The 67,122-nt window shown below is 52.7% G+C and overlaps 3 protein-coding genes across 6 annotated transcripts; 1 reads left to right on the top strand and 2 right to left on the bottom strand.

Annotated features, from left to right (window-relative positions):
* The first annotated feature begins 6,655 nt into the window (after positions 1 to 6,655).
* On the top strand, positions 6,656 to 31,423 carry CDHR2 (cadherin related family member 2). Its single transcript, XM_047866799.1, has 31 exons — positions 6,656 to 6,707; positions 6,979 to 7,050; positions 11,821 to 11,960; positions 12,075 to 12,114; positions 13,366 to 13,481; positions 15,284 to 15,373; positions 15,937 to 16,062; positions 16,134 to 16,280; positions 16,369 to 16,444; positions 16,533 to 16,648; positions 16,770 to 17,003; positions 18,036 to 18,191; positions 18,273 to 18,434; positions 18,713 to 18,774; positions 19,042 to 19,285; positions 21,490 to 21,729; positions 24,107 to 24,176; positions 24,325 to 24,930; positions 25,701 to 25,772; positions 26,169 to 26,218; positions 27,592 to 27,743; positions 27,891 to 27,999; positions 28,084 to 28,172; positions 28,623 to 28,691; positions 28,795 to 28,872; positions 28,967 to 29,027; positions 29,110 to 29,234; positions 29,767 to 29,880; positions 29,962 to 30,042; positions 30,168 to 30,225; positions 31,292 to 31,423. The coding sequence occupies exons 1-31, from the start codon at positions 6,656 to 6,658 to the stop codon at positions 31,421 to 31,423; spliced, it is 3,939 nt and encodes a 1,312-aa protein (XP_047722755.1).
* A 169-nt stretch (positions 31,424 to 31,592) lies between these two features.
* Positions 31,593 to 42,569, bottom strand: GPRIN1 (G protein regulated inducer of neurite outgrowth 1). 2 transcript variants are annotated; one of them, XM_047863038.1, is made up of 2 exons: positions 42,434 to 42,569; positions 31,593 to 35,632 (listed from the first exon to the last, which is right to left on the bottom strand). In XM_047863038.1, the coding sequence occupies exon 2, from the start codon at positions 35,464 to 35,466 to the stop codon at positions 32,578 to 32,580; it is 2,889 nt and encodes a 962-aa protein (XP_047718994.1). In that variant the 5' UTR covers positions 35,467 to 35,632; positions 42,434 to 42,569; the 3' UTR covers positions 31,593 to 32,577. The 2 variants fall into 2 exon arrangements, with proteins under 2 accessions (XP_047718994.1, XP_047718988.1); XM_047863032.1 differs by lacking the exon at positions 42,434 to 42,569 and adding an exon at positions 36,964 to 37,089.
* Positions 42,570 to 52,799: 10,230 nt separating this feature from the next.
* SNCB (synuclein beta) lies at positions 52,800 to 61,279 on the bottom strand. 3 transcript variants are annotated; one of them, XM_047868132.1, is made up of 5 exons: positions 61,153 to 61,279; positions 58,259 to 58,300; positions 57,917 to 58,035; positions 53,721 to 53,810; positions 52,800 to 53,360 (listed from the first exon to the last, which is right to left on the bottom strand). In XM_047868132.1, the coding sequence occupies exons 1-5, from the start codon at positions 61,271 to 61,273 to the stop codon at positions 53,328 to 53,330; spliced, it is 405 nt and encodes a 134-aa protein (XP_047724088.1). In that variant the 5' UTR covers positions 61,274 to 61,279; the 3' UTR covers positions 52,800 to 53,327. The 3 variants fall into 3 exon arrangements, with proteins under 3 accessions (XP_047724088.1, XP_047724097.1, XP_047724108.1); XM_047868141.1 differs by having other exon boundaries at positions 53,721 to 53,792; XM_047868152.1 differs by lacking the exon at positions 58,259 to 58,300 and having other exon boundaries at positions 61,153 to 61,273.
* Positions 61,280 to 67,122: the final 5,843 nt, after the last annotated feature.

Below are 67,122 nucleotides of genomic sequence, written 5' to 3'. Positions count from 1 at the left end.
TCTACTGTGTGCCCACCGCCACCACCATCTCCAACTGCCTCCCCACCCTCATCATCACAAACGGTATCCCCACGTCACTGCCACCACCGTCCCTGCTTCCATCCCTTTGTCATCTCTATCCCCAACCAAACTACCGTCCTGGCCCAACTCCACCTCCACGACCCGCTCCAGCCCCCCCCCCCCCCCCCAGTCACCGCATGGTGACCCCAGCTCCATCACACCGTTATCCTCCACCGCCTGGCCGTCAACGTCTCGCGTAGGACTGGGAGGAGCAGTCATATGGTGAGGATGACCGCACAACAGGCAGAAGGAAGGGATTTGCATTGGTTGAGTGCTTTCTGTGTGCCAGGGGCTGAGCTGGCACATTCTCTTCTCATTCACTCCCCCCACCCCTATCACTTCGTAGAGTTGTCAGTCCATCTTACAAAGGAGGAAATGGGCTTAGAGTGAATCGCCCAGAGAGCCTCTGCTGCTTCTCAGCTCTGTAAGCTCTTTGCCTCTCTGACCTCTAGTTTCCCCATCTGTAAAGTGGGAATAATGGTGCCTATCTTAAGTGTTCCTGTGTCAAATAGCGCCCAGCTCGGTGTCCAGCATGGAGTACATGTTCCTTCCATGGCAGCTGCTGTCGCTCACTGCCGGGATGCTTAACACCTGCCACATATTCCACTGAGGCCTTCGTCCCATCTTTCTTGACTGTTGCTTGGTGTTCCCACATTTAGGTTACTTCCATTTTCCATGATTACAAATAACCACTTGTGATGAACAGTTTTTCTGCTGAAAGAGTTTCCTTACTTTATTTATTTATTTTGAGAGAGAGAGAGAGAGAGAGAGGCAGAGAGAGAGGGTAAGAGAGAACCTGCATTGTGAATGCAGAGCCTGATGCAGGGCTGGAACTCACGAACCGCGAGATGGTGACCTGAGCTGAAGTCGGTCGCTCAACGGACTGAGCCACCCAGGCGCCCCAAGAGTTCTTTATTTTAGGTTCGTTGGATCACTAGGTCTGAGATAACAGGTGTTTTGAAGGTGTGGGGCCCATAGCTGAACTGGGTTTTTCCGCCTCCTGCTGGAGCCCTGGGGAAAGCCCATGGGAAAGACCCCCTCACTTCTAGCTGTGAGCTCCACTGAACCTGTTTCTCTGTCGGCAAAATGGTTGTGCAGAGATGATGTGAATTTATGTCCTGTCCCCAAAATACCTCTATTCCTGCCTCTTCTCTTTAGCCCTGCTGCCACCATTTCAATCCACCGGCATGTAGCAGCTGGAAAGATCTTCTAGAAAAGTAAATTAGTCCCTGCCACTCCTCTGCTTAAAACCCTGGAATGACCCTCCGTTTTCCTTAGAATAAAGCAACCCAACCTCGCCTTGTCTTACAGGGCCAGGCGTGATCTGCCTCTGCCTGCTTCCCCTCCCCGTCTCCCTCCCTGCCCCTCTCTCTCCTGGGTCCAGCCACAGGGCCCATCTTATAATTCCCGGAACACAACTGGTTCTTACCTGACCTGGGACCACCTCTCATACTGACTGAGCAACTTTGTAACAGTGCTCGCTTCAGCCAAGTAGTATGGGTACTGATTTATTTTATTTTAAAGAGAGGGGGAGAGGGGCCGAGGGGGAGAGAGATAGAGAGAGAGAGAGAGCGAGAGCGAGAGCGAGAGAGAGAGAGAACCTTAAGCGGGCTCCATGCTCCACGCAGAGTCCTATGCCAGGGTCGATCCCTAACCCTGGGATCGTGACCTGAACCAAAACCAAGAGTTGGGCACTTGACCGACTGAGCCACCCAGGTGCCCTGTGAATTGTTTTAAAAAGATATTATTATTTTTTTTTTAAATTTTTTTTTTCAACGTTTATTTATTTTTGGGACAGAGAGAGACAGAGCATGAACGGGCGAGGGGCAGAGAGAGAGGGAGACACAGAATAGGAAACAGGCTCCAGGCTCTGAGCCATCAGCCCAGAGCCCGACGCGGGGCTCGAACCCACGGACCGCGAGATCGTGACCTGGCTGAAGTCGGACGCTTAACCGACTGCGCCACCCAGGCGCCCCTAAAAAGATATTATTTTTAAGTGCTCTCTACACCCAAGGTGGGGCTTGAACTCACAACCACCAGATCAAGAGTCGTATACTCTACCGACTGAGGCACCCAGGCGCCCCATGGGCCCTGAATTTAAAAAATTCAAATAAGGAGCTCCTGGGTGGCTCATTTGGTTGAGTGTCTGACTTCGGCTCAGGTCACGGTCTCGCAGTTCGTGGGTTCGAGCCCCGTGTCGGGCTCTGTGCTGACAGCTCAGGGGCTGGAGCCTGCTTCAGTGTCTGTGTCTCCCTCTCTCTCTGCCCCTCCCCTGCTCGCACTCTGTCTCTCGCTCTCTTTCTCTCAAAATAAATAATCAAAAAATGTTTTTAATAAAAAAATAAAAAATTCAAATCATACTACGAGATTTATAACAACAAACAGCCCCCGAATTGCCTTTCCCCATATTTTTGTTTGACTTGGTTTGGATTTTTCAGTGTCTGTCACTGGTGTGCAGGTTTCCATGATTTATTGTGTTTGCTTATTTCCATGGTGTAAATACTTCCACCCTGACTTCAAGCCATGAAGATCGTGCCAACCGGATTGTAAACTTCCTGAAGCTATGGCAGTTTTCAGTAGGAGCTCCCACATGCTATGGCATCTCTCTTCCCTTCAATGTCTGATGGTTCCTGTTCATACATAATGAAATCCGTGGGGGCTCTGGGTCAGGGGGCAAGGCAGAACTTGTCTTTTAGAAGCCGCACCATAAAGTGAGTCAATGGAAGCCCCTACATTTCAGAATCTGTGGGTTGTTTCCTCTTAAGTGGGTCCATTTTCTCTGGGGTTTTTTTTTTTCATTTTTTTATTTTTTATTTTTTTAATTTCTGGTGGTTGGGGGAGGTGTCCTATCATCTCCAGTGCTTTTGGAACTGAGAAGGGACAAGGGGCTGAGAGTGTCACCATTTAGTGTGCAGTCTTTCACTTAGCTCCCTGTTTTGCTGTGGTACCCCACCTCTGCCAGGCCTAGGGCCCCCTGGCTCCAGATCTCTCCGATTCAGCCTTTTCAGGAAGTGGCCTCCATGTAAGTTCTCTAATGTGTGTGGGGGGTGGGATGTCAGCCCCCTGACTGCATGGATGGAGAAGCGGTATCTGGGAGTCTAACGGCTCCACATGCAAACTTTCAACTAATTTTCCTGCTTTTAGGCCACCCCACACCGCCGATTTCAGAGGGTTCTAGAACCGTCGATGCTTTGGCCTTTCTGGGGTTTTGAGCTGGCTTCTCGTGGGTGTCATCCGTACTCTGGTTTTCACTATCATTAGCTTGATAAGTTGTTCATCTCTCACCAACTCTTTTGAACTTCTAAAATCTTTACCATCATTTGAGTGGGGTTTCAAGAAGGAAGAAGTGGAGATAAATGTTGAATTCTCCTGAACAGAAAGCTCCCTCCTCCACTCCTCACACAATGCCCTTTCCTTATCTGTCAGACATGTCACTTTCTCAGAGACTCAGCCCTATGTGTTCCCATTATCCACTGCTACATAACCAACCATGCTAGGACTTACTGGCAAACAGCAACAGTCATTTATTATGCTTAGAGATCTACCATTTGGGCAGGGCTCAGAAGGGATGGCTCATTTGGGGGTAGAGCATCCATTTTGGGATAGTTTATACACCGGCTTATTCACACGGATGTTAGCTGTCCACTGGGAGCTCAACTAGGCTGTTGGCCAGGGGCTTCGGTTCTTCTCCACATGAGTCTCTTCAAGAGACTGCTTGGGCTTTCTTGCAGCACGACTGCTGAGTTCCAAGAGTGAGTGTTCCAAGACACTGGAAAGGAAACTGCCAGTATCTTGAGGCCTAGGCCTGGAAACCGGCATAGCATCTCTGGTGCCATAGTCTATCGATCAGTCACGGGGCCTGCCCAGATGTCTTAACTATAAAACCAGTGGGATTTTTAATTCATGGAGGTGACTGTGTAATGACATGGAGAGGCAAAGGCAATTGTAAGAATTTTTATTACAGTTTTCTCGAAGAGCTGGCTTGCCACACCATGCAGGGCCACATGGGGAAGCTTTTGGTCAGGAGGCAGAAGGAGGGAGGAGAAAGCATGACCCAGAGCCTCAGTGCATTTTCCATGGGAAGGAAGCTTCAGGTCAAGCAGCAGAGCAAGATTAGGATTAAGTAGTTTGAATAGTTTTGGTAGGCTCTAGGGGCTGTCCTTAGCTGTCCAGTGCTTGGCCCTGGGGTGACTTAGGGCAGGGGGAATATTGACCTGGTGTGTGAGTTAGATAAAGGAGGTGGTTTGGGTGTCGTCTCTGGATTGGTTGGTTTGTATAGGAGAGGAGTGTTTGCAGACAAGTCATTTGTCATCTCTAGGAAATAGCTCACCTTGGGAAAGGCCAGCAAGGCCCCCCAGGTGTTAAAGTCTCATAAAAGAGAGAAAATAAAAACATGATGAATGGGCCAGATTCAAGGGGGGCAGACCTAGTCCTCATCTCTTGCTGGGAGAAGTGTCAAAAAGTGCGTAGCCCAGTTTATCTGCCACAGTGCCCAAAGTGGCACCCCTCCTTCTGCTCCCACACTAGGCACATTCTCTTCCTTCGTAGCACAGGATGCAGCAAGCAGTTAGATAGCACTGTGTTTACTTGTTTAGGGTCTGTCTCATTGACTAAGCCAGGAGCTTGGTGAAGGCAGCACGCAGAGTCTTTTGTTCGCCATTATTTTCCCAGTGCTGAGAACAAGGTATAGCACATGGTGGATGGTAGACATCCATAAATATCTATAAAAGAATGAATGAGTGAATCAGAGTACCCAGCACATAGTATGTGCTCAGGAAATGTCAGCAGATATTTAAAATTACCAATCCACCTGATACCCCCGTGTTTCCCTGGCAGTGAGGGAAAGCGGGGCGCACCTGTGGCCATGCGAGGCATGGGAGATGGCAGTCAGGCACGGATGGTCTGTGGAAGCCCTTTTATGCAGTGTGGACTCAGGCAATGCGGAGCCACCGAAGGCTTTTGAACAGGGGAGGGAGGTCATCAGAGGGGGCAAGGAAGGATTGCTTGAGCTGAGCGAACTGGATTAGAGACTAAGGGGAGGGAGACCTGGAGGAGGGCTGAGCCAGGCAAGGGGGGAAGGGGGCCTGTGAGTGTGGCCTCTGTGGGATGGAGAGAAATGCAGGGGTCCCCGTGGATTGGATGTGGGGCACTCCAGAAAAGGGAAGTCAGGGTAACCTGGGCAAATGGGTACATTCCTGAGGTGGGAACTTGGGAGAGGGCTGGGTGGTGAGAGGGAGAGGACTTCTGGGTTTTGATGCTGTTTCATTGTCAGGATCAGCTCTGGAAGCCAATCTCTCTCTCCCTTGTTCCTTACTCTCCCCTTTGGAGGGTCCCATCTTTTGGAATCAGCCATAGATTGAGGCCATTTTTCTCTTGGTTGTCCCATAGTTTTGGATCCTTCCCAAACTGACTTAACCAGGGAACCCTCCTGTTGTAGGGCATCTTACATGGGCAGTGTTCCACAGAGCACACTTTAGGAAAGGCTAAAAAGGCAGCTATTAAATGTGTCCTCAAGTAGGACAAAGGACCCTGCCCACCCATAGAGTCTTTGGATTGTCCTGGATAAGTCACAGTCCCTCCTCGGGCACCTGATTTTTAAGGATGCTATTAGCTTTAGACACTTCAAATAGGCAGAGTAGTGTAGTGGCTGGGGGAGTGAATTCTGAAGACTAAAAGCCTTGTGTTCAATTTTTTTTTAATTTAAATTTAAATCTAAATTTTATTTTATTTGAGAGAGAGACCAAGCATGAGCAGGGAAGAGGGGCAGAGGGAGAGAGATTTTCTTTTTTTTTTTAATTTTTTAAAAACATTTATTCATTTTGGAGAGTGAGAGAGACGGAGCATGAGCAGGGGAGGGGCAGAAAGAAAGGGAGACACAGAATCCGAAGCAGGCTCCAGTCTCTGAGCTGTCAGCACAGGGCCTGATGCAGGGCTCGAACTCACAGACTGCGAGATCATGACCTGAACCAAAGTCGGACACTCAACCGACTGAGCCATCCAGGTGCCCCTGAGAGAGAGAGAGAGAGAGAGAGAGAGAGAGAGAAAGAGAGAGAATCTTAAGCAGGCTCCATGCTGAGCAGAGCTCAATCCCATGACTCTGGGATCATGACCTGAGCTGAAATCAAGAGTTGGATGCTCAACCAACTGAGCCACCCAGGCGCCCCCAAAAGAGTGTAGTTTTGTCATTGATTTCCTGTGTGGCCTCAGGAAAGCCCCTTATTCTCTCAACCACCTCATAGTTGCAGGAATATCAAGATTACACATACAATTTGCTTAGAGCAGTACCTACTACACAGTAGACACTGAATTCTGGAGTCAAGTTCAGAGTCATTCTCAGAATGGAATTCTGGACCAGGCTCAGCTACCTTGCCCACCCATCTGGGTACCACCGCCCCCCCTCCCGCCATTACTCCTACCCTGGGACATCTGGAAAATGGGCAGAGGATGATAGGGGCCCTTTAGGAGAGCTGCTGATGGTAGTTGTGGGTGGCCTGGGTCAGACCCAGACAGATGGGGGGGGTCCACCAAAGGGACGGAGGCATGTGTATAGGTGCCTCTTCCCTGACACCTCTTCTCCTAGGTCCTTCCAGACATGATGGCATGGTTGTGGCTCTCCTGCTTCCTGTTTCCTACCCTCATGGTGTCCGGTGGGTGCCTCTCCTCCCCTATCAGAGTAGCATTAACCTGGGGATCCTTGGCAGGACCTTCCAGAAGGAAGGGGCACTGTCTCATCAGCAAACTCCCAGCTCCTACGACCCAGCCTCATGCTTGGCTGCCTTGGGGAGGCCTGGGGAGCAATACAGGCCCTGGCGGGTGAGCTTGGCTGAAGGTTGGGACTGGTATGGGCTCCCACAGGGGCTGGTGGGGGTCAGGCTTTGCAATAGCATCCAGGTGTTCCAGTGATCTATGTTCCTACAGTGGCAGCCAATGTGGCCCCAGTGTTCTCGGGAAACATGACGAGAGTGAACTTGCCTGAGGACCTACCAGTGGGTGAGTAACCATCCCTGTGCAGAGACTGGGTCAAACCCTTACCCAAAGAGGGTGCCAGGGCCTCCCTTAGGAGCTAGCTCCCCATCCTTGCAGCTGCGTGGCTTGTCAAGGGGCAAAGGTGGACTGATGGGAGTCAGTTCCAGAAATTTGTTTTCTCCTCCTCTTCAGCTTTTGCGTCAGGGCCCTCACACAACATCAAATAACCAAGACACCCCATGAGGACATTCCTCCTGTTTCCCATCACTTTCTGGTGTTTCTGATTTCCCCAAGGAGAAAGGATCCACTTGGGACAATTCTTTCTCTTCCAACTCTCCCACTTGCTAACCTCCCTCCAGTCCCTGTTTTTAGCCCCTAAACAGAGAGTAGGTTTCAGACTCAGAGCCTTTCACACACTTCTCTCCAGAAGTTAATAAGTTTGCTTTATTCTTATTGCCTTTGTTTGTAGAGTTACTTTCTATCTGTGGCAAGTGAAATGGATTTCTATTTACAGCCACGATCTAAAGCTTGCTTTTAAAATAAATGTACTTACATGATGATAAGTGGATTAAAAGAAGGATCGTAAATAATGAGATATTTGGTTATGGTAAAGATGGTGGCAGGGGTGCCTGGGTGACTCGGTCGGTTAAGTGTCCGACCTCGGCTCAGGTCATGATCTCACAGTCCGTGAGTTCAAGCCCCGCGTCGGGCTCTGTGCTGACAGCTCAGAGCCTGGAGCCTGTTTCAGATTCTGTGTCTCCCTCTCTCTCTGCTCCTCCCTGTTCATGCTCTGTCTCTCTCTGTCTCAAAAATAAATAAACGTTAAAAAAAAAAAAAGATGGTGGCAGCGTATAAGAGGGGATGACATTTGGGAAATATCGTTTTGGAGGAACCATAGGAACTGAATACCAAATTCCCAGCAGGATGTGGATTGGAGAAGCAGAAACAAAGATGACTATTTTCACTGGGATATAGGCTCAGCTGTACATTATAGACCCCAAACAACCAAGGTGTAAACAAGGTCAAGGTTTATAGTTCTCTCATATAGCCATCTACAGCAACAAGTCCAGGGCTGTCTGGGGTTCTGTTCCATGAGAACAGTAGGCTGTTCCCAACTCTATGCTCCTGGTGTCAGGCACCCTCCCTCCTTCCACGTCCAGGTTCTGCCTTCCCTCAGGTGCGGCCCTCATCCACGTGGTCCAAGATGGCTCATGCCTCACCCTATTCCAGCCAGCCAGAGGAGGAAGGGGCAACGTGAGTTTGGCCCTTTGTCCTAAGGACAGGCTCCAGACTCCACACACGCAGATTTTAGCATCATATCCACACCTAGCTTCAAGGGAACCTGGGAAACGAAGTCTTTACTCTGGTTGACCATGTAACCAGCTCAGAATCTGGGCTTCTCTTACTCTGAGGGAAAGGAGGAGTATGACTACTGGGGGACAAGCCACAGTCTTTGTCTTAGCATCAGAATTGGGATCTCAGATATGCAAAGCTGCAACATAACACAAGAGACTGCATCAAAGGAAGTGAAACCCAGAGTTTGTCCTGGGATTCAGATGCCCAGATCTGAGGGAAGGATGGGGGTGGACTTTGCAGGCACAAAGGCCACGTGCCTTTGGGTGTGGTTGCCAGGACAGCGAGATCTATTCAGGGTTATATTAGTAAAAATTTAATGCCCAGGATAAGGGAGGTAATAGTCTCATTTCACTCAGAGATGACACAACGTCCCCTGGAGGGCTGGGCTGGTGTCCAACCATTTGATATTTATAAATGTTCTCTGTACAACAGAGAAGTAATGTGTAAACATGAACGATATTTACATATATTTTCATAGCTGTTTGGTCATAGATAAAACACATACATACCTTCAAACAAATGTCACAGATGTTACAACCCAAATGCCTTCAAGATCTCCATTCTCTGGGGTAAGACTTTAATGTCTAAACAAAACAGCTTAAGTCCCCATGCTAGTTCCAGAGGCCCCTCCTGTGGATGTTCTTTTGGAGCTTGAGGCTCACCTCTCGTTCCTTCTTCCCTCTCCGTGGCCAGTCCCTGGTCCCCTCCAGCCAGCTCCAGCCTCTACTGAAGGTTTGGGGAGAAAGCAGGAATTGCAGCATGAATCGGGAAGCCACACTCCCTGTTGTCACAAAAGTGTCCACTCGGAGCCTGGTCAGGTCACCTGACCCTTGTCTGTCTCTCCTCACCTCCCCTGTGGCACACTCCTCCCTCTGCAACCTCCCTGGAAACAGAAAACTAATTCCTTCGTTGTTCAGAGCAGTGCTCCCCCCTCCCTGAGCCATACCAAATGAGGGTTTTTTATAACCACGTGGCTCTTCTCTGAACTTTTTTTTTTTTAATTTTTTGAATGTTTATTTATTTTTGAGAGAGAGACAGAGTGCAAGAGGAGGAGGGGCAGAGAGAGGGAGACACAGAATCCGAAGCAGGTTCCGGGCTCCGAGCTGTCAGCACCGAGCCCGATGCAGGGCTCGAACCCACGAACCGAGAGACCATGACCTGAGCTGAAGTCGGACGCTTAACCGATAGTCAGGAGGCCTCCTCCTTGGGCTTTTAAAGTAAAGGATGATTTCCTTGTTCCTGAGACAAATTCTACAGCTCTCTTCCAATGGGAAGTATTTTCAGTCAGATTTTAAAAACTATGTCATTTAGACTTTCTATTTTTTTTTTTTTATTTTATTTTGAGACAGAGAGGGAGAAAGAGAGAGAGAATCCCAAGCAGGCTCCACAATGCCAGCTCAGAGCCCGACACAGGGCGCAAACTCACGAACTAGACTTTCTATTTTGAAGTATAATATATGTACAGGAAAGTGCATTGAATTCACATGTAACCTCCACTGGATCAGGAACTAGGATGTTGCCAACACTCCCAGGTCCCCTTTCTCATCCCTTCGGTCACTCCCTGTCCTTTCTCTCCCACACAAGACCTCTTTTTCTGACACTAACGCTATACAATAGTTTAGCTTCATCAGGCGGATTTTTAAAAAATATATAATTATGGTGTTTTAAATACCAATTTTAGGGGTGCCTGGGAGGCTCAGTCGGTTAAGTGTCCAACTCTTGATTTCGGCTCAGGTCACCATCTCACAGGTTGTGGGATCAAGTCCTGGGTCGGGCTCTGAGCTGATAGCCTGGAGCCTGCTTGGGATTCTCTTTCTCTTTCTCTCTCTCTCTCTGCCCCTCCCCCACTTTCTCTCTCTCTCCCCCCTCAAAATAAATAAATACACATTAAAAAAATTTTTAAATATATCCATTTTTGTTTAGTGACAAACTATATAATTCCTTATACACAGAGACCTAATACATGTCTTTTATTGATTTCTTATATTTAATTTCTTTTTTCAGGTCAACCTGAAAAAAAGAGCATTTAAAGAGCATTTGTCCACGGATACATCTTTCTATGCCCATGGACAAATATAAACACATAAGGATTTACACCCACCTGCTCACCTCCCATATTTCCTTAGGCATAAGGGCCACATCCTATAGCACTGTAATTGAACCAGGATGTGTCTTACAATTGAGATAGTCATCTAACCCAGAGTGACTTTTCTCCCCCCCAAAACAGTCATTAAATTGACAGCGTGTCTCACGACCAAGGAAAAATAAAGTAGACACTAACATCTTTTTAGCAGAACAGTGGTCTGGTGGTCTTCCTGGAAGAGGGGGCTTGGGGGGAGGGACTGTAACCAAGCTGTCCAAGAAGTTGTGGGAGGAGCTGGGACTGTTTGGCTAAAGAAAGCTGACTCCGGGGCACGCTGATGAGCTTGTCTCTGAAAAGCTGTAATGGGCAAAAGGGGAGGACTGGGTCCCTGAGGCCCTCAGGCTGGGAGCTGAGCCACACGGCACTTCTGCCTTTGTGAGCCCCTTACTCCAAAATAAATATGAAAATTATATTTTATGACAGAAATGAAATATTCTCGTGCATCCCCTACAAGTAGCAAGGGCTCAAGGGCACCCCAGCTCATGGCCTTTGGGGACCTGTGGGTGGGAGTTACAGGGAAACACTTTGGTGAGATGGAGAAAGCCCTTGCTCATGGACATTTGTCCAACAATGGGAGGGGGTGGCTGAGGAGAGAGTAAGTTTTGATGCTGGAGGTGGCTGAGCGGAGGTTGGATGTGATAAAGGAGGTGAGGCCCTGGAGCAGGGTTTGATGAATCTGTAAAAAGTTTCTTTTAGACTGGTGAGTTGAAGGCCTTGGGATTTTCAAGTCCCCCGCCATCTCTGAGCCTCCGCTCTGCCCAGGGACATGCCCTCCGGAGGCTCAACGAAAGAGCCGGGGCTCCTGGGAGGCCAGCAAGTAGACGCTCATTTGTGCAGACGGTGTTTCTGGCAGGCTCTGGGGGCACAGTCTCCGGGTGAAGGAAAGGCTTAGAGGAGGCCCAGGCACCTCCAGAGGGACTCCAGCGGTCCTCGTCTAGGATGCACCCAGCAGCTGCAGCTAGATACTTCCATTCCAGTCATCTCTGGTCTCTTCTCAACCAGTTCCAGGGAGGCAATCTCAGGGCCAGGGGAAAGGGAGATGCTTGGATAACAGCCCACCCTGCCGTGGCCAGTGCAGATGGGGTCTCACCGTAGAGGAAATCAGCATGATGTTATCAAAAGGCCACGGAGTGGGTGCTGAGGAGCAACAGCCAAACCTGACATTTATGACCACAGCGGGCAGAGCCCTGGTGGCCGGGAGGTCCCAGAGAACACAGGGCCCCTAGCCCAGCTCAGCTAGGCCAGCGCCGGAAGAGGTGATCATGGATTGTAGGCATTCTCTGTCCCACCTTCAGGTGCCGAGGCCTTCTGGTTGGTAGCTCAGGACCGTGACCAGGACCCTCTGACCTATGGGATTCGTGGCCAATTTGCCTACTTCTTCAATGTCACCCCAGCCACTGGGGAAGTGAAGCTGGCCAGCCCTCTGGACTATGAGGTAAAGGGCAGCAGCCTGGGAGGGCCCCGTGAGGGGGGCGGGGAGGTGGGGGCCCTGTCTGTGCTCCCACCCTGAGCGGAGTCCACCTCGGGGCCTCCTCTCTGCCCGCTGCAGACGCTCTACCTGTTCGCCATCACTATCTCCGTGAACGACGGTCACAACAACCCAGTGAGTTGGAAGGCGGGAAGGGAGGGCAGGGTGGTCCTGGGATCGGAGAGGGGAGGACCAAGGGCCACTCCTGACTGTCCCCTACCTCAAGCAAGCAGAGAGGGCCCTAGTTAACAAAAACTGAATTTGATGTTTATTTTCATCCAAATTATACTTGCCCATTTTGGGTCACACAATATTACCAAGATTTTAATATCGTTATTAATTTACTTTAATTATATAAATATGCTGTTTATAAGTATAACATGAATTATATTAATTTATATTAATATAAGTGTTAATAAAAGACAGGTGCTAAATACCTCCCTACCTTAGCTCTTTTGAGCCAATTGCTTTCAACTCCCTTGGCTGAACAAGCTGGTATCCGTGCTCATGTTTCTAAATAACACACTTAAACCACTGTGCCTTATGTCTGTGAAAGTGGAGGATTTTGTCTTCATAACATATTCCCCAAACTCTGTCCATTAAAAAAAATAATTTTAATGACTTGGATATTCATGAACATACTCTCTTCGTAAACATCTCAAAAGTTGCAACTAAAGCTCAAGTCCCTGGGATGACACTTCCCTAGCCACCCCAGCGGAAGCGTCCACGGTCACTGCTCTTTCACACCCCTCACTATGCATTTACACGCACACGCACACACACACACACACATGTATGTATGTATGTAGATATATACATACATCGACGGAAGAAAGATTGTCGTTTTTGTGCATTTTCTGAAACCCAAGTGGGATCTTACTGTATTTATTATCTTGAACTGTGCTGTCCACTCAACAATTGGCTCTGGAGCTCTGCCCATGTCTGCTCACGAGCTACCTGTTTCTTGGAGTATTTTCCAGCGTGGGGACGTACCATACTGTGTTAGCTGGTCTCCTCTGATAGACACCTAGGTTTGTTCACAGCTTCAAATTATGGCAAACAAGCGAAAATGACCATTCCTATAATAGGACAGGCACATTTTAGATGTTTTAGAAATGACCTAATTATGTCTGCAACTTACTCTGAAATAGTTCTGTAAACACATGGAGAGCAAGAAATCAAACAATGGGTAAATCTAGATGAAGAGTATTGGGAGTTTTCTGTACTATACTTGCAACTTTTCTGGTGTTTGAAGTTGTATCAAATACAAGATTATCCCACATATTGCCTAATTGCCTGAGAAGTGAAGTCAACTTGCACTCCCAACCCAGACATTGCTCCCTTTGTCTTCTCAAGCGCTCACATTTTCCAGGCTCACCTGGGCTTTCCTACCTGCAGGTGCAAAAGGAAATGCATGTGATCGTGGAGGACAGAAATGACAATGCTCCCGTTTTCCAGAATACTGGCTTCTCCACCAAAATCAATGAGGTAACATCTGCCTTAATGGGTGTGTGTGCGTGTGTGTGTGTGTGTGTGATGCGGGCATCCCAGAAGTTCTTAGAGTGCAAAGAACAAGAGACAGCCAGCAGGGGGTCCAGATCAGGGAAAAGCACCTCTTAGAAGGGGCAGCTGCAGGAACCAAATCCAGGGGAATGTAACCCCATGAACAATAGTTACAGCAACATGTTAATCAGTCAGACTGGATTAGAATGATTTCAGTTATGAAAGCAATTTTTTTAAAGGAATTGGTTTTCTCATGTATCTGAAAAATTCAGAGGTACACTAACTTTAGGCATGGCTGGATTCAGGTACTCAAACCATGTGATCAAGAAGAGATTTCTTTCCATGTCTCAGCTCTGTTTCTCTTGTTGTCCCCATCTTTGGGCAAGGGGGCCATTCTCTCTTGTGGTGATGAAAGTGTTCTCTGAAACTCTAGGCTTTGCAACTTGAACATAGAGTGGCTCTTTCTCCATAGTCCTGGCCAAAACTCCAGAGCTGACTCTCATTGGCTCATTTTGGGTCATGTGCCCATGAACCTAGAGGTATGGAATGCTCTGATTGGCTAGGTTTGTACATGAGCCCTCCCTTCTAGCAAGGGAGGACAGCCCCACTTGAACTGCCTGTGTGGGAAGAGGTTCCCCAATGGTCCCTGAGCAGCAAATACAACATCACTCCTGGATCTTCATTACCCTGTGGCTTTGAAGATGATAAGATATAAGACCCCATAGTAGGCCAGACACAAGACCAGTGGAATCCAGGCAGCCATTTGACTGTGATGGAGCACCTACTATGTACCAGGCAGTGTCCTTGGTGCTGAGAATATTTGGTAAATAAGACAGACTTGGTCACCACCCTCAGTAGCTCACATTCTAATGAAGAGTACTGATAATAATCAATGAAACATTAAATAAGCAGGATTATTTTAGACAGTGTTAAGTTCTATGAAAAGCATGAAACAGGACAAAATGGAGGAAAGTGACCAGGAAGGGGGCTGGTTTAGGTTGAGTGGCCAGGAAACGTTTTTCTGAGTAGGTGACATCTGAGCAGAGACCTACCTGGCAAGAAGGAGCCAGCCATGGGATGCTCCAGGAAAAGGATGGTCCAGTCAGTGGGACAGCAGATTCTAAGGCTTTGAGCTGGGAATGAATTTGGGGTGTTCTAGGGATAGCCAGGAAGCGGGTGTGAGCGGAGGGTAGAAGGTGAGGAGGAGGTGAGGTCAGACAGGTGAGCAGTGGCCTGACCTCAGAGGGCCATAGAGGCAGTCTGGACCTTATTCTGGACAGAATGGGGGAAACATTGGAGAGTTTTTAACATAAGAGTGATGTGGTCTGATTCATGATTTTCAAAATTCACTTTGACCACTTTGTGGAAATAGTGAAGGTGTGGACAGGTCACAGCTGGCAAAGGCCTCCCCAGAGAACCTTCCAGCTTTGCAGGGTGCTGTCTGGAATATACTGCTATAGGCTACAGAGAGCCCATGGGAAGTTTGAGCAGGGGAGTGACACATCCTGGGTTCCTGAATGATTGCTCATCCTTATCCTGAGGGGCTCTGCAAATCAGAAGCCAGCTGAGGTGTTGGGGAGAGGAAGAGGGGGTAACATTTCCCCCTCCCTACCTCCCCCCCCCCCAGTTGTCTCCAGAGGCCCAGCCCAGGTGGGAGGGAAAGGGGAACACTGGGTTTCAGGCTCTGGAATACATTATCCCTGTGGTACAGCTGGGGACACTGAAGCTCAGGGAGGGGAAGTGAGTGCTCAGTTATGGAGGGGATGGATTAGAGTTCCTCATTACAGACCCTGCCAGTCGGCTCCCTGGTGTTCTCTGTGACGGCCAAGGACCCGGACACGGAGTCTGCAGGAGCCGTGGTGTACTCCATACAGGCGGTGAGCGTTGGCAAGTCCCTGGGAGTTATACGTCCCACTGCCCCTCATAGCCACCAGGGGGCAGCATCTCCCACACAACCTGCAAGAACCTTGAGTGTCGGCTTGAGGACAGTGTCCTTGTGGTGGCCCAGCCCTAGCTCCCAAACCTTTCGCTGGCCCCTGCTGGACCTCACTTGGCCAAGCTGTGGACAGGACCCTCCTTCTCACCTCCTTGCCCAGGGCACTGTCTGGGCCCTTGCTGAGTTCCTATCACACCGCCTGGTGGCCGACTGGAGATGTTCAGTGTCTTGTCCAAGGGGGTGTTCAGTTCTCCTGAAGACAAGTTTGCTAGTGATAGCTCCTGTTAACTGAGTGCCCATGATGTGCCTAGCACATACTTTACTTCATTTGACCCTTCTCTCAACCCACCGATGAAATATCTGAGCTCATTTCCCAGAGGCAAAAACTGAGGCTCAGAGAGGTTATGTGACCTGGTAAGAGTGGCAGAACTGGTCAAGAGCAGAGCCAGGATTTGAACCCAGGTCTCTCAGAGGGGAGCCTGGCCTGACTGTGCTCTGCCTTAGGTCATCCCTAGCACTGGAGACAGCCAGCACCTCTTCAGGATCTTGCCCAATGGCTCCATCATCCTCAATGGCAACCTCAGCTACAACAACAAAAGTGCCTTCTATCAGCTGGAGCTGGAGGCCCGCGTGAGTGGGGGCACAGACGGAGGGGTGCCGTGACCTGAGGCCTGGGCTCACAGGGACCTGTCTCCCCACAGGACTCAGGCGGCATATACAACAACAGCTTCATCACCCAGTGCTCCTCGCCTGTCTTCCTGTCCATCTCTGTGGTCGACCAGCCGGACCTGGACCCCCAATTTATCAGAGAGTTTTACTCAGCCACTGTGGCTGAGGATGCACCCCAGGTGTGCTAGAGGACAAGGAGGGGGCCTGGGTGGGCCCAAGAGGCAAGGAAAGGGTCTGGGCCATTGAACCAGGTGGTTCTCTGCGCAGGGAACCTCAGTGCTGAAGGTGGAGGCTGTGGATAGTGACAGAGGCATCAATTCCCAGATGATCTACAGCATTTCCAGTGAGAATGGGGGTGTTCCCAGGCCGGGGGAGGGATGGGGGCTCTGCCAGAGCCACTGGAAGCAGCAGCTCCTACTGCCTGTCACTAGACTCCACAAGGCCCGGCTTGTTTGACATCAGGCCAGATGGGGTGATCACGGTCAGTGGATCCCTGGACCGTGAGCAGCTGCTGGAGGAGGATGAAGAGGTGAAGGTGCAGGTCACGGTGAGTGAGGGCTCCACTGCCCCCTTTTGCACCCCAACTCTCAGCTTCTGGCCTTAAATCTCCCTTCTCTCTGAGCCTTTGTTCTCTGAGTGCTGCTCTTTGGCCTCTGCTCTGCTCTCAGGCCACCGAGATGCACCAAAACATCTACGGGCAAGATGCCAAGGTGAGCATATGGGTCACGCTGAGGGTGACAGATGTCAATGATCACAAACCCGAGTTTTACAACTGCAGCCTCCCAGCCTGCACCTTCACCCCCCAAGACACCCAAGTCAACTTCACTGGCTATGTTGATGAGCATGCCTCCACCCGCATCCCCATCGATGACCTCACCATGGTCGTGTATGACCCAGACAAGGCAGGTGCACCCAGACAAGGGGTGGTTGGGTGAGGGTGATGCTGGGAGATGACTGGGGGAGGGAGGTGGAGACTGACCCATAGAACGCGGTACTAAGATGCAAGGTGGGGAGGTGAGTGGTGGGTGTTGCTGGTGCTGATCATGAACAGTGGTAGAAAATTGGAGTTATTGGGCGATACTTGGAAATGTTGGGTTATGTTACGCTGATGGGTAGTCATGTGCTCAGGGCAATGCTAGGTGGTGGTGAAAAGAAAGGCAGTGTTGAGTGGAGGTTACTACCGGATACTACATAATGTTGAATGGAGTATAGTTTTCAGTGGTGTTGAGGAGGGGGTGGTGATGGGTGGTTGGTGAAGTTGAGGGGTGTTGGGCAGTATCGGATATTGGGGGATATGGCAGTGCTGAGCACAGAGTGATCTGAATGAGTGCTAAGTTGGAGAGTATTCTTGAGTGGAAGTTGAGCGGGGTGGTGTTGAGCAAGGAATACCTATGGATGGTATTTGGTAGTATTGGGTGATATTGAGTTGATACCAAATATGGAAGGGAGGATGGCACTGGGTGGTGGTGGGTGGGGAGATGTGATGAGTTAGTGGCTGGTGTTGAGTAGAGCGGAGGGGGTGTGGGATGGAGGGTGCTATGGGTAATGGGGTGATGTTGGGCATTACTGGTATTTGGTGTTGGTACGGGTGGTGGAGCATGTTGAGTGGGAGCTCGTAAGCAAGACTCAGTAACGTCTCCTGGGAGTGAGGGGAATGTGTCCAGGCTCTGTCTCTCCAGCCCAAGCCAGGAGTCCAGGCACCTAGAGATGTCTTCTTCCGATGAGCTCACATTTGCAGGGAGTGCACAGCCCAGCTTCCCCAGGGCCCTCTTGCCTCAGTGTTTTGAGAGCCCCCCACCAATGCCCCACCTATGGGACTTCAGAAGTCTGGGCTTCCTGAGGCAGGAGCCTATGGGCAGGGATTACAGGCAAGATACAGGTTGGTGTATTGTAGGAGGTGGGGGCTCTGCTCTACTATATGCCCAACCCTACAGGGCAGCAATGGCACCTTCCTCCTATCCACGAGGGGCCCCGATGCCGAAGCCTTCAGTGTCTCCCCCGAGCGGGCGGCGGGCTCAGTGGATGTGCAGGTGCTTGTGAGAGCTCCCGCACTGGTGGACTACGAGAGGCAGACAGTGATGCTGGTGCAGGTGAGGGGTGCTCTGGGGTGCCGGGGAGTGCGGTCCACGGGTGCTCTGGTCCCAATGCTGCTGCTGTTCCCTTGTCTTCAGGTCGTGGCCACTGATTCAGTCAGTGGGAACTCCTCCATTGCCCTGGTGACCATCCACATTAGGGATGTTAATGACCACAGACCCACATTCACCCACAGCTTGTACAACCTCAGTGTCTCGGAGAACAGTCCAGACGGCACTGTGGTCACCAACAGCATCCATGTGAGTGACGGGGACCTGAGTGGGCTGGGCCAGGAGAGACATGGAGAAGGGCAGACCTGGGGACCGTGATCCTGCCATGTCTCTGTGTCACCTGATGTCATCACGTCCTAGCCAGTGTGTACACATATGCGTGGGGAGTCTATTTGTGAATCTCAGTGTGTTAGGGGTTCTCCCTTTGTGTCAAGAAGCAGGACATCCCTGTCCCCATCAGTTGCATAGCTGACAGGGAGTTACATCATTTCCAAACAGTGTCCCATTGTCTAACTCTCTGCTCACAGGCCTTCGACCCTGACACGGGTGATGGGGGCCGCATCACCTACAGCCTGCTTCCGGGGAACGGGTAAGGTCTCAGCATGGGCAGGGGGCAGGTGGATGAGCGGGACCCGGGCCCGCCTCTCTGCCTCACAGTGGGGCTATTGTAGGTGGGTAACAAATAGGATACCAGGTTACATTCTAATTTCAGATTAACGACAAATAATTTGTTTAGAATAAGTAGATTGCAAATATTGCCTGGGACATACTGAAATATTTTTCATTGCTTATCTGAAATTCAAATTTAAGTGGGCATCCTATATTTTTGTTTGCTCACTCTGGCCACCCTGTGCAGGGCAGATGTCTTTGAGGTGGATCCAGACTCAGGGACAGTGACAGTGAGGAACAGCGAGCTATTGGACCGTGAGAAGCAGGCTGTGTACTACCTCACGCTGCAGGCCACAGACGGCGGGAACATGTCGACCTCCACCACACTGCATATCATCCTGCTGGATGTCAATGACAACCCGCCTGTGGTCACCGGCTCCTACAACATCTTTGTCCAGGAGGAGGAGGGCAATGTCTCTGTGACCATCCAGGTGCGAGCCGGCCTGGACCTGGCAGGTGGAACAGGGACGAGGGACCAAGCCTAGCTCTGTAGTCATGCCAGCCCTGAGATGGAATCTGGGCTCTCCTCTGTGGTCTTGAGAAAGTTAGTCTGTCTCTCCGGGCCTCCGTCTCCTCTTTGGAAAATGAGGACAATTGTGGCCACTAGAGAATAATGAGATAATGCATTCAGAGTGCTCAGTGTAAAGCCTAGCATAGAGCAAGCCTTCAAAAACATATAGTTCTTTTTAATTTCAGCCCCCGTTTCATTCCAAAAGGGACTTGAGGTGATTTTGATTAAAAGTAAGGTAAAAATGGGGGAAATAAGGAAAAAGAGAAAATAAGAATGGTATTGCTAATGGGCACAAAGGTAAAGTTAGAACCCAGAGCCACACAATTGCTAAGAGTGGGCTGAAAATTCAGTTCTGAGCTCCCTGATGGCCAACGCAAAACAGGAAATATCAGTAGCTAGGTTCACAGAGTCTATGAGATAAAAACCCACTGTTGGCTCCAAAGAAACATCAGAGACAAGCATCTCCCCTGAGTCATCTGAAAGGGGGCCTTGTAAGAAGCGGGAAAGAAACCAGGTCCTCAGAATGACAATCATGTGGCCACAGAATGCTCTCGTATTTCTGGGGCTGTGTGGTTTCCAGGGCACATTCCCACCTCTGGTGTCTCGACTGACTTGTGAAGCAGATGCTGTAATGATCCCCATTTCACAGAAGGAGAAAACTGAGGCTCAGAGAAGTTCAGTGACTTTTGGGGGCTTGCACAGCGAGTAAGTGGCAGCCCTGGAGCCAGAGCTCAGACCTCTCTGCCCTGAAACCTGAGCCTTTTCTTCTTTTTCCTCGATAACTTCTCACTCTGCTCTGTGAGCTCCTTGGGGCAGGAGCATTTCAGACCTGCTGCTGTAACCACGGTGCCCGGCGTTAGCCCCGAGAAGCGCTTGGTGAATTAACTGGCCCAAATTCAAAGTGCTGAGGGGTGAACAGACAGGGTCAGGCTTCTGGAGCAAACATCTCTGGCTGCCTGTACAGGAGGCATTTAATAACCAAGTCCCAGTGGAGCTGAGATGAAAGAGCTGAAGGTGGGGGATGGGCAAGGAGGAAGACTTGCTTCCAAGTCAGAGTAGCCCAGCCCTGGATTCAAAGCCCCTTTGCTGGGCCCCAGGTCCTCTCAGATGAATCCACCATATTTCTGCAGGTGCCTCTCAGTTAGGGGAGGGTGCCAGAGAGTCACCCAAGGGTGTCACCCGTGCTGTGTTAAAGACAGCACAGGGGACGTAGAGGCCCCGGGCAATCACCAACCTGGCCTGGAGTCAGGCAGAGAAGAGAGGCGTAGAAGGCATTGGGGTGAGGGGAAGGCATATGCAAAGGACTGAAGGAACCTGCTGCATTCTCCATGCTGGATCACCCTGAAGGCAAACCAAGCACATGTGTTCAGGACCCTGGCGGGACAGGAACACACACACACACGTACACACACGAATTGGGTGAAGAATCAACGGGTTAAAAAAAAAAATAACAGCACTGTAGTCATTGTGGGAAAATCAGAAACTGGTTGGACTTCACACTTATTTTATACTTGTTTGTTTTTGAATTTTGTTACTTTTTTCGTTTTTTAATGTTTATTTATTTTTGAGAGAGAGACAGAGACAGAGACAGAGAGCAAGTAGGGGAGGGGCAGAGAGAGGGGGAGACGCAGTATCGGAAGCAGCCCCCAGGCTCCGAGCTGTCAGCGCAGAGCCCAATGCGGGGTTTGAGCTCATCAACCGCGAGATCGTGACCTGAGCCAAAGTCGGACGCTTAACCGACTGAGCCACCCAGGCACCCCTGTTTTTGAATTTCGAATCCCCCATGCCCCCTCTCCACTAGAATTTCAGCTCCATGAGGGAATTGCCTTGATCATGGCTCTGTGATTGTCCAGTGCCTAGAACAGGGCTGGGCACACGGTAGGTAGGCAGGAAATATTTGCGGGGCAGATGATTGACATCAGGAGCTTAAGACCTCAGAACTCTTGCAAGCTGTTGATCTGACCCTCTGACGGAAGACTGAGGCTGAGAGATTGGCCAGCGTCCCACTGGCTTTAGGCCTAATTATTGCCCTTGAGTGCCAATGCTGGAGGGGGAGGCCAGGCTGCAGAAGGGGGGCTGGGGAGCATCTGGGAGCTGATGGCCCAATGCTGGTTATCCGCACAGGCTCATGACAACGACCAGCCAGACACCAACAACAGCCATCTGCATTTCAGCCTGCTGCCTGGCCCCTACAGTCACAACTTCTCAGTGGACCCTGATAAAGGGATCCTCAGAAACCTGGGGCCCCTGGACCGAGAGGCCATTGAGCCTGCCCTGGGGGGCCGAATTGTGCTGACCGTGCTTGTGGCTGACTGTGGTGTGCCTGTCCTCAGCACTGAAGTCAATATCACCATCAACGTGGAGGTAAGGCCTGGTTCGGCCGTAGGTGGGGTGCCAGGGTGGGCCCTGTGTTGGGGAGCTCATTGCGTACGGCCAGCACCCCACCCCTCCAACTTGAGTCACATTTCTGCCCTTTGCAGTATGGTGGGCAAGAGAGGTCTGGAACCAGGCTGCCTGGGTTAGAATTCTGGCTCCGTTGTGTGGCCTTAGGCAATCACTCAAACTCCCTGTGCCTTCACGTTCCTTATCTGTAAAATGGTGATAAAAACAACCTAAAGTGAGTTAGTGAATGGAAAGGGCTTTGAAGAGTGCCTGACCCAAGGAAGGTACTCCGTGAATACAGTCAGGCCCCCCTTATCCACGGTTTCGCTTTCCTTGGTTCCAGTGACCCGTAGTCAATAGCGTCCCCAAAGCAGATGATCCTTCTGACACATGATCAGGAGGTCAGTAGCTACCCACCGCTACATCGCTACGCCCATGTCATCCACCTCACTTCATGTCATCACATGGGCATTTCATCATCTCACAGCCTCACAGGAAGAAGGATGAGTACAGGACAAAAGGCTATTTTGAGAGAGAGAAAGAGACCACATTCGCATTATCAGTTATCACAGTATATTGTTATAATTGTTCTATTTTATTATCAGCTATTGTTCATCTCTTTCTGTGCCTGATTTATATATTAAACCCTATCATAGGTACATACGTATAGGAAATAACACAGTACATATAGGGTTCGGTACCATCTGCCGTTAAAGGCATCCTCTGGGGCTCCTGGAACGTTTCTCCCACAGATAAGGCAGGAACTACTCACTGTATTGGCTCTAATTATCATTCACAAAGTTCTACCTGAAACTCTCCTATCTCCTCACCACCGCTCTGGGGTAAACAGAAGGGATGAAAATCAGCATTTATGGGGTTTCCGTCACACCTGTCCCTGCAAGGTAGGGATGGTTATTACCATTTTATTGATCAAGAAACTGAGGCACAGAGGTGGCATAGCTTGCCTAGGGTCGCAGAATCGGGTTTTGAACCCAGTCTCTCTGGTTCTAAGGCCGCCACCAGCCCACAGGGCACCTTCCTTCAGAAAAGTGTTGCAACAAATGTGCACCTCTACAATGTCCGTGATGTGTTTGGCGCCCCCTAGGGCTGTGCGATGCACAGTCCGCAACATCCCACAGAGCAGCCCTGTGTCCCACTGGGTCGGGATGCACTGCTTCCCTACAAGGATCAGAGTGAGACCTCAGGGAACATGGAGGAACAGAAGCCAAATTAGGACTTGCCAGCTTGTTCAGCTGTCCTTGGGGTGAAGTAGGTCACGAAGAAGGAAGCAAGCAGAATTGCATTAGCTGAGCAAGTAGGTCCTTTCACACCCATGAACTAGTCCTCATAACAGCCCCTAGACTGGGCACTACGACCCATCTTGCAGAATGAAAACACTGAGGCCCAGAGAAGTCAAAGTCATGCGTGAAGCCGAGGGGGAGCTGGATTTGACTCAGAGCTGTGCTCTTAGCGACCCCTGCGACTTCGGAGGCAGCTGGCCGTGTGCATTGAGCCAGCAATGCCATTCTGGGAAATCACCCCCAGAAAATACATCTAGTTAAGGGGGACATGGCTTTGTTTTCAAAGATGTCTGTTGAACCGTTATTTAAAAAAAACTGGAAGCAAAAGCAGACACTTGTGGGCCACCCCGGGGAAGGGTTGGAAAAGCCAAGGGCACCCCCCCCCCCCAACACACACCAGTGTTTGGGAAGGAAGCTCTGTGCTGTAACAACAGTGGCAGCATTTGTAGGTGTGAGTGGCCAGAGCCAGAGAAGGAAGGTGAGAACAGAAAACAGTGGGCATCTGGGGGCAGGACCAGGTCTAAGCCCTGGCAGGTACCCTGAACTCATCTCTGCCTGAGCACAGGAGCGAGTGTCCTGGGGTTGGCTGAGGGCAGGAGGGACGGGAGAAAAGACGTGACAAGGGAAAGCTTGGGCTGCAGGGCCTTTGTGGAAACAGTGGCATTGGTGCCAACACAATAAATCCAAGAGATGGGGAGTCGAGCTGGGCCAGCAGGGACACTGATGGGGGTACTCAACCACCCTTCTGGAAGGCAGGGTCTACGGTGGCTCTGAGCTGTGGTCAGAGAAACAAGAAGGAGGTGGGGCTCCCTGAAATAGTAGAACTAGCTTCAGAGGTCCCGCGACCGGTCTGTGAGCCCCAGGTGTGCGCTCTGGGCTAGCTCCGTCCTCTCAAAGGCCCTTTTCTCATCTGCAAAGCGGACGGTGATCTCTGAGGAGATGCTGACAGCCTCTGTGCCTTGGGTCAGAGGAAGCACCGATTTCTCAGATGGGCTCGGGGGAGGCCGAACTGTGGGTGGTCCTGAGGTCGCTGGGCTCAGAACTACCTCTGCCCACAGGACATCAATGACAATCTGCCCGTCTTCAACCAGTCCATCTATTCCTTCTCGGTGAAGGAGAGGGACCCAGGTAAGTCCTTCCTGGGTCAGGCCAGGCACTGGGGCTGGGGCCCAGTGAGGCATCTGGTCCCCCCAGGGTGCAGTTGAGGGAGGTGAGAGCAGATGAAGCCGCCGATGCCTGGGCCAGGGGTCCCTGTGAACTCTGCCCTCACCCACAGGAGAGCCGGTGGGCGTGCTGAAGGCCTGGGATGCGGATCAGACGGAAGCCAACAACCGCATCAGCTTCAGTCTTTCAGGGAGTGGTGCCAACAACTTCGTGCTCCAAGGCTCGGTGCTGGAGGCTGGGTGGGCTGAGGGTCGCCTCCGGCTGCCCTCAGATGTGAGTCTGGACTACGAGACACAGCCCTTCTTCAATCTGACAGTGAGTGCTGAGAACCCAGACCCCCACGGGAGAGAGGCCACAGCAGAAATCCTTGTGGCTGTGGAGGATGTGAATGATGAACCGCCCACTCTGGACTCAGCCTCACTCCGGGGCGTCCGTGTGGCTGAGAATGGCTCGCAGCGTGGCCTGGTGGCTGAGGTGGTTGCTCGCGATGTGGATACCATGGCCCAGCTGGAGATACAGCTTGTGAACGTCATCTGCACCAAGGCCGGGGTCAACGTGGGCAGCCTGTGCCGTGGCTGGTTCTCTGTGTCGGCCAATGGCTCTGTGTTCATCAATCAGAGTGAGGCCATTGACTATGAGACCTGTGACCTGGTCACGCTAGTCGTGCGGGCCTGTGACCTCACAACGGACCTCCGCTTCCAGGGCTACAGTGACAATGGTGAGGTGGCCTGGCAGGCTGCGGCATAGCAGCCATGGGCTGGGACCTAAAAGGTCAGGGTTCGAATTCTGGCTCCAGCCCTTATCAGCTGTGTCACTGGGAAAGTTGTGACACCTCCTTAGGCCTCAGTTTACCCATCTGTCAAGTGGACTTGGGTAGTAGGTTGGCTGTACAGATTAAAAGAAAACACGCGTGTAAAATAATAATGCTATTATTCTGTGAGGCAGTGTAAAGGAAGGAACACGCTTCAGAGTGCTCGTATCCTGCCTTTGATTATGATAGCAATGATAACCACATAAGAGCTAGCATATTTTGAGAATTTGCTATAGCCAAGAGCTATGCCAAGCACCTTATAAGCATTTCCTTATGTTATTCCCACACAACCCGTGGGGTAGGTGATCCCTATCTAATTTTATAGATGAGGAAACTGAGGCACACAGCGGCCAGTTCAATAACCTAGCTTACACAGCTAGCAAGTGTCAGGACAATGTTGGGGTCAGGTGGGACATATCCAGGCTGGGCTCAATCCTGGCCTGACGCTCTTGCTGGATGACCTTGGACAACTTGCTTACCTTCTCTGAAGTATGGGGAGGATACACCCTGCCACAAAGGCCAGAGGAGACTGAGTGGACACCTCAGGTCAAAAGCAGGGGAGGGGGCTGAGAATGGGAGATGCATGGAGGGAGGCAGCTGGGAGTGTGCCTGAGGCCCAGGCTTTCTGGGTCAGGCCTTTGCCTAGAGACCAGAACGAGCCAACCTTGTTCCTCTAGGAAGCCTCGCCATCACCATCGAGGACACGAATGATAATAAACCCTATTTTCTGCCTGACAATAAGACTTTTGGTAAGCAGTCAGCCTTTCCCTCCATACTCTGCTAGAATTACCTTTAGGTAGCTCCCATAGACCCTCCTCAGGCCCCAAGTGGACCCTTAGAAAGAAAGAAAGGTCCCCAATCCTGCCTCTTTCCCAGGATTTCAAAAGGAGGGGGGATCTGAGTTTTTATCCCAGGTCTGCCCCAACTCATATCTGACCCTGGGCCAGTCCCTGCCTCCCTCTCTGGGCCTCAGTTTCCTCATTATCTGCACACTGGGAGGTGGATGAGCTGCTAACTAACGGCTCAGAGGCCATTGTAATGGGGGTTTCTGGTGACAATGAGTTCTGAGCTGGGCTTGTGGTCAGCACCTCAGACAAGTGGGCACGGCCCCGACTCCACTGACCCTTTCTTGTCCACATTTGTAGTTATCATCCCAGAACTTGTGGTGCCCAACCAGCAGGTGGCTTCTGTCCAGGTAAGTCCTTGGCTCCCGCCTTTGTCCATCACGTTAGCCCCAGGAGACACAGGACCAAGGCCTTCAGGCCTTTCAGCTGCCCCTAAAATGTTTTAACACTAGAGAGGAAATTTATTGGCTCCAACACATGAAGAGAAAACCCCAGGATGGAAACAAACACATGCCTGATTGATATGATTCAACTCCATTAATTGTTATTTAGTTTTTATAAAAATTTTCATGACCATAAAAACCATTTGCAGGCCAGATTTTTTTCACTACGCCAGAATTCTTGAGCAATACGGAGAAATCATAGCAACTGTAAATTAAATGAGCTCCTTGGAGATAAGTAATTTTCAGAGTAAAATTATAAACATACTTTCAGCGTTTTTATGGTGTTGGATGTGGGTGTGTTTGTTAGAGGGTGCCGGCCACGCCTCACAGAAGGCTGAGACCTCCCACACAGCCCTGGGGACCAGGCCTGCTCGGGCCTCTTACCGACCTGGGGAGCTGCCTGCCTTTCTGGAGCTCAGTTTCCTTCCTGGGCAAGAAGCTGGCAGTTCCCAGCAGTAGTCTTGAGGTTAACAGATGAGTGGTATGCCTGTGCCAGTCCCTGGGCTGTGGAAAGCGCATGGGTGTTGGAGATGGCTGGGCCTGACCTTCCCTACTTCGAGCTGGGCCTTCAGCAGCACAGCGTCTCTCTCAGAGCTCTGGTTTCTTCTCACAAAATGGGGATAGTAATTCTCCCTCTCCAGGTTCTTTCAAGCCTTAAAGAGTCTTCAAATCTTCAGCCGGTTGCAGTCCAATGTCATGAGTCTGGCCATAACTTTGACCCGTTTTCTTTAAATTGGCTCTTTTTTGAAACATAAACACCAGTTTTGGCTTCGTTCTGAACAGTAGGCTCATGGTCTGTATGTTGGTATATTTTTCTCTAAAGGCAGTAGAATGAATAAGAATGTTTGTGCCCTCACCTCCGCTTTCATGGCCTACTAGGGGAATTTGTATCAATGTCGGTAAATACTGAAATGAGGGATCTAAGGGAAGGTGCCTGGCACACAGTAGCTACTCAGGAAATGTGAGTATCCTTGTGCTTGTGTGTGTGTGTGTGTGTGTGTGTGTGTGGCAGTGGGTGAGGGGAAGCAAGGCAGGATTTCCATATGGGAAGGGGTTTGGGCAGTGACTTGTTGAGTTAGGGGGCCAGAAGCAGGGACTTGTCCAAACCTGGATTTGCAGAGCAAGAACATTGCCTAAAATGTTTGCTTAGTTGAGGTGGCCTGGAGAAGGCTGATGGAGATCATGGGACCAGTCTCCCAGGCCATCTTAGCTGCTGAGTCCTGCTGGGGGTGGAGGGGTGCCTAGCCTGGCTCCCAGGTGCCATCCACTCTTTCTCCCAGGCCAAAGACGATGACTCAGGGAACAACGGGGCCATCTTGTTCTCCATCTTCCAAGTGGATTTCATCGCCAAGGATGGGACCACGACCCCTTTCCAGGGCTTCTTCCGGGTCGCCACCTCATTGGAGGCCAATGTGTTCATTGGCAACATTGAGTAACTGTGGGCAGCCCCTGGATGGGGGGGGGGACCCAAGGGAGGGCCTCAAGACAGTGAGTTCCTCATCCTAGCAGGTACATAAGTAGGTTCCAGAGGACTTCAGTTGGGTCCCAAGACCAAGCTGTGCTCTTCCATCTCCAATAGGCTGGTGACCAACCTCGATTCCACCCTCCAAGGCACCTACCAAGTGACAGTCAAGGCCCGGGACAGACCTTCTGTGGGTCCTGCTCAGGAAGCCATTAACACCCTGAATGTGAGTGTTTGGCCCTGCCTCTAGTACCCTCTGCCTGCTCCCAGATCCCTCGTGCCTCATCTTCACCATGCCTTCCTCCTGTAGCTCTTCACTGTGGACCAAAGTTACCGTGTAAGGTTGCAGTTCTCCATGAACAAGGAGGAGGTGGGCGCCAACATGGAAGAGATTACAGCGTAGGTCTGGGGCATCCAGAGGGGCCTGTGGGGAAGAACAGGGCCTGGGAGTCTGATCCCTGACAGGACCTGGATGGAATGTATGTCGATTCTGTCCCTGACCTACCCCTGATTTTGTCTCTGTCTTTGATCCAGTACTTGTACCTGCAGTTCCTTTCTCAATGCTCCTAGAAGCCTAGGGTTGGCTGGGTAGAGAGAGGCCTAAATAGGGCCACCATGTACAGTTGTGAAGGCTGTGCACTGCACAAGGGCATTCTGCTTGCTAAGTCATAAACCCAGCCCCAAAGGAAGGGGCTGCCTTGCCTGATTTGCAGAGGTGTTACCTGCTTAGCCAGTGAAGCTGTCCAGAGAGGGTGCCCCTTTCTAATTAACACAATTCCTAATTCCACTGGCCACAGGCTGTACTAGGGCCCCTACCCCATGCCTCTGTGACATCTTCCCCCTTTGCAGGGCCCTCATTCAGGCCACCAGGACTACTGTCTACGTTGTGAGCATTCAGGACATAGAATCCATGACTCGGTGAGTGCCCACAGTCCCAGTGGTTGGAGGACAAGAAGCAGCAGTATGAGGGACCTGCTGGGTGGTTCTGGGTTGGTCACTTTTCATCCCTGCCCCATTCCAGGGCCCGGGGCCGTTCTTACCTCGATGCCTATTTTGTCTTCTCGAATGGGTCTGCCCTGACACTTGATGAGCTGAGTGTGTGAGTGGGGCTGCCCTTGGGGTGGGCAGGAGGGTGAGCAGGAAGCCTGGGGGATGCCAATGTCCCTCGGGCCTGAGTGGGGCTCTGTGGCCAGGATGATCCGGAATGACCAGGACTCCCTGACGCGGCTGCTGCAGCTGGGGCTGGTGGTGCTGGTGAGTTTCAGCATGGTGGAGGTAATGGGGGCATTGGGAGGGGGAATGTCAACCCACAACCTCCCTCATGCTTCTTCTCCAGGGCTCCCAGGAGAGCCAGGAGTCAGACCTGCCAAAGCTGCTCAGCAGTGTCATCATAGGATTGGGAGTGGCTTTGCTGCTGGTCATCGTGATCATGACTGTGGCCCTTGTGTGCACCCGGAAGAGGTATTGCTCCCATCACCCCTTCCATCTTCAACCCCACCTTTCCCACCATCTAAGACATATGGTGGGTAGAAAGAGCTTGGGTGTAGGCATCTGGTATACCTGTATTTAATCCCCAGAGACCTGTCGTGACAACTTGGACAGCTCATCTCTCCCTCCCTGAGCCTCAGTTTCCGCATCTGCAGAATGAGCACAACACGAGATTCCTCAAAGCACACAAGGAAGCAGTGTGCATCTTGCAACCAGCAGGATGTCTGGCACATACTATCCATTTATAAATACTGCTTCTTTTTCCCTTTCCAATATATTTGGAGGCAGCAGCCACCTCTGGATTTGACTCCAGGTCTTGTCGCTGGCCAGCTGTGGCCTTTGGCAAATCATATCCTATCTCTGGCTCCTACTTGTACCCTCCGTACATAGAGCTAACACTCTCACCTGCCAGGGTTGTTGTGAAGTCACACTCGCAGGGCCTGCACTAGGCACACAGTGGGTGTGCAGGGAGAGTAGCGCCCCACCTCCTCCTGGTTCTCCACAGCTACCACCGAAAGCTTCGGGCTATGAAGGCTGCCAAAGAGGCCCGGAGGACAGCAGCAGGGGTGATGCCCTCAGCTTCTGCCATCCCTGGGACTAATATGTATACCACTGAGCGGTGAGCGGGGGTCAAAGGGTGGGTAAGAGGCCCTGTGCGGTGTCTGAGGCTCCCAACTGCTTAAACAGGCCTTCTCTCCAGGGCCAACCCTATGCTGAACCTCCCCACAAAGGATCTGAACTTCGAGTCCCTATCCTCCTCCAGTGACCTAGACCACATGAGGTGAGCAGTGGCCCGCACAGCCAGGCTGGTCGGTGGTGGTGGTGATGGAGGCAATGGTGGTTCTTGGCCACAGACAGGGAGGACTGGGGCTGCTAACAATGTGAGCCCCACCATCTCCCCCACAGCCTCAATTCCCTGGATGACAACTCTGTGGACCTGGAAAAGGACAAGCAGAAAACCAAGGCAAGATGGGGGATGAGTGGGTGCCTGGGGCTTCTGACTTGGGGTCCTTCTCTGAAGGGGCGGGGTTCGGGACAGAGCTGAAGGAGCTGCTGATGACATGGGCATGTCCCTGCGCCAGGCCCCGGGAAGCCCCACGGCTTCGGAATGGGGTCCAATCCTTGCTCTTCTGCTCATTCGCCGTGACTCTGGGTGGGCGGCTTCCTTCTAGCTCTCAGTTTTCTCATCTGTAAATGGGGATGAGAACACTAACCATGCAGGACTTTGTGAGGATGAAGTTTGAGTGGGTATAAAAAACCACCTGGCATGACACAAGTGCTAAAAAACCTGGTTCCCTCTGTTCATACCCTTTATATGAAAGCTGGCAGGGTGTAGGCTCGAATAATCAGCAGTGCCATCATTTGTTCAATAGACGAGTTGGTTCAATTAGAACCAATTAGGGAGTGCGTGCCATAATGAACTGCAGGTGGGACCCCGGGTGGGATGTGTCCCTCTGACTGTGGCAGAAGGAGATGCCAAATTCAACCAGAGGCAGCGATGGACGGGCTTTAGAGTCAAAACAACCAGTGATCCAAACCCTGCTCTGCCTCTTCCTGGCCATGCGATCCCTCTGAGCCTCAGCCATCTGTAAAGCGGGGTACGTGATCCCTCCCCCAGGGGGCTCCTGTGGGGACTTTAGGTCACGGACGGACTGTGCCCAGCACGGTGGCGCCTGCCTTGGGATGCAGGTGGCAGGTACTGGACAGGACTGGCTCCTCGGCCCAGGACACAGGGCCTGGTGTTATTCAGGACTGGGAAGAACACCAAAGTGCTCCTCTGTCCGTGGATTGGGGCAAAGGCCAGAACAGACCCCCTTCAGGCCCACCCCTTCACCTGAGTGTGTCTGCACCACTAGGGGCTGTCGCCACCTCTGGGACACAGCCAGAAAACTGAGGCCCTAGGAGGAACAGGCGGGACCCCTGTAAAGGAGCCACCTGTCGTGGGCTTGAAGGCCCACTCCGCTAAGGACTGAGGAAATCACCCCATCTTGCCTCTGCCTTCACACCTTCCCTCCTTCTCCCCACAGAAGGAGCCCCTACACAGTCCAGTGGAGCTAGATACGGAACCCCTGGGGGCAGTGCTGTCAGGAAGGAAGGTGGACACAGATGGACAGCAGGAGCTCTCCTTCACCAATGCTGGCCTGGACACCACAGACCTGTGATGTCGCTGCCACAGGACCCAGGCTGCAGAACCCCACATGGCCCCCGCTCTTCCGTTGCACCTTGGAAGAGGTCTTGTCACCCCCAAATGACACCTACCCCTCCCTGAACACAACAATATATCTTGCTGCTCTGCCCCTCTTCTGCCTGTAGCCAATCACAGCTGACAACAGTTGGGGGAAATTTTTATTACCAACGTATATTGTGACAGTTTGTAGCCAAAAACTGTGGCTGGAGGGGTGGGGGGAAATGGGTATTGAGTGATCACAAGGGACTCGTGGGGCTCACAGCACAGGGGGGACGAGGGGTGGGAGAGGGCAGCCTTGAGAGGACAACTGGGGTTGTAGAATGAGCTCTCCGTCCTGCCCCCAATACCCAAGACCAGCTGTCAGGCTGCCTGGGACCCAAGACCTTCCACGAGCTTCTGTCTGTGATTCCCAGACCTGTCTGAGAGCCTCTGACCTTTCTGAGACTCTTAGAACTGTGCCCCCCCAGGGGCACCCCTGCAGCTGCCTTCCCCCTGTCAGGAATTGTGAACAAGTGTCCAGTGAGGGTGGAGATAGGGCTGGGGATGGGGCCAGGTGAGAGGGAGACAGGAATTGGGGATGACTACCAGCATGCAAGACATGCCCGGGGCCATGGGGGCCAGCCCACTGCATGGACACACACTCACGCTCTTCCAGGGGCCTCACATTTGGAGCCTTGCACACTCAGGGATCTCACACACCAATCCTTGCACACTTGGAGCTTTTGTACAGTCTCTCCTGTTCTGGGGACCGGGCGGCCACTGATGACTTCAGCCTACCAATCTGGACATCTCAGGAGCCTGCCTCAGCTCTCAGGGCTGGGCCTGCTGAGCAGGGCCCCGAGGTCACCCAGCGTGACCCGGCGGGAGTGGAGCTGAGAGCTGTAAGGGGACAGGAGGGTGGGTGTCAGGGCTGGGTTCGTGGTTTCATGACCACGAGGGGGCTGGGTAGCGAGGGTTCATTTGTGTGGCTGGCGGGGGAGGAGGCTGGAAAGAAAAGGATGAGAAGGCCCTAGAGGCTGCCCACCCCTCGTGGGCCTCCCGCCCGTCTAAGGGATCCCTTCTAGGAGCTTGGGGTCAAGAAGGGAACCTGAAAAGGTTGGAAACCCGGGCGTACGAAAGGGGAGGAGATCACTCGGCCGTGGGTCCGGCTCGGGAGCAGCACCGCGGGCGGCGCACACTCTGCAGCAGCGCGCGGAAGAGGCCAGGCGGGCGCTTGGCCGGACCCTCTGGGGGCGCGGCGCGCACGGAGCCCGCACGGCCGGGGCCCGGACGGGCGGCGGGCGGCGGTGCGGGCGCCCCTTGGCGGCCGTGCTCCTCGATCTGTCGCTCCAGATGCTTCTGGATGGCCATGCCCAGCACCTCCACCTCCATGGAGGCGCCGTACACCTCCCACGTCATGCCCTTTTCGTCCCAGCTCACGTCGCGCACGGGCTCGGCCGCCTCCTGGGGCGCCACGGCGGCTGCCAGTGCGGAGCCGGGCCGCACCCGCACTTCGGGGAAGGCGGGCGGCGCGGCGGGCGGCGCGGCTGCCTGCGGCGTCATGGGCCCGGTGGCCACCGAGCGCGTCTCGGCGGCGCCCAGCGACACCTGCAGGCCCGCGTCCCGGCGCGAGGGCGGCCTGGGCGCGGGGCTGGGCGCGCGAGGCGCCGCCTGGAAGCTGAAGGCCGGGCCGCCCGCGCCGTCCTGCGGAGACATGGGGCTCACGGCCACCGACACGCAGGCCTGTGCGCCCGCCTGCGTGCCCGCGTCCTCGCGCGGCGGCGGGGCGCTGGCATCCCACGACGGCGCCTTAGTGAAGTTGTCGCGAGTCCGTGGCCCCACCGGGGGCCCTGCGGCCTCTGGGCCGGGGCTTCTCTCGGTCCCGGCGACCGTCGGGTCTTTCTGGCCTGGGCTGGAGACCGCTGTGCTGGGCGCTGGCCCTGGCTCCAGGAGGCCTCCGCCGCTACCGGCACCCGCGGGAGAAGTGCCTGGGCCGCAGGGTTTGCCATCTGACTGCCTGGAAGAGGAGGCCTCCGCCTTCTCCAGAGGCAGGGAGCCCAACTTCCCGGAGGATGAGGGCTCTGCTTTGCTTGGAGCGTTGGCCTTCCCCAGGACCGCAGGCTCCACTTTCCCAGAGGCAATAGGGTCTGCTTTTCCTGAGGATTCTGGCTCCCCTTTCTCCAAAGCCAGTGGCTTTTCCTTCTGCAGAGATGCAGCCTCTGCTTTTTCCGCAGGGCCCTCCTGCCCAAGGGGCTTTGTTTCTGCTTTGCCCTCAGACTTGGGTTCTGCCTTCCCCGAGGCCCGGGGATCCACCTTTACAGAGTTCATAGGATTCCCCTTTTCTGGAGGCACAGGATCCACCTTTTCCTCTGGCACAGTTTCTGCTTTTCCCAAGGATGCCAGGACAGTTTTTTCTAGAGTCATGGGGTCCACTTTTCCTGAAGACACAGAGTCCAGTTCCCCAGGGGGAATAGTTTCTGCCTTCCCTCTGTTCACAGTGTCTGCCTTGCCCAAGGCCAGGGGATCAGCCTTCCCTGAGGCTGTGGGACCCACCATTCCAGAGGCCATAGGACCTGCCTTCTCTGAGGACAGTGGATCTGCTTCCCCCCCAGTCACTGCCTCGCCTTTTACAGAGGATGAGAGTCCTGCTGTCCCCACGAATTTGGGAGTCTCTGGACCTGAGGGCACTGGGTCTATTCTTCCTTTCGATTCAGGGTTCACTTTTCCAGAAGATGCTGTTTTTGTATTTCCCAGAGAAATGGGGTCCACCTTTGTGGAGGATACTGGGTCCTCCTTTTGTGATGATACGGTCTCTGTCTTTCCCATGGACATTGGCTCTGCCTGCCCGGGAGACAAGGGCTCTGGCTTTCCTGAGGACACAGGCTCCACCTTCCCCAAAGAAACCGGTCCCACCCTGCCTGAAGACACAGGATCCATATTTTTCAAAGATGTGGGTTCCATCTTTCCTGAAAATACAGGACCCATCTGCCCAGCAGACATAGTTTTTATCACTCTCGTCGACATGGAATCTTCCTTTCCTGAGGAGGCAGGATCCACCTTCCCCAGGAACTGAGGGTCCTCTTTTGTGGGGGACACAATTTCTGTATTTCCCATAGATGCAGGATCTGTCATCCCCAAGCGAGTAGGATCCATCCTTCCTGAGGACCCCAGAGCTACTATTCCAGGGGATACAGGCTCAGTTTTGCCTGATGACCCTGGAGTCAGTGTTCCCAAAGACCCAGGATCTGTCTTTTCTGAAGATGCAGCATCTGCGTTTAGCAAGGACACAGGATCCATCTTTCTTGAGGGCCCAGGATCTTTCTTTCTCAAGGACACAAGATCTGCCTTTCTCACAGATGCAGAAGCCACCTCTCTTGAGGCCACAGGAAGCTCTTTTCCTGAATACCTGGGCTCCTCCTTTCTTGGGAACTCAGGATCCACTTTGGTAGCAGATACAGGATCCTCCTTCCCTGGGGACACTGTATCCACCTTGTCAGAACACACAGGATCTACCTTTCCCAAGGATCCAGGATCCTCCTTTCTTGGGGTCACAGGGTCCATCCTTCTAGGAGCCACAGGATCCCCTTTTCCCAAGACTGCAGGCTCTGTTTTTACTATAAACATGGATTCTGCCTTTCTCAAGGGCCCAGCATCTTCCTCTCCCATGGAAGTGGAATCTGCCTGCTTTGAAGACTTGGATTCCATCTTCTCTAAAAACACAGGATTTCTATTCTCCAAGGATGAGAGATCAGTGTTCACTGAGGACACAGGGTCTGGCTTCCCAGAGAAGGTGGTTTCTTGTGTCCCTGAGATCAAGGCTCCATGTGCCCCCAATATCTCCTTGGTGGCTGCCTCTTGGGGAGGGATGCAGGTTAGGGAGGGGCAGGCCAAGCTCCTGCCAGGGCCCTCAGAACAGGAGGCCCCTTCCCCAGCCCCAATGGGGCTGCTGTGTCTAGAGTCCATGCCTGGGCTTTGGGTAGGGGTGTGCCTCAGGAGTGCAGGGCTGGCCTTTTGCTGGGAGGGGCAGGAGTCCCTCATGGCTGGGTTCCCAGCCCCCAGGCTCCCATCCTGTGGGCAGCAGAGGGCTGTGGGCTGAGGTGCTGGGGGGCTGGAGTTCTTTCAAAGAAGCTGGAGCCAGGCTGGGTCTTCAGCACTGCCCAACTGCCCTCGTGACCATACCTGTGCCCCAGGCTGCTATCTGGTTCTGAAACACAGAGAAAACAGACTCAGACTCAGGACGACCTAGTGGGGAGGAGTCTCTATATTCTCCTTCCCACCTGTCTTCTAGCAGCTGGGCCTCCTCTGGGTTCTCTGCCCCCATCTGGTCCACTCCTGTCCCACCATATCACTCCCCTGCTTCTCTGCTCCCAGTGGCCCTCTGGATAAAGGTCAGACTTCTCAAAATGGCATTCAAGGCCCTTCGCAACTAACTTTTCAGCTTATGTACCATCACCCATGAAGCATGCACCCTTCATCTACCTCGTCAGCCCACCCCGTGCAGCATGCTACCTAGAAGTTACGCTTTTGTCTTCCAGACCATGAGTCACAAACTCTGATGCCATAGGGGCCAGGCAGGTAATTTAAGTGAGGGGAGCAGGCTGGATAGAAAACAATAGGAAATGGTGGGGAAAGGGACAAACCAGAGAGTGCATGCCCTGTCTGAAGTGGGGGCCACTACTCCACCAGCCAAGGACTGCTTTGGAGAAGTACATCCTGGTAGTATCAGTGAGCAACAGGTAATCCAGAAGTTTAACGTAAAATACCCTAATTCAAGGTTAAAAAAAGAAAAACAACACTATGTGGGTCAAACAAAACACGTCTGTAGCCCACCAGTTTGGGTCTGTGTAGGCCCTGGGGAGACATGAATGGTTTATCGTTGAGGGACATAGTCTGAAATGTGTGCTTTCAAAGACTGCTCTGGGGTGGAGGCTGGAGGAGAGGGGTTAGCCAATCATTCTTTAATCTCTCATCCTTCCAATTCTTCATTCGTTCCACCTGTCTTCTAGCAGCTGGGCTAGAGATTATTATTCTCTGCAATAATCTAGATGAGAGCTGGTACAGTAAAGGTCCCAGGGATAGAGAGTTGGCAGAATTGAGCAATCTTGGGGAAAACTGACAAGAGCCAGCCAGTTGTAGGAGGTGACAGTAGGGGCGACCCTCAGGATTCTGGCCAGGGTGGGGGTGTGTGTGTGAGGCAGGAGATCTGGGGGAAAACAGAGTTGTGTTTTAGACAAGCTGAGCGTGTGGTGTCTGGGGGACATCCAGGGAGAGGATCTGGCAGGCAGCTGGATCTGTGAGCAACTCCATCCCACTACATATCAGCAGCCAGAGTGAGCAGGGCACTGGGTTCCCCCCAAACCTGCTCTGCCTGACATCTTTCCCAAAGCCACCTCACTAATGCTCGGATCAAAAGCCCTAGAGTCACCTTTGACTTTTCTCACATACCCCACATCCCATCCATCAGCAAAACATAATGGATCTCCCTTCAGAATATATCCAGAATATCTCCTGAGCTAAACTCACACTATCTCCCACCTGGATTATCCTGGCTTTTTCCTTTGCTCTGAACAGTTCATTCTCAACACAGCAGCTGGAGGGATCTTAGCAAGATCCAAGGCAGATAGATCATCCCTCTTCTGCTCAGAACCAGGTAGTGTCTCCCCGTCCTGTGTGAAGTAAAAGTAAACTCCTTACATGTCCCTGCATCTTCTGGCCCCATCACTGATCTTGGCCTTGTCTCCTACTACTTTTTTGTTTCTTAATTTTTAAAAATTTTTATTTATTTTGAGAGGACAGAGCCAGCATGAGTGAGGGTGGGGCAGAGAAAGAAGAAGAAGAGAGAAAGAGAATTCCAAGCAAGCTTCGAGCTGCCCGCACAGACCCCGATGTGGGGCCCAAACTCACGAAACCGTGAGATCATGACCTGAGCCAAAATGAAGAGTTGGATGCTCAACCGACTGAGCCACCCAGGCGCCCCCCTACTACTTTCAATTATGCTGCTTCAGCCACACCGGCTGCCTTGCTGATCGTTGGACACCCGCTGCCTTGGGGCTTTTGCACTGGCTGTTTCCTCTGCCTGGAAGGGCTTCTCTCCCAATATCTTCACGGTCGCCTTCCTGGGACCTTCCCTGACCCATAGTCCCCAGCACTGTGGCACTCTCCATCGCCCTTGTCTTGCTCAGTTTTCTTCATAGTACCTGTCACCATCTGACATATTACATACAGTTGTTTATTACTTGTGGTTTGTCTCTCCCATTAGAATGTCAGCTCCAGGAGGATGGGAACGTTGTCATGTTTATGGATATAAGCTCAGGGTTGAGAACAATGATTGGCATAGAGTAAGCAAGTAGCTCCCTATGAATATTTGTTAAACGAAGAACTGAATGATCTTTCTAATATGTTGGTCCAACTATGCCGCTCATTGGCTCCAACCCGTCTTTGTTCTTGCTGAGAAAGTAAACTGGTTGTAATCTTTTTGGAAAGATATTTGTCAATTCCCATCAAAGTTTACAGTGCACTTGGCATTTAGGTCAGCAAGCCCACCTCCAGGCATGGTCATGAGGAAGGATCGGTGGTGCACCGAGGGTGCAAGAGAACACGGTTGGTGACGAGAAGAAAACCAAGAAGATAATTCATGAAATGTGAGACAGCCACACGGAGCCCCCACAGCTGTCAGAGTGTACGGAGTGATGAGGAAGGATGCCCAAGATAAATTAAGTGAAAAAATCCAGGGACAGCCTGGCTAGTGGGACCCCATGCATGCAGATACAAAAAGGGTCAGATACACATATATGGGTTTATTTATAAAAAGAAAATTTCTGGAAGGAAACCCATGAAATTTAGTAGCAATTGCCTCTGGGAAGTGAGACCAGGGATCCAGAGGTGGAAGAGACTCTTTTTTTCTTTTCTTTCTTTCTTTCCTTCTTTCTTTCTTTCTTTCTTTCTTTCTTTCTTTCTTTCTTTGTTTCTTCCTCTTTCTTCCTTCCTTCCTTCCTTCCTTCCTTCCTTCCTTCCTTCCTTCCTTCCTTTGCTATGCCCCTTTGTGATTCATGAAATTTTGGTTATGTGTGCACATATCACTCTTTTTAAAAATGGGGGATAAAAAGAAACCTTAGTGACTCCCTATTACTTTTAGGGTTGAGTCCAATTCTATAATGTGCTTCCAAGCCCCTGTGTAGTTACTAACCCACTAAGCTTTATCTTTCAGTATGCACTTCCCCACAGTGCGTACAAACACACACACACGCACCACGACCTCTCTGGGCTTATCCATGGCTTCACAGTCTCTCGCATCTCAGCCTCTGCACACCTTCTTGCCTGGCTCTCATTAAACCTTCAGGCCCCCGTTCAAACACCTCCTCCTCCAGTGAGCTTTCTTTGTCCACTAGCTTCCTTGGAGTTCCTATGGCTTCTTCTTCTTCCCCTAGCCAGACACACGTTATGTGCCGTTTATACCTCTAGGTCCCTGCTTAGACCTCGAGTCCGTGAATGGGGACGCAGCTGAGACCATTCACCACTGTGTCCCCCAGACTTTGGGCTTATGGGACTTGGGTGGATGAGGGTCATCACCAAAATGGGGACCCTGGGGTAGGGGCCATCTTGTAGACAACAGTGGGGCACTTGGTTTGGGGCAGCATCTGAAGTAGCCATACAAAGTCCGGAGCGGCTGGAGTGAATGGAGTGAAGTTGGAAGGGGAGCAGGAGGAAGCAGTTCCCTACTTAGCAACTCTATGAGCACAGGCATGTCCCTTCTCCTCACTGGGGACCCTGACAAGGCCTCCCCTGCTCCCACAGGGCTGTTGTGAGGATTAGAGAAGATGAGGGGCGTGCGGGGCTCTGCTCACTTTGGGGCTGGGCTGTGTACACGGAAGGCCTGTTTTTATCTACTCAGCCTGTCAGAGCCCAGCTGTGCTCCCAGGAGGGGGCAGGGGATGGGGCGGGAGGTAGCTACAGCAGGGGCACAAACTGGCAAAATCTCGCCCTCAGACCTGCTTGTTTGACCCAGAGTGCTAAGAAGAAATTTTTAAAGGAATTAACTGATCGACATTTAAAAATTGTAAGATTTCATGTGCAAAATCAGATTTCCAGATTCTCTTAGAAAACTAGAATTTGGCAATCTGAGCATGCTTCCTGCATGCCAACAGTCAGCTGGAGCCAAGCAGTGGCTGCCTTCTTGGATGGGGGTGCACTCTCCAACGAGCCACAATCTCCACCCCTCCCTATGGGGTCCTGGGCACTGAGGCTGGCTGCCCGTTACTATCGATCATTGAAGGTTTTTCTTGTAGCCAGCTTCTCATGTAGGCTATCCCCTTGGCCTCTAGCCACCTGAATTTTGACACTTGACCTAGATGCTGAGAAGGGTGGGAGATGACCTCACACACATCAAGCCTGTAGTATGTTTACTATGTGCAGGCCCCATACACCTTCCAGGCAGGTGCTGTGTTCTTATTTTCCAGAAGTGGACACTGAGAGGCAGGCATGGCCCAGAGGGTAACACACCTCTTCTGAAAGCGCCACCCGCACCCCCCCCCCCCCAGAAGAGTTTGGCTTCTCAGTTCCCAGCTTGCTGTTTTCTGACATGCTAGAAGGTCTGGGGTAGGGACAAAGAGCCTGGTCAGGGCATTAGAAAGATGTGGCGTCAGGTGCCAGTTTGGTCACTGACTTGCTCCATGAATTTGAGTGAATATTTCCAGTCTGGGCCTCAGTCTGTGAAATGGGGGAAGGGATGTAGTTATATCTAGAATCGCTGGCCCAGCCCTGGGTTTAAGATCTGCCAAGACACCATTCTCAGAGGCTCTGCTGCTCACAGTTCTACTGGGTGCTTCCTGGCTCTTGATGGAGCCTCAGTATCCTCAAGCCACTTCTCCAAGAGGCAGCCCAGGCCTGGGGCACCCCCTCCTTATGCCCTACCCTCGCACTGGAACCCAGCTCCATCACTTTCCCCACTGTGTGCTCAGCCCTGGGCCCAGCACTCTCAGGCTTATTTTGTCATCTAGACTCCACAACGATCTCATGGCGGGGGGGTGGGGGGGCATTATCATCCCATTTCACAGATGAAGACACTGAAGTCAAAGGGAAAAAAAGACTTGACCAAGGGCACACAGCTGGTGCCGGGGGCTGTGGTTCAGAGCCTGTTGTGTCTCAACCCAAATCTTGGGTTCTTCCTGCTTGTATCAGCTAAGATTTTGGACACTGACGCTTGGCTCTTAAAGCCCCTTTCTGCTTTTTGGGGTCAGGCCAACGGTCCTCCTGATCCCTTGGACGTGAGGAAGCATGTCCCAACAGACACACGCCCACCAAGATGAGCAGATAAGCCTGCACACTTATGTGGCCTGACTGAGGTAGAAGATTGAAATGATCCCCTAGGTGTGTGGGCCAGCTCACCTCGCATGCAGAGGAGCATGCAGACTGCTTATGGATGTCTGTGCCAGCTTAAGCCAGCCTGGAGAGGCAGGACCTGGCTCCTGCATTCTGCTCAAGAAAAGCTTGCGTGTGTATACATGCAACTTGTATGTGCAGAATGGCCTATGTCTTTATGTCTTGTGGGGGCCACTTGGACCCTGTGGGTGTACACACGTGTGGCCACATGGCCTCAGGGTCTCACTCATGGAGAGCTGGCCTGGCTGTAGGCACAGGTGCTTGGGCAGAGGAGCCCCTGTGAATTCTTCTTCCAGCCCAGAGACCTGGCCAGTCCGTTCCTTCTTCTCTATATGAAGCCAGGGCTGCCAGGCACCTGCAAACACCTCCTCCCATGGTGATGAGACCAACAAAGGCTTGCAGTACTCCAGAAGGTGTGAGTGTATGCCTGTGTGTGTGTCTGACAATCTGGGTCTGCTGCCCCTCACCCTCTCCGCCCCTTGTCTCCTAGTATCCTTGGAGCAGCAAAGCTTCCTGCCTAGGGCCGTAGGGGAGTCTAGCAAAGGGTGACAGCCATACCTTTTTCCAGAAATGGACCCAGACCATCCATCCGTTCATCCACAAGAGGGCAAGAGTGGACAATCAGGGGTGCACATACTTGGGCTGAGTGAGTGCAGGGGATGGGCAGCAAGCTAAGATATGGAGAGTGTGGGAGAGGGAGTGTGTGCACAGCCTACTCCAGGGTCTAGGGGTACGTGAGGGATACCATGAGTAAATGTGAATGGGCAGAAGCAGGTCAGAGCAGGGTGGCTGTGAATGTGGTGTGATAAGCGACTATTGTTGAGTTGGGTGTTCTGTGATAGGCAATGGCCGGTGTGAATGCGTAGCTATGCCTGGGTATATACGCAAGGCTCCCACTTAGTGTACTGGGTGGGTGCACAGGTGGCCGTGTGTATGAGTAGGATGGAATGACCAAGGGCCATAGTGTGTGCGTGTGTGTGTGTGTGTGTGTGTGTGTGTAAGAGAGAGAGACAGAGAGAGAGAGAGAGAGAGAGAAGATCGTGGCCTCACCCGGGAGTGGGATGCCCATGTATGAACGCGGTGAGTGTGTAATGGGGTGTGTGATGGTGCCCCAGAGTGTATGCCATACTGAGTGTGCGACAGCGAGTGTGCTCAGTAGTGCCGGTGGTTTCAGTGGAGCCACTCGAGCACAGAGCTCGCTCCAGGGGGCAGATGAATCAACGCGGGCGGACCCCCTTCCCCGCGGTGGCGGGAAGCGCCCCCTCCCGCACAACCCTGTCGAACAATGCGGCCGCACGCGACGAAGCCGGGCGCAGGGTCCGGGTCCTACACACAGGGAGGGTTGGCCCTCAAGGTCCCTCGAGAGCCGGGCCCCAGGCTGCGGGACCCGCCCCCGCCCCGCCCCACCCCTGCGAGGAGCCTGGAAATGGACACCCGCCGCCCCCGGCCGCGCGCGCACACACACACACACCGGCGCACGCTGGGCACACGCCTCGCACGGTGCGCGAGCCCCTCCACCCAGGTGGTTCCAGGACCCTGGACAGCGGCTCTGGGGCGGCCGCGGGCAGAGGAATGGGGTCGCTGCCGCCCGCCCATAGCGGGCAGCAGGTGCGGGCTCGGCACCTACCCTGCTGTGCCACCGCTCGTCTCCTTGGCGCGCTGTGCTCCAGCTCCAGCCGCTGCCTCTGCCGCTGCCGCCGCCGCCCGAGCGGCCTCGGCTGCCTCCGGCGGGGCTGGCGGGCGGACCCGCGGACTCCGCGCCGCCGTCCCCCGCGCCGGCTCCGCGCTCCCGCCCAGCGCCCCGCCCCGGGCATGCGCGCTGGCCGACTAGCGGTCTCCGGAGCCGGGAGGGGGCGGTGCCGGCGAGGACTCGGAGGCCGGAGAGAGGGAGGGGCGCCCTTAGCCCCTCGCTCCTCACCGAGGTTCCCGGGCTCCTGGGTTCCCCGCCCCTCTCGACCGGGTTCCCATTTCACAGACAGGGAGACTGAGGGGCGGAGCGACTGCCCATTTGCCGCGCGTATTGAGGGCGGGGCGCGCTGCTCGGCAGGTTTCACTCAATCCAGCCCCGCGAACACCCTCTACTTGTATTACCGAGGAGGAAATTGGGACTCAGAGAGGGAAAGCCATTTGTCCAAAGACACGCAGCGCCTGGAAAGGGACCCAGGTCGGCGCGATCTCCGAAATCCACCTGCGCGGAAATTTCCCGCCTCCGCCTTGGCCGCACTTCCGGCCGTCTCTCCCCGCACCGCGCCCCGCCCCTGCCCCTTTGTCTCGCCGCCGCCCACGCTCCCACGAGTTGAGGCGACACGAGTAGGGTCGGAGGGAGGCGCCTTCGATTCCCTCGCTACGGGCCTCCCCAGCCAGAGTGCCCGCCCACTCTCTGGTCTGTGCAAGCTCGGTTCTCTTCCCTCTGGGTACCCTTGAGCAAGTTGTTTCACCTTTTTGAGCCTCAGTTTCCCAATCTAGAAAATGGGACCAACATTAATCATCTCACAGTAGTCTTGGAAAGATGAAGGAACCTGAAGTAGCTGTTCAGGGGCTTCCAGATGAATATGAATTGCCAAGGACATGAGGCCTTCTTGACGTTTCTCCTCAGAAAGAGGAGATAGTCCCCTCCTCTTTGACTTCCCAGAGGAGAACAAATAATTCTGTAATTGCCGAGAGGTGATAAAACCTCACCTGCACCTTGAAACCACCTATTAAAAATGGTAACAACTAACGTTAATGTAACGCTTATTTAGGAGTAGACACCGTTCTAAGTTTTTGTTACAGGTGTCATATAATTTCAATTTCCAATCACTTAGGAACAATATTTATATATTATATTCCCATTTTTCAGATAAGAAACCTGAGATAGTGATGGGTTAATTGTCTGGGTTCACACACCTAGTTAATGGCGGAGCTAACTCCTGAAACCTCACACTAAACCCCTAGTTTCTATTCCTCCCGCTTACCTAGTGAACCGTAAATCACCGTTATCTTTTTAAAAATCATTTTTAAAATCCAGATGCTAAAAGAAGAAGGTCTATCCAACCGGCGTTATCCGCCAACATCTCGGAGAAGCAGAAAACCTCAGGGTACAGGACCAGTGTTCAGCACCACGGACAACAACCACACAAGGGCTGCTTCCCAACGTTTCAGGCCCTGAAATTTGCTCATTCAAGCCCACAAAAGCACTTCGCTTCACAGTTTACAAACCCTATTCTACATCCATCGTTTCATTTTATTCCCTCTACAATCCTTCCAGGTAAACATTACCAGCCCCATGATACGGATGAAGACATCGAGTCTTGGGGAGGTTTATAAAACACGAAAAGTGGCAAAAAACCAACCTGTGACCTAAAAAGTCCCCCTGGGGCAGGGTGAGGGTGGATAGGAGTAGAACCAGGGCATGAGTGAGGAAGCCGTGAAGTTGTCCACGTGAGAGATGATGATGCCTGAACCATGGCACTGCTTGTTGGGATGGATGAGGGGACAGGCTTGATACCTATTTAGGGGTAAAGCCAACAGGCCTTGGTCATGGATGGTTGTGGCTGTGAAGGGAGAGAGGATTCTGCTGCTTCTCTGAAGTTCTGCCTTGCAGAGATGACTGGATGGAGGACAGATACCTGATGAGCCCTGGGAAAGAATGTGGGGTGGCCATGCTGAGACATCTGAATCCAAACCTGAGATCTGGAGTAGTCCAGGCTGGAAACAGACCAGGTTTCTGGTGACGGAAGTCACAAGAGGGGTGTCAGTATGTGAAGGAAGGGTATAGGCCAAATAAGGTGAGACAAGGGCCCCACATCCATCCTGAGGAATGCCAACATTAAGGTACCAGCTAGGAAAAGACTGCAAAGAAAAATGAGAAACAGTAGTCTGATAAACCAGAAGAAACTCAGGATAATGATGTCTCAGAAGCTAAGGGAAGAGAATGTTACAGAAGGAAGGTACGGTCAACTGCATCAGGAAGACAAGATATAGCCTGAGAGGCGATCTCTGGACTTGCAAAGAGGGTAATGGAAATTTAATGCAAGCACAGTGAGTGGAGTGGTGGGGGTGGAAGGCAGACGTGGGGTGGGGGAATTGATGTATAAATTGGAGTAAAGAAGTAGAGAGAGCAAGTAGATGACTCTGTCAGCAAATTTGGGCTTGAAGGGAGACAGGCAATATCATAATCTCTAGAGTGGGATAGGAGGTTAAGTTGAGGAGATTTGGAGGCATTTGAATTCTGATGAGAGAGGCCAGTAGTGAGGGAAAGGAAAGATTCCAGGAAGGGAGAGCATAATGACTGGGCCCAGATGCTCAGGATGGAAGAAGAGGATGGGATCCAGAGTCCTGGGGCAGCTCACAGACCCTGAGACGAAGATTGAGGGAATGTGGTTTATTGGGGAGGTGTAGGGACACCAGCAGGGCAGTGGAAAGGTGACCCAGGAGGGGAAGGCATCCAATAAGAGGTGGTTATTAAGCCAGCTACCCCAGTGGGTGGCTGAAGCTTAATCCTGCAGGAAGGTTTAGAAAATGGGGTAAATGTACACCTCAGAATTCCTGTGGCTGAAGGCAGAGGAGCTGGTGTATTTATATCCCAGCACCTGGCAGACATTGATGAAGGGCCCACCCGTGGAGCTGTGTGTTAATTCCCAGGCACTTCTGGCCCACGGTACATGTGGATAAAGTGGGTTCCAAAACCCAGGGGCAGATTTTTGACAAAGATTCAGGTACCACCTGTTGGGAGTCTAGCTGGCGGGTACAGAAATTGTAAGGGCATCTGAAGGCATGTGGTCAGAGATCCAGCTGTGTCTGCTACATGGGCACAGTCAGGGCCTCTCTCTACCTGTGCCCTTTGCCACACTCTCCAACCACTTTTGTTCCATGCAAACTTATTGATAGAAACATGCTTAAGAATGAAAATTTCCAGACAACAAAATAAAACACTTGCTAAGACAGAGTGAGAGCTCAAAAAGCGCATAGAAGTAGGCAGTGTGGGTTCAGATCCTGACTCTGACGGCTACTAGCTATGTAGCCTTGACTGCAGTCTGTCTGAGCCTCAACATCGTCCTAGGTACCTCAGCTCTCAGACCTCTGAAGAGGATATAGGGAGAAATAAAACCACCAAGCACTAAGCATAGTGTAACACTCATGGTAGATGCGAGGGTTATGGCAGGCCCAGCTCTGTGCACCCTTTTCTGACCACAGCACCTCCATTTTCCTTGGGGAACCACCTTCCCGCTCCAGCCCATGTGGTGGGGTAGGACGGGCCTCACTGCCAGCTTTAGGAGTGGGCAGTGACCTAGGCCTGGCCAACCACTGCACAGTGATTAGTTCTGGGGTTGGGGCCAGAGCACAGGACCACAGCCAGAGCAACTGGCTCTCACATTTGCCTGGAGCTTTGGGGGTTGCTAAATTGGTGTGTTGTCTACCTAGAGCTGCTGAGGGGTCATCTTCATCCCTATGTGGAGTGAATCTGCCTGGGCCTGGGTTATGACTCATCCTGGGGTTTGGGCTCATCCTGTAAAAACTAACATGGTCACCACACCCGTGTGAGTGTGTGTGCGCACGTACCTCGGGTTGGTTTGCTGCTGGGAAGCCACACACGCTCGTACGCACCAGAAGATAAACAAGTGCCTGCAGCTCCTTGGCTGGCGCCCAGGCTGGGGGCGGAATAAACAATCCCAGTGACTTTCTGAAAAGCAAGCGTGTGTGGCAACAGGCGCCATGGAGACAAGCAGCCTGTACCAGAGCAGAGACGGCAGCCAACCCCCAACTCCATGCGCGCACACACACGTGCCCCTCGTGCTCTCTCATGTTCATAGCCACTCCATCAAACACAGTCCCCCTTTCACGCCCATTCCAGATCTGCTTGAGGCTAAAGGCTTTTGAGAAAGTGAGATTCCCAATACAGCAGCATCCGCAGTTTCTCAGTTCCTTTGCCTGAGCGCTCGTCGTGGTCTAGGCTGAATTTCAGCAAATCATGGCCTCTGGGGAAGGTGTGATATGGGGGGGGGGGGAGGGGGTGGATCATATGGCAGACAGTGCCATATAAACCCACTTTCTGAAGAGTTCTTATCTTTGCTTCAGACACACACACACACACACACACACACACACACTACACATTCACTCAGTCCTTTAAGAAACACCCATCCAGACCCCCTACCCACCTAGGCTTGTACAGACACACAGGAATACAAACACTCAGATACGTGTCCATCCTCATGCAAGCACTGTATAATCCAATATACTCTAGATGATGATGGTGGTGGTAGTATCGTACCATTCACTGGCTGCCTAAATGTTTTACAGTCATCATCTTATTACGTTTCATACTTAAGTGGGGGTGCTGGGCGGCTTAGTTGGTTAGGCATCTGACTCTTGATTTTGGCTTTGGTCATGATTTCACGGTTTGTGAGATTGAGCCCCGTGTTGGGCTCTGCACTGACAGTGCAGAGCCTACTTGGGATTGTCTTTCTCCCTCTCTCTCTACCCCCACCACTTGCGCCCATGCTCTCTCTCTCTCTCAAAATAAATAAATAAACATTTTATTTTTTTAATGTTTATTTATTTTTGGAGGGAGGGAGAGAGAGAGAGAGAGAGAGAGAGAGAGAGAGAGAGAGAACATGAGCAGGAGAGGGGCAGAGAGGATCTGAAGCGGGCTTTGCACTGACAGCAGAGAGCCTGATACGGGGCTCCAACTCACAAACCATGAAATCATGACGTGAGCCGAAGTCGGATGTTGGAGGCTTAACCGACTGAGTTACCCAGGTGCCCCAATAAATAAACATTTTAAAAACCATTTAAGGAAAACCATCTGAGATTGATATTATTATTCCTATTTCATAAGTGAGGAAACAGAAGTTCAGAGAGATTAAGTAACTTGCCAGGGTCACACAGCTAGAAAGCGACAGAGCTGGGAGCCAAACTTCTGCCCACACTATTAGCCCTTCTTCATTTAGTCAGATATACATGTGACACCCCATGAATGTGCAGGCAAGCACACACACACACACACACAGACGAAAACCTTACCTCTTCAGTCAGCCCAAATAGATGTCTATGGGGTCACCTCCCCACCCCACCTCCTCATATGCATCACACCCGGGCCCTCACAGCACTGCCCTATATTCATGAAAGCTCCTGGACTAGGCACCTCTGAGCACAGTCCACTGCCCACAGAGGCCCCTCCCTCCCTCCCTCTGCCCAGCCCCCTTCCCCTGGCAGCTGCAGGCCCTGGCCCAGCTGGGGGCGGCCCTGGGATTTGGATGGGTGACTCAGGCTGAATCATGGCCCAGCTGCTCCTTGGCAGGCCTCTTCCCCATTCTGCCCAGAGAGCTTGTTTTGAAGGCAGAAGTGGGCCTTCGGATGGGGGACAGGAAGAAAGGGAAGCAGGGGATAGGGACAGGGAACTGGGGCACTTGAGAAAGAAAGAGGAATCAGGCACCTGGGGCTCCGTCCTCCACTGCTCAGTGGTTTGCAGGTGCTCTCAGGTGGTCTCCACCCTTGTCCTGCATTCTTCCAGGAAAAGAGGCCCTTCTTCCTGGACACAGGCTGTGGGCTCCCTCTCTGATCCCAGGGCCCACTTTGGCTCCCCTGCCCCATCTCTTGGCCCTGATGATAACAACAATAACACTATTTACTATTCTAAACTTAAAAAAATTGTTTTTAATGTTTGTTTATTTTTGAGAGAGAGAGAGAGAGAGTCAGAGTGCAAGCAGGAGAGTCAGAGAGAGAGGGAGACACAGAATCTGAAGCAGGTTCCAGGCTCTGAGCTGTCAGCACAGATCCCAATGCAGGGCTTGAGCTCACAAACCGTGAGATCATGACCTGAGCTGAAGTCGGACGCTTAATTGACTGAGCCACCCAGGTGCCCCAATATTTATTATTCTAATTGATCACTCACATGTTTCAGCAATCCACAGTCTGCAAAGCACTTTTTCATCGGTATCTCATTTAATTCTCTTATTAGTTCCATGGTGGAAATTAGTATCCTTACTTTTGAGCTGAGCACACTGAAGCTCAAAGAGGTTCCACGAACTATCCAGGGTCACCCCGCTTGGTGAAATGACAGAGCCAGGAGCCAAGCTCAGGCTTCCTGGTCCAATCTGTGGAAGATAAGTGTTAGGGCCGGAGATGAGCTACAGCTGGGCATCGTGGGGCATGGTAGGAACATGGTAGGGGGACTGCGAGGTGGCATAGTGGGCCCATGGTGGGAGGCATGGTGAAACCATTGTTGGGGCATCGAAAGGGACATGGTGGAGTGGCTTGGGAGGGGGCATTGTGGAGGTCATGGCCGAGGCATGATCGGTTGCTTAGTGTGCAGCGGGATCATGACATTTTTCTCTACCCTCTGCAATTCATGGATCATGTTATTTTTTTAATACTTAAAAATTTTTCTTTTCAGTGTTTCAGGCCAATATCCCAAGTCTAAAAAATCCAGAGCTGCGGAGTTTCTGCTGAGAAGACTTCAGCTGTGGGTCCTTTGCTTACCAAAGCCTCAGTTTCCTCATCTGAAGAAATGGGTGCAGGCCTCTGGCAGGGTAGGCTATTGAGAGGCACAAATGAAATCACACGCATCATGCCCTTTAGAGGCTGTGAAGGACTTCACAAAAGCTGTTGTTTTTTTTTTACATTTTGATTTATCTTTTATAAAACAGCTGTGGGTGCTGGGCAGAGGGCGGAGTGGCTTTCTGGGAGCCTGGGGGCGGTGCTGAGAGGGGGAGTGGGTGACAGCTCTTCCTTCCCCCCTGCCTGGGCTCGGGCCTGGCCTTCCCCCACCCTCAGCCCAGAGCCAGTTTCTAGGCAACAGGATGGATGCAGGGATGGTTCGGAGGGGAGAGAGCTATAAATAGGGAAGGGAGAAAACAAAAATAAAGTTCCAGAGAAAGCTGTGGAACCACATTACTAGGGATGGGGGTGGGGAGACCGGGAGGGAGACAGGCGAGTGGTGGGAACACCAGGACAGCCCCCAGGTCTTCATCGGGGGAAGAGGGCAATTTCCAGATTAGCCAGCCAGCAAAGACCCTCTGAGTGCTAATATGGGTGCGGTGTGGGGTGTGGGTTCTCTGTGCACAGCTGGGTGGCACAGGGGTGATGCGGAGAAATAAGTCACTTCTGGTTGGAGGGCTACGGACTAAGATCAGAGGAGGGAAGGATTTCAACAGGTAGAGGTGGAACTGTCCAGGTAGAAGAAAGAGCACTGGCAAAGGAAGGGAAGGAGTGGGTCAGGTGAGGCGGGGCTGGCCAACAGAGAGGTGGGCCCTTGCTCCCCAGCTCTTCCCATGCCAACCTCCTTTTCGTTAAGGTTTCAGCTCTAACCTCACCTCAGATGCCTGACTTGACCACCTCAATTTTACACTGGTCACCAACCCCTCCTTGTCAGATCCTATCACATCACTCTGTTTTATGTTTGTCATAAAACTCAAAATTATCTTACTCCAAGTATTCGTGGATCCAGAGGATGTGAGCTCTCTCAAGGCATCGACCTGCAGCCCCTCGCTTCTAAGAACAGAGCAGGCATTGTTGAACGACTAAATAATCACACATGACACACTCAAGCCACATCCATGTACACGTGTAGACGCAGATACGCCTGCATCACATAGGTAAGTGTGCCCACACAGCTCAACCCCTTTCATCTCACTTCAGTCTCCATGAAATTGCACAAGTGTCTGTTATTTCTGCTCTGTGGCTGCCTCCACGTTTCCCTATTGTTGGTGTTTTTTTGTCTCCCCCAGAGAAAGTCGTTTTGGAAAATTCCAAGGGAGGTGAGCTTTGGACTCAGGCTTGGGGCCGAATGTGGACTTTGCCACTTCCCAGAAATATGACCTAGGACAGGTAACTTTGCCTGTCTGGCCTCCATTCTCTCATCCATAAATTTGGCTGTAAAATAACAAGGAATCCTTGAGGATGGTTTCAAGTAAAATAATGGAGACAAGTGTTGGATGCTGGGGACATACTGGGCACTTGAGAAATGGTTCCATCCCTTCATAAGGGAGGAACCCATCAGCGGTGTCCTCTCACGTGTGTACCCACAGTCAGGACTGCCCTCTGACACAGGGCTGGTATCTTCCACTGATGCATCTGGGCCTGTGCCTGGAATGCATTTAAAGTGACCCTGTCAGATGACAACATTGGTCTCTGAGCAGAAAACCAGGTTCAGAAAACCAGGTGCGTGGCTTGGCACTCAGGAAGGAAGAATAAACCTCCCCATAAGCCAGATGGTGTACCTGATTTTAGCATCTAAAAATGGGGATCAGGTGATGGTAGCTGGAAAAGAGGTGGCAAACTTACATTCTTTACCAGCCAGGTAGTTCATTAAAATGAGTGAAGTGGATGAGATGAGTACAATGGGGAGGGAAAGGGACTGTCATTAACTGGAATCAAATGAGAAACCTTTAAACCTTGTGCCAGCACATTAAACATCTCCACAGGCCAAGGTTAACGTGAAGGCCACGAGTTTGCAATCCCTGCAAACTATGAGTTTGTAAATAGTATCTTAATTCAGTCAAAAGGGATCTGAGATCCTGGCATCCACACGTTGAATCAGAGAATCTTGAGCCCACCGGTTTGTTCTCCCTACGCACACGTCTGCCAGCTGCCTCCTACTTCCGGAAATCATGGCTCTCACACTGCAGGCCAAGGTGACCCGAACGGACGGGTCTCTTGCAGCTTTCAAGGCCTACGCGGCCCTGGCACCATCTCCAGGCCCCAACGACTCAGGGAAAGACGAAGCGCTAACACCTAGGAGTTGATTAAATAGAGCAAGCTCCTACCAGCCCCGGGGTCTAAAGGGCGAGGCAGGGCTGAAGTCGGAAAGGAGGTCGCATCCGGGAGAAAAGGGGGTGACGTCTTGCGCAGACCAGGTTAGGGGCCCCTGCGGCAAAGCAAAGCGGGGCTTCCGCAAGGGCGGGGGCGGGGCCTCCGTTCGAGCCAGTTTTAGAGAGCCACTGCGGCAAAAGAGGCCGCAGCGCTGCACCGGTGGGGGCGGAGCCTCAGCTGGCGCTTCCATGCCAATCAGAACAGCGCCTTCCCCCCTGGCGGAGGCGGAGCCTTTGCGCCTCACCGCGGCGGCTCCGCCCCCTTCTTCCCCACACCTACACGGTGTTGGGGGCCCTCTAGTGCCGATCCTGATCCTCTCAGGGCTCCTGGCCGGCCTCCCAGCTTTCTGCGTACCCTCGCCCACCTCAGCCGAAGCCGAAAACCTTCAGACGCCTTTCCGGGAGGGATAGAACATCGGTTGCCCGAGCTCTGCCTCCTTCTGGGGCAACTGCCATTCCCCTTACCCTTGGGTGCGTTTTTCTGTGTTAGTCAGGTGTGCGCTGCGGGATGCACCTGTAAACGCTCTGCTCGCGCGCAAGCGGGGTCTTTCAGTGCCCGCGCTGCTGGTTTCCGAGGGCTCCTCTGCGGCGCGCGTGTGACTGAGTGCGCGCGCGAGTCTGCACGTGCCGATCAGTGTGTGTGCACGCGTGTCTGCTCGTGCGCGCCTGCTAAGGTGCGTACACTCGGGCTGGCGCGCAAGGACCATGATACCCGTACACATGTCTGCGCGTGCGTTATCATCCGCGTCCCTACTCTGAGTGTGCAGAGAGGTGTGAGCCCGTCCACCCTGCCCTGCTGCGTGCGGCTCTGGGCTTCCTTCCCTTGGCCGTGCACCCCAGCAGGCGCTTTACGGTCCAGCAGGTGGCGCCTGAGGCCACCTTCACTCCTAGCCAACAGCAGTTCCCAGCCTGCGTAGACCCTCTCCCTCCAGGTCATCCCAGGGGAAGATAGGAGATGGAGAAACTGAGGCCCGAGGTGGTCAGTCTTGTACCTGGGCTGAGGGTGCCAGGCCTGTAGTCTGGGACCTGGAAGCCGGTCGGCCGCCCCCACCCACCTCCCAACCCTGCCTTTGCCCATGCGGCGGCGGCTACAGACAGATTGGCTTTATTCGTGGACACGCGAAGGGGGGAGGCGCCCGGGCCCGCCCACCCAGGACACGCTCACACGGGGGGTGGGGGACTCTCCATGCCACAATCACGACACACGACGCCCGCGTTCGGACTGGGCCGGCTGAGGGAGGGGGCATGGCACAGCCTGGCTCCTGGTTTTGGTTTAAAAACAAAACAAAACAAAACAACAAACGTTCTTGGGATCGTTGTGGGAGTTGAGTGGGAGGCTCTGGGCTGCCCGGGGGGGGGGGGGGGGGGGGGGCCCTCGGAGAGTCTCTGTCGGGGATGTGTGGAGGGAGCCGTCGCTTTCTGATCTTCGTTTAAAAATACATAGAACATGCTACACCCGCGGAGACATTGGACGGGATGCGGTGGGGAGGAGGGCAACATACGTGGGGGCAACAGCCCCGGCCCTGTCCGCGCCCCAGGATTGGACGCGGGCGGGTAGGACAGACAGATGGACAGACACCAACACAGGCTCCAAGGGAGCCCCTCGGAGCAAAGGAAGATCTCGTGTGGGGGGGGAAGGGGTAGAAGGACAGCCCTGGCTCGGGGGGGGGGGGGGGGGCAGGGGACAGGGAGGAAATTGTGCTGCTGGTGGGGGGCCGTCCTGGGCCCCTACGCCTCTGGCTCATACTCCTGATACTCCTCCTGCAGTAGAGGGATAGGGGATGGAGTGGGGAAGAGCAAAAGAGGAAGTGGTTGGAGACCAAGTGGCCAGGCTCTGGCCCTGAGACTCCTCCCCTTCAAGGAGGAACAGTGCACGCCCCTCTCCCTGGGCAGGGGAGGAACCTGGAAGCTGGGACTTTCCAGGGCAGGGGTGCCTGGGGCCCAGTGCTAGGCGCCATCTGTCCTCCCTCTCTGTTGCCACCTCCTAGGGCCTGGTTCTAGAAAAGGGGGGTATGAAGTTCCCTGGCCCAACCCTACCCAACAGGGTCCTCCCACCCTAGCTGGGGATGGTGGCAATCTTCTAGGATGCCCAAAGCCCCACCCAGCCCTGCCACCCCTCACCTGGGGTGGTTCCTCATAACTCTCCCCTTCTGGCTCCATCAGGGGCTCGATCAGTGGTTCCTCAGCAGCTTCCTGGGCCACTTCCTCTGGCTGCAGGCAGAGAAGGGACAGGGCCATGAGGGCAGCTGGAGATGCTCCTGAAATTCGTACCCTGGGAAGCTTTTGGCTGATTGGGGGAAGGCTGGGCTTTATTGGCAGTACAACCAGAATTTCTCATTAAATTGTTTATTTGGAGTGCCTCAGAAGTGGAGTGAAGGTGTGAGGGGTGAAATCACCCCAGATCACCAGGAAGCTGGGAGTGGAAAGGGGAAACAAGGCTCTCCATATCCCTCCCCTCAGTACCTGGTAGCCGCCTGCGCTTCCATCACTTGGATGGATGGGATGGGGAGAGAGCACGCTCAATCACCCATTTATCCCTGCCTGCCTTGTGTCAGCCTCTGCTGGGCATCAGGACCCCAGAGACAACCCTGGAGGCTCCTCTGGGCTGGAGGGAGATGGAAGCTCTGAGACAGGGCTGGGCAGGAGCTCTGAGCCATTCCCTTGCCACCTTCCACCCATCCCTCCCCCAGGGTCCTGTGTGGCCTGATTTCTTCAGCGGTTGCTATTTTAAGATAAGCTGGAAGCAACAGCTCATGGTGTTGCTTGGATGTGTGAGCTAAGACTCTCCCCTCCCCCCTGCATCTGCTGCCCAGATGGGTGCAGACCAGCAGGCACACAAGTAGGGGGTTGCCAGACACACGGCCAGCCACCTGCAGGTGAGCACATGTATGTGCACAAACACAAGACTGAGCTAGCTGCCCACAGCACACACAATAACCTGGGGTGCGTGCACGGCTGCACAAGGCCACATATGGGCTGGCACACTCCTGGACCCCTGGGGGAATCTGTAGGTAGGGGGTATACCACCTCCCCATTTTCCACATATAACCACGGTCCCTCCCTACTGGGCAGAGGTAAGAATCTTGGGAGCCTGGGGGGCTGGCACTGAGAAGGCCTGCCTGACCACCTCTGTGGTCTAGTTGCCTTACCCCTATCCAGGCAGCTTTAGTTCTTTCACATTGCCAGGGTAGGTGGGCCCTGTGGGCACATGAGTTTATAGCTCCTGACCTGGCTCATTTCCCCCAGTGTACAGATGGGGTACACCAAGACCTAGGAGGTGGGGAAAAATTAGTTTGCTGAGAGTCACCCAGTATTAAAAATCCCAGCTTGTGGGGCACCTGGGTGGCTCAGTTGGTTAAGTGTCTGACTCTTGATTTTGACTCAGGTCATGATCTTGCAGTTCGTGAGTTTAAGCCCTGCATCAGGCTCCCTGCTGACAGTAAGGAGCCCTGCTTGGGATTCTCTCTCTGTCTCTGTCTGTTCCTTCCCTGCTCCCTCTCTCTCTTGCTCTCTCAAAATAAATAAACTTTAAACCTTTCTTAAAAACAAATAGCTTGAGCACATCATTTGGAAACGACCCAAATGTCCAGCAACAGTAGAATGGAGGTGTGCACTATGGCTAATCACACGATAGTTGATGTGCAACAAGAATGAAGAATGACAATGCATGCCACATATGGCTGAATCTCACAGTGTTGAGTGAAAGAAGCTACGTACAGAAGAGCATCTACTTGATGATAACATTTGTATGAAGTGGAAAAATACCCAACTCATTCGTGGTGTCAGAAGTCAAGAAGCAATTACCCTTGGAGGGGGAGGCAGGGCCAGGACAAAGGCGAGGTGAATAAGGGTACAAATGTTAAGAAGGTACTCACTCTCAAGGCCATGCAAATAAGACCCGAGAATGAGTGTCCCCTTCAAATTTTGCGCCCCAGACACCTCACTCATCTTACCCTAGCCTGGGCCTGGGGGGTTTGGGACTGGAAGGAGGTCTAAGGCAGGCTTCTGAGGGGCTGATGATCTGTGTCTTGCTGTGGGTGCTGGTTACATGGGGGGGGGGGGTTCCCTCTGTGAAAATTTCATGGGGTCGTGTGGTTTCTGCGTGTACATTGTACCTCAGTAAAATGTTTACTTAAAAAACATCCCAGCCTGGCCACCTACTAGCTATTTGGCATCAGGTTAAGTCACTTCACCGTGAACTCAGCTGCTTTGGATGGGAAATGAGAGTAGGAATGTGGGGAGGGTCCCATGATAATGCACACGAGCAGGCTGGGAAGTGGAGACACTCAGAAATGTGCATCCTGGACTTGCACGGGTTCCCCATGCCCGGTAACCCCAAAGAGCTGTTGTTTAAAGAGGAAATCCACGATCTTGAGCCCCCTTAGAGCAGAGGTATCACAAGTGCTGGTAGGAGGAAGGGGGCCTGAGATAAATGTGCAAAGGGCTCTCACAAACAGCCTCGAGGCTGACAACTCAGACTCAGACCTGGATTTCTCAGCACCCCAGCTCCCAGCACAGGGGCCGGCCTTGTGGGGCACCAAGCTACTCCGGTGATGTAACCTGAGCTTATTCTCCCAACCACCTTCTTAGAGAGGCAGGCAGGAATTGGGATCTTGGGCAAGTCACTTCACCTCTCTGGGCTTCAGTTCCTTCATCTATAAAGTGAGCTAGTTGTGGCGTTCCTCCATGTAACGTGTCTAGAACACTGCCTGCCCATACAAGACATCAATGAATGGGAGCGGTCCCTGGAAATAATGATAAGAAATGGGAAGTCACACAGCTGGTAAAATGCATAGGCAGGACTTGAACCAGAACTTCTGAGTCAAGTCCCAGACTTCCAACAGGGGAAAGGACCAGTTGTGTAAAATGTCTGCAGTGAAGGGTGGTGTGGGGTCTCCTCCCGGAGCCCAGTGGATACACTCATGCAGAATGTACCTAATCTCCCAAACCAAAAGTTGAAGAGACCCTCACGCCCACGAAGGCGGTCTGCACTTGTACGTGGACAGACACGGAGCACCTCACAGAAGGAATGTCTGGCAGACATATAGGACCACAGAGTGCACGGTCACGGTGGTGCACTTCCATGCACACCTGTGGTCACGTGCGCCCCCTGGGGGCGGGTATGGATCACTCATACGATGGCAGGGCTATCATCTTTTACTAAGCACTCACTGAATGCAAGTCAGGCTCTTTACCTCAGTGGTTCTCAAAGTGTGGTCCTTAAACCTGCAGCATCAGCATCACCTGGGTACCTGTTAGAAATGCAAACTCTCGGGTCCCATCTCAGACCTAGAGAGTCAGAAATGCTAGGGATGTGGCCAACAGTCTGCATTTTAACCTGACCTCCTGATGATTCTGATGCGCACATACGTTTTGAGAACCTCCAATATGTATTATCCCTAATCTATGTTAGAGCCCTATTGTATTCATCTTCTGTCTTAAAGCCAAAGAATCAGGCTCAGAGATGCGATGGGATCTGCCCAGGGTCACACAGTCAGGATGCAGTGGAGTTAGGATTCAAATCCAACTCTACAGCGCTTCAGAGATCACAGCTTTTACGCTGTAGTGTATTCTAATGAAAGTATTTGCCTTCATGCGCACGTGGACAGCCACTGTCACTCCCCCCGGAGGAACATGCCTGCACAAATATGTGATGCATATTTCGCCCCTCCTCCACGGCCAACACTTGCTCATGCCTGCCTCAGGGCCTTTGCACATGCTGTTCCTACTGCCTGAAATACAATTCTCGCATGGCTTGCCTCATCCCTTGGGTGTCAGCTCAAATGTCACCTTGTCAGAGCAGCCCTCCCAACTAAAGCAGTCCCCTTACCGCTTGATTCTCTATCACATCACCTTTGTCTTTTCTTCATAGCACTTATCCCTGTCTGAAACCATCTTGTTTATTGGTTGGCTTTTTACTGTCTATCTTCTCCCACTACAGTGTCAGGTCCATGAACATATTCACTGTGGCAACCCCTAGAATAATTCCTCTCTGGCATGGATACTTATTGAATGACAAGACATGAATGAACAATCAGTGACATACAGACGTGGCCCTAAGTGGTCGAGGTCACGCTCACAAGCAGGATACATGTATACAATCAGATCTGGGTCACTGTCACAGGAAGCACAACACCCATACACAACTTCATGCAGACTCATTCTGAGCTGAGTCTAGCAGGGTCCTGCAGAACGTGAGACAAGGTGTGCCCGGACTGGCTGGAGGAGCCGGCAGCCCAGTGGGATCCATACAGGTGTGCCTGCCTGGCACGTGTGTGTGTGTTTGTGTGCGTGTCCATGGCGAGAGGAAAGCTCACCTTCAGATCAGTGGGAAATTCCTCCTTCTTCACCAGGCCTGTGGCTGCTGCAATGTTCCCAGCCCCAGAGAACACGGCTCCTCCAAGATGTGACGCCTGCTCCTTGGTTTTTTCAGCCACTGGAGCAGGTATAGGATTTGAGAAGAGGATTGGGGGCCAAGGTAAAGCAGACATAGATGCATCTGTCCCTCGTGGTGTCCCAGGGCTTGCCTCCCTCATGGAGCACACTCTCAGGAATCTTTGGGGGTACCCTTTTCCACCGCCAGCCCCCCACCTCCAGATCCCAGTCAGATCCCAGGCCCGAGGTGTGGGAAGGGGGCTGTGCCAGGGCTGGGCTGGTACCTGAGGCCACTCCTTGTACCACCCCCTCTCGAGTCTTGCTTCCTGCAGGGACGAAAAGGAGCACACATAAGGACTCCGAGCTGAGGGAACACACACTCTGGCAAGCATGGGGTTTACAGAGTGGGCAGAGGGATCCAGACAACAGCGGGCATCCTGGCCTCATCACCGCCTCTTTGGGCCCCCAAATCCCACAGGTACATCCCTCATCACTGCACTGAACCCTCCACACCTGCTCCCTGAGGACTGTGAGTTCTCCCCCACAGTCTGCCCCTTCTCCACCTGCAACGATACCCACACCCCTCTGGGGAAGGCCGCCTGAGAGCCAGCACTCTACTTCCCCGGTTTCATTTAACTGTCCGACCAGGGTGAGCAGGTGGGGGTGGGGGTGGAGGTGGGGGTGGGGCTGGAGCTGGGAGGTTCGCATTTGGAAAGGTTCCTCTGGTGTCCTTGAGGCCTGACTGCCCACACCTCACCTATGGACACTCACCCCCGCCAGCTCCCACTCCATTCCAACTAAAGACTCTTCTCCTAACTGGGGTGTGAATTTCTCCTTCTGGATGAAGTGAGGGGTCTCAGGTGCACGATGGGTGTCAGGGGGACTGACACCCATGGCATTGGCCAGGCCTTCTTAGGAGGTAGCTGGGAAAGGCAAGATGGCGTGATCTGACGTGGGGGGCAGGAGCCCTCAGGGAAGTGGGGAGTCTGCTATACTGAGGATCTGGCAGTGCAGACAACAGCTGGCGGACCCCAGAATAGGTAAAAGGGTGTCTAGTAGGGCTGAGGCTGGTGGAAGGAGGAGAGGACAGCATGGGAAGGCAGGATCCTCTGGGCTAAGGTCAGCCAGACCCAGACAGCAGGGGGCGGGCTGCTTGTACCCAATCATTCCTCCCACAAACATTTGTTGGCACCTGCTCTGTGCCACGCCCCAGGCCAATGGCTCACTGTCGGATGGGGATAAGAGAAGGGCAGATTTGGTGTCCTGGAACTCATGTAGTGGGGAGGGGACCTCTAGCCTCCAAGGGTACGTGAAGGGGGGAGAGAGCACTGTCTGTGCTTTGACAAATGGGGAACAGGCAGATATGCAGAAAGGAGACTGGGGGTGGGGGTGGGGGTGGGGGTGGGGGAGGGTATCTCAGGCACCAGAAACCATGCGGACAGGTACAATGAAGTGTGCTTTCTGGACCTGCACAGAGCACATCAATGCTGTCTGTGCATCTGCAGAGATGGAAATACAGACTGAGGTGGGACCATGAACTGCGGCTATAGGAAGCTGAGGTTTTAATGTGTAGGAACAGGGGGCCGCCAGGGGTTCCTGGGCAGGGGGAGGAGTAGGAGGTGCCAAACTCCTACTAAGGGGAAGGGGGTGCTTTGAGTCTGTTAGCAGGGAGACTGTGTCAGGGAGCCAGGGATCCATATAGAAGTGAAAGGGCTGGGTAAGGGGAGGCAGGGGGGAGGCAGGGGGGAGGCAGGGGGGAGGCAGGGGGGAGGCCAAAGCTGGGGCCTGGCAGGTGTGGGCTCAAGCCCCTGCCTTGTCTCCATCCCCTGTGCCCTAGCTCCAGCTATACCACCTCCCGGCAGGCCTCCCTGCATTTGGTCTCTCCCCAGAAGCCTGAGGAACCTTTCTACACTGAAATCAGATCATGTCTGTCCCTAGCTTACAATCTCTCGTGGCAGTTGTAATAATCCTTTGCCCTGGCCCACAAGGGCTCTCTCATGAATTGGCTCTTGCCCATTTTTCTGATCTCATCCCCTACCATTGCTTCCTGCCCTCTGCTCTCCAGGCTTGTCTCCTTCAGGCCTTTTCTGCTTCCTCCAACTCCCCTCCCCCACCCAGCTCCTTATTCTTTGGGGTTCGGCTCAAATGCCACCCCCTCGGGTTCCCCTACTGAAGTGGTCCCCATCCCAGCCACTTGATGTCACATGCCACTATGCGAATGATCTGTATCGCTATCCGGAAAGTCAGCAGCTCCTAGTACATAGATAGCAAGAAGTCAACAAACATTTTGCACATCGCCACAATCCCAAATCTGCCACAAACCTGGGCGAATTAACCAGCCCTCTTCAACACACGTGAAGGGTAATTCTGCCTACTCCACACTAGTAAGCTCTGAACCACCATATAAATTCAGTAATTGTCAGTTTGGGGCCCTGAATCCCCTTATGCCGATGACCCTGGGGGCTCCCTCTCCTCTCACCCTTGGGGTGAGAGATTTTAACCACTTGGTCTTTCTCCTGACACAGCTGGAAGCTGCTAGGAGGATGGACCCAGAGAGAGGGCAATGGTGCAACCACAGGCATTGGCAGGCAGGAAGACCCTCAGAGCAAGTCAGAGATGGAAGTAGCTGGAGAGGAGGGCGAACAGGGAGCCCCAGGAGGGAGGGCCTGCAAGGAGAGGGGCTTTGGAGTTCATAAAGCTTGGCTCGAACTCCAGCTTCAGGTTTCAGCAGCTGTGTGACCTTGAGCACCATAGTTAGACCTCTGTGGAATGGGCCGGGAGCATAAAGTGAGGTAATGGGCATTATGGCACTCGACACAATACTTGGCAGAGAGTAAGGGCTCAACTCCAACTCCAGGTAACTATTAATCATGTGAAGAATCAGGGGGAAAATAAAAGGCTACCTGCTTTGACCAATACATTGGTCCCCGGCCATTCAGCTGAACCCCACCCTCACCAACTCTTCCCCCACTCCCCCCTCCCCATAGGTGTCATCACTGACCCAGGCTTCCTTCAGCTGGCTGTGTCCTCGGTGACCCCTGCTGACCCGGCCCCATCTGCTGACTCATATTCTCCTGCCCAGACCCCTCCCCCCCCCACACCCTCCCTCTAAGGACCCCAGCCACACTCCCTCCAAGGACCGGAACCCGGTAGCCCCAAAGCCCTGCCCCTTGCCCACCGACGTAGAGGACGCCCTCCTTAGTCTTCTCCGCGGCCTCGGTGACCCCCTGCTTGGTTTTCTCAGCGGCGGCCACGACGCCCTCCTTGGCCATGGACAGGCCCTTCATGAACACGTCCATCCTGGCGGCCTGGGGAGGGCGAACACACGGGCACGGGTGCGCTGGCCACGCACCCTCACCCCAGCCCTTCCCCTTGGACGCCGGGCCCCCTCCCCTCCCTCCTGAGACTCCAGCGCTCTTCTGGACGGGGAGCCCCCTCCCGTCTTACCCCCTGCCCAGCGTGAGGCCACAGGGCCGCGACGAGTCCTAGCGTCCTTGAAACCCAGGGACGCGGGAGGATCCACTGCCTCGGTTATCCGGGGCCCTGCAACCTGCAGCCCCGAGGAACCGGGGTGCTGGGCTCGGCGCGCAGCCCTAGCGCCTGCCTGTACGTACACACACGACAGAGTCACACGACCATACACAAACATTCTCCACCGATACGCTCACGTGCACATACAGGACACGCAGACGTTCAAACGCGCACGGACACCCTGACACACGAACACGGGCACGGGCGCACGTCCACAAGGCCACCCAGGCAGTTGCAGACACAGAGCAGCAGTCACACATACCCCAGGGCACACACTGACACGCACCTAGCGGAGCCGTCTCCCCGTTCTCCAGCGGGTTCCCCAACTCTGCTCCCAGCCCTTTCCCCATCCCGCCCAGTCCCCTCTCCATCCCCAGCCCTTCCCCAACCCGGGCGTCCGGAGCGCGGCCGCCTCACCTGGAAGCTGAGCCCGGGCTTGGGATGGAGCAGCGGCTGCGGCTGCGGCCGGCGGACGCTGGGGCTCGGCTAGGCCGGGCTGGGGTGGGCTCGGGGCGGATGGGGAATCGGGGCCTCGCTAGGCGCCCAGGTCCGTCGGCAGCAGGCGGGGCGCGGGCCCTGAGCCGGGGCGCAGCAGTGCCCTGGCCTTGGGTGCGTCGCCAGCCACGGATCGCGCCTTGCGCCCTGCTGCTCTCACGCTCGGGCTCCGGCTCCCGCGCGGGCGCTGCGGCAGCTCTGAGCTCAGCGCCCCCTCTGGCGGCCGCGCCGCCCCCTCAGCCTGACTGACAGGGGGCGGGGAGGGTGACATCTCCGCGGAGCCCGCTGGCCTCCGGGGGCGGCCCCCGACGCGCCTCTGGGGACCCTTGGGCGTCAGACTCGCGTCCCGACCCCAGGAGCCGAGTCTGGCGGCGGAGACAATGCAGAGTGCCAAGAGTAGGGAAAAAAAAAAAAACTGCACGCAGTTGCCTTTGGGATTCAAGGGGTTCGAATCTCAGCTGTGCTTTTATTAACTGTGGGACCTTGGGCTACTCAGCTCTCCTTTCTGAACGCCAGTTTCTTTTTCTGTAAAATAGTGGATGATGGATGATTCGCTCAACGAAGGTTGATTGAGGATTTAGACAGGTGCTAGGTAAGTTTCAGGCAATGGAGACAGTGGAAAAGGAAAACAAGGTCCCTGTCCTTGGGGAGTTTACAATGATGTGTTTGTGTGTGTGCAGAAATGGGACACAGGACAGAAAACAAACATGTCAACACTTACACCTAAGAAGATTGTTTCAGCTTGTGAGGAGTGTTATGAAGATAATGAATGGCTGATGTAACAGAATGACTAGAGGGGGGACTTGGGACAGAGTGTCCAGGGAAGACCTCTGTGAGGAGGCCAATGGGAGCAGAGACCCCAGAGAGGGACCAAGGCCAACATGGACAGGATCCAGAGAGGGAATTGGCAAGTGCAAAGGCACTGAGACAGGACGGTGCTTGGGAATAGATAAAAGGAAGTGCAGCTGGAGGACCAGGAAGGAATGAGGAGGTGGACAAGACCACTGTGTGTGTGTGTGTGTGTGTGTGTGTGTGTGTGTGTGTGTGTGTGTGTTATGGTGGTGATTGTCAAATGGCCATAGAATGCCAGGTACACATAGGCCCTCAGATGGAGCTATGACATAATTATGCCCAAGAAGCTATGGGATCCTAGAGGAAGGGGACTCTGGCAGCTTAGGGGAGTCAGGGAAGTCTACACAGAGGAGGTGACATCTGTGATAGGTCTCCTGGGAGAGGCAAGATTTTTACCTGGAAGACAGGCAGGAAGGGTATTTTAGGCTGTGGGCATAGCATGGGCAAAGGCACTGTGGCTGGAAATGCAGGGTGTATACGTGACAGGTGATGAGGTGAGGAGGCAGCCAGACTGTGCAGGGCCTGGAATAAAGTGTTCATAGGCCACTGCTAGACCTGCAAATTGGTGCATGCTTTTTGGAAGGCAGTTTGGCAATGTTTACCAAAAACGTAAATGCATGCTCCTTTTGAGCCAACAGTTCCCCTTCCAGGAATTTATTCCTTGGATTTACTCACACAAACATGCAAGACATTTGTGCAAGGATGTTCACTGCAGCACTGGAAATAATCTGTGTCCATCCATAGAGGACTGGCTGGTGAAGTGTGTTACATCCACCCAGTGAAATGCTATGTTGCTGTTACAAAGGATGAGCAGGACCCATGTGTACTGACATGGAGTGTAGCAAGAAATAGTGTAAAGTGACAGCTTGACGTGCTAAACCATCATGTATGGAACTAGTCAATTTTGATACATACGTACACATAGTTATATACAGACCCCTTATATACAAATATGTACACGTTTACTTATATCTAGATATATAAGGACCACACCAGCAAGGACTTCCAAAACACTGTTCACAGTAGTTGCCCCTGGCAAGTGGGGCTGAGAACACTCAGGGAGAGAAAGTTTTCCATTTTATCACCTTCCTTCTTATGCTGCTTGGTTATTTTACTTTGAATAGTATTTTACTTGTATAGTATTAAAAGCTAGCATAAGGGACATTTGTCATTATTTTTGAGCCCTCGGCATTGACACTCTCCCCTTCCTATGTTGGGGGGGATTCTCCCACCTTATGAGCCAGGGCCCATCTCCCCCTCTAGGAGCTGACGGTTTTTTCTTAGCCTTTGTTGCAGCCAAGACCTGTAACTTCAAACCCAGACAGGCCAGTCCCAGACTTGGAACCTGAAGAATCAGGGAAGGAGGGCAGTCTGCTCTGGTGAGGGCAGGTGATATTGGTGGTAGCAGCTCCTACCAGGGACCACAGGCAGCGGTGACACTGCTTCTGGGAGTGTCCAGCACCAACAGGAAAAGCTGTAGCGGCAGGGGGTCTGCTTGGCAGTGCGATTTGGGGCGTTATTCCAGGCAGTGTGGTCTTGAAGGGGGACTCTCTGGCCTTCCTGGAGAGTTTCTGAGCTCTCCAGTGTCGGATAATAAAATCCTTCTCTACGTAAATTAGCCAGAAGCAATTTTTGTGACTCTTGACTAAGAGCCCCTGAATGTCAGAATCGGTGATGAAGAAGGACCAAGCAGGAGGGACAGGAGGAAGAGAGAAAGACCACGTGAAGGGTGTCTGTACTTCCAACTGTAGGAACTGGGAAGTCACTGAGGATTTTAAGCACAAGAGAGACCAAAATGCGATTTACGTTTTGTGGGACTAAATAGAGGTGGGTTGGATAGAGGACACAGCAAGATCACAAGATAGCTAGGGCAGAATCCACAGGAGGGATGATGGAGCCCGAACCGTGGAAGCCAAAGGGAGGCTGGAGGAGGGCTGGAGGGACAGTTGGGTATTATTCAGGAGGTAACTTAGGTGTTGGGGAAGAGGGAGAGGGATGAGTCGGGGAAGGTTCCCAGGACAGCAGATGAGAGATGCTATTGCAAAATGAAACAGGCATTGAGGAGATGGGGCAGCCTCGGGGGTGGGGGTGATGGGGAGCTTGTTTGGGGCATGATTGGGGCTGACTGTGTGGTGCTTGACAGATGAACTAGAGGAGGTGTTTGGCAGACAGTAGGATGTCTGAGCCTGGAGCTCAGGAAGTCACCCAGGGCTGGCTCCACATATAGATCTGGGCCATGGTGTACTAGGAAATCTTTAACACATGGCTTTCTAAGCAGAGAAGTACCTTGGTTTGTAGAGGTTGCCCACATCCACGGGGTAAATCCCGCCCCTCCCCCCCACCATGATTGATTTCACTGTCACAGAGCAGAGAATTGGGAAGAGATGGGCCATAGTATGGCCTTTTACGGTATTTTCACCACACAGACAAAATAGGTAAAAACAATCTTAAGAAATAGAAAATAGTAAATGGAAAAGAGAAAATGGAAAATAGTAAAATAATTAGAAAGTTCTGTTTTGAGTGTCCATTATGTTTTATTATCATTTTTAATGTTTATCTATTTTTGAGAGAGACAGAGACAGAATGTGAGTGGGTTGGGGCAGAGAGAGAGGGAGGCACAGAATCTGAAGCAGGCCCCAGGCTCCGAGATGTCAGCACAGAGTCTGACGCGGGGCTTGGCCTCACAAGCTGTGGGATCGTGACCTGAGCTGAAGTCGGACGCTCAACTGACTGAGCCACCCAGGCACCCCGAGTGTTTATTATGTTTTAAACATAATTTTTATATAACCATAAGTTTATAGAATTTAATTTTTAAATAATGACTTTACACCTGGCTCAGAAATTCCTGAAGATTTAATAACTGCTCTCATAAGCTGGTCTAAGCCAGCCTAGCACACCGCTGGATTTGGGGTCATTAGCGCAGAGGTGGTGGCTGGAGCCATGGGGAGGGTGCAGTTGCACAGGAGAACCTGGAGAGTGAAAAGGAGAGAGTCCAGAACAGAATCCTGAGGCACTGCAAACTTCCTGTGTGGCCAGGGGCAGGGGACCTGGCTAACAGACTGAGAGGGAGCAGCACGGGGAAGAGGAGAAGCTGGAAAGAGTAGTAGTAGGGATACCAAGAGGATTAGAGGGAGAGCTGGTTAAATGCTACTGAGGGGCCAAAGCGATGAGTAGCAACGAGTCCTCGGATTCACAGCAAGTGGCTATCAGGGACTTTAACAGCAGCACAGGGGCTACGGGAGCCCAGGAAGGAAGGGGCACCTACAGAAAGCCTCCAGGAGAAAGTCACATTCTGGCTGGGTTTTGAAAGATGAGAAGGACCCTACAAGTAAGTGATGGTGAGCATTCTTGGCAGAGGATCCAGCAGGTGGAAAAGTCCAGATTCATCAGGAACTAGACTCCTTTCTTCCTGCTCCACCATTCTTAGTACATGGATTCTACCTTCAAGGTCATCTCATGGTCCAAGATGGCTGCTGCAGCTCCAGCCATCATATCTATGCAGAAAGCAGGAGGAGGGGAAGTAGGGCAAAAAGAACACCTGCCAGTTGTCTCTCTCACGAGGAATTTTTGGAAGCTAACAACTTCTGCATGTCTCTTGGCTATGCCTAGCTGTAGGGAGGCTGGAAAATTGTGGTCATCTAGCCAGGCATACGACTTCCCAGAGCCAAAGTATGACAAGGGGACAATGGTCACTGAGTGGACCACTAGCATCTTTGTCACTATTTCTCTTTGCCCCCAACTGTTTTTATTTGGAAAAACTTCAAACCTAGAGAGAAGTTGCAAGCATAGTACAGTGAATAAAATCTTCAGAAAAATTGCAGTGTTAATAAAATCAATACCCAAATATTCTTCATCTAGATTCACCAGGTGTTAACATCTGCTACTTTTTTTTTTTTTTTTTTGGTCTCTCTCTACGTGTACTATCTCCAGAAGAAGGAGCATATTTACTGGGCCGCCACTTTCCAGCACAACGGATACTTCACCCTGTATCACACTGCAGCCCACATGCTCCCCCTACCCCCTTTAGGGCAGGCCCCTGGGCCTCTTTCTGGCCAGGCCCTAAACATGTGAGTTCTCAGGAACCCCCTCCTTGTTTCCATTCTCTCTCCCCCAGGAAAATGGGTCTCTCCATTCCTCTCTTCCCTCTCCTCTTCCTGAGAATATACTAAGGAGAATGGTTTTTGAAGCTTGGGGGGGCGGGGCAGGGCTGGGAGAAAATCCTCACTGGAACAGCTGGAGCAGCTGGAGCAGAAAGCATCCTCTTAAGAGG

The sequence above is a fragment of the Prionailurus viverrinus genome, chromosome A1 (assembly GCF_022837055.1).
Source record: "Prionailurus viverrinus isolate Anna chromosome A1, UM_Priviv_1.0, whole genome shotgun sequence".
Lineage (NCBI taxonomy): Eukaryota > Metazoa > Chordata > Mammalia > Carnivora > Felidae > Prionailurus > Prionailurus viverrinus.
The sequence above is the reverse complement of the archived record's forward strand: the minus strand, read 5'-3'. Positions and strand labels throughout refer to the sequence as shown.

Coding starts and splice junctions, on each gene's coding strand:
- GPRIN1 (XM_047863038.1), bottom strand. CDS start 35,466: ATGAGGGACTCCTGCCCCTCCCAGCAAAAGGCCAGCCCTGCACTCCTG.
- CDHR2 (XM_047866799.1), top strand. CDS start 6,656: ATGGCATGGTTGTGGCTCTCCTGCTTCCTGTTTCCTACCCTCATGGTG. Junction 6,708..6,978: donor TCCTACCCTCATGGTGTCCG/GTGGGTGCCTCT, acceptor ATGTTCCTACAG/TGGCAGCCAATGTGGCCCCA. Junction 16,445..16,532: donor GATGATCTACAGCATTTCCA/GTGAGAATGGGG, acceptor GCCTGTCACTAG/ACTCCACAAGGCCCGGCTTG.
- SNCB (XM_047868132.1), bottom strand. CDS start 61,273: ATGGACGTGTTCATGAAGGGCCTGTCCATGGCCAAGGAGGGCGTCGTG. Junction 58,301..61,152: donor GGAGGGCGTCCTCTACGTCG/GTGGGCAAGGGG, acceptor TCGTCCCTGCAG/GAAGCAAGACTCGAGAGGGG. Junction 53,361..53,720: donor GTTATGAGGAACCACCCCAG/GTGAGGGGTGGC, acceptor CCTCTACTGCAG/GAGGAGTATCAGGAGTATGA.